Below are 72,089 nucleotides of genomic sequence, written 5' to 3'. Positions count from 1 at the left end.
TTGCCACAAGTTAGCGGAAATAGATTTTTTTTTGTTTTTTTCTCACAAAGTCTCCCTTTCCGCTAACTTGGGACAAAAATTTCAATCTTTCATGGACTCAATATGCCCCTCACGGAATACCTTGGGGTGTCTTCTTTCCAAAATGGGGTCACTTGTGGGGTAGTTATACTGCCCTGACATTCTAGGGGCCCTAATGTGTGGTAAGTAGTTTGAAATCAAAATCTGTAAAATATGGCCGGTGAAATACGAAAGGTGCTCATTTGTGGGGTGTTTGTACTGCCCTGGCATTTGAGGGTCTCCGCAATCATTACATGTATGGCCAGCATTAGGAGTTTCTGCTATTCTCCTTATATTGAGCATACGGGTAATGAGATATTTTTTTTTCCGTTCAGCCTCTGGGCTGAAAGAAAATATGAACGGCACAGATTTCTTCATTCGCATCGATCAATGTGGATGAAAAAATCTCTGCCAAAAAAAAAAAGGAGGGGAAAGGCGTCTGCCAGGACATAGGAGCTCCGCCCAACATCCATACCCACTTAGCTCGTATGCCCTGGCAAACCCGATTTCTCCATTCACATCAATCGATGTGGATGAATAAATCATTGCCGGGATTTTTATTTTTTTTATATACAAAGTGTTTGCCAAAGTATATGAACACCGCCGCCTCCTCAGCTCATATGCCTCGGCAAACGTATCTTTTACTGCAGAGGAGAAATCTCGTCTTGCAGCGCCGCATACACTGACTTTTGTGTAATCTGACAGCAGCGCAATGCTTCTGTCAGAATGCACATCAGTGCTGCAGCTAGTCGATCGGTTGGTCCACCTGGAAGGTAAAAAAAACAAAAAAGAAAAAACCAGGACGCAACGCAATAAATTTATTAACTTTACAATAACTTTTGAACAGAACATATAAACTTTTGAACTGAACGTTAACTTTTTTGCTTACCGGTGATATTTTATTTATTTTTTTACCTTTATAGGATAAACCTCTCCTTCCCCATGGGACAATGTGCAAAGCGCAAATCGCCCAAAGATGTGGCGAAGTACATTATGCACTTTATCCCAGGTGAAAGGAGAGGTCTGCAGTAGCTGTGAGTGTAAGGGCCCTAATAGCCCTGTGTGCCTGTCCTGTGAGATGCAATCCCTATGCTAAGTGTACCTGTGTGTGGTACTTCCGGAAACACTCTCCAAAGCATAGGGCAGGGTGGTCAGGGCAGTCAGGACAGAAATAACAGGTGTCACGCCTTATTCCACTCCTGCTACAGACACGACATCTTTTTCGGGGTGACGGTTGGGTTGAGGTACCAGGAACGACACTGGGGAAATGTCGCTCGTGTAGACGGCTAACTACACTGGTGGTTGGGGCCAGGAACAGGAGGTTCGCGATGATCTCTTCCTGAAATTTGAGGAAGGATCCCGTTCTCCCAGCCTTACTGTAGAGAACAAAACTATTGTACATCGCCAATTGAATCAAATATACAGACACCTTCTTATACCAGCGTCTGGTGCGTCGGGAAACTAAATAGGGAGCCAACATTTGGTCATTGAAGTCCACCCCTCCCATGAGCGCATTATAGTCGTGGACTGAGAGGGGCTTTTCAATGACACGGGTTGCCCTTTCAATTTGTATTGTCGTGTCTGCGTGAATGGAGGAGAGCATGTAAACGTCACGCTTGTCTCTCCATTTCACCGTGAGCAGTTCTTGGTTACACAAGGCAGCCCTCTCCCCCCTTGCAAGACGGGTGGTAACGAGCCATTGGGGGAAGCCCCGGCGACTAGGTCGCACGGTGCCATAGCAGCCAATCTGTTCTAGGAACAAATGCCTGAAGAGGGGCACACTTGTGTAAAAATTGTCCACATAAAGAGGGTACCCCTTGCCAAATAAGGGTGACACCAAGTCCCAGACTGTCTTCCCACTGCTCCCCAGGTAGTCAGGGCAACCGACAGGCTCCAGGGTCTGATCTTTTCCCTCATAGATCCGAAATTTGTGGGTATAGCCTGTGGCCCTTCCACAGAGCTTATACAATTTGACCCCATACCGGGCGCGCTTGCTTGGGATGTATTGTTTGAAGCCAAGGCGCCCGGTAAAATGTATTAGGGACTCGTCTACGCAGATGTTTTGCTCAGGGGTATACAAATCTGCAAATTTCTGGTTGAAGTGGTCTATGAGGGGCCGAATTTTGTGGAGCCGGTCAAAAGCTGGGTGGCCTATGGGACGGCAGGTGCTGTTGTCGCTAAAGTGCAGGAAACGCAGGATGGTCTCAAAACGTGCCCTGGACATAGCAGCAGAGAACATGGGCATGTGATGAATCGGGTTCGTGGACCAATATGACCGCAATTCATGCTTTTTGGTTAGACCCATGTTCAGGAGAAGGCCCTGAAAAATTTTAATTTCCGAAACTTGGACTGGTTTCCACCGGAAAGGCTGGGCATAATAGCTTCCCGGGTTGGCGGCTATAAATTGAGTGGCATACCGATTTGTTTCTGCCACGACTAAGTCCAAGAGCTCCGAAGTCAAGAACAGCTCAAAAAATCCCAGGGTCGAACCGATCTGAGCTGTCTCAACCCGAACTCCAGACTGGGCGGTGAAAGGGGGAACTACAGGTGCGGCTGAAGTTGGTGACTGCCAATCAGGGTTTGCCAGCACCTCAGGGACTCTAGGGGCTCTACGGGCCTGTCTGTGCGGTGGCTGCGACGGGGTGACTACTGCACGTGCCACCGTACCAGCTTCAACTGCCCTTCTGGTGCTCGCCACTTCACCATGTTGTACGGCAGTGCTGGTACTAGGTCCAGGGAGGGCTGCGCTGCTGGCGTATGCCTCACCTTGTGATCCGACAGCGCCAGCACCACTCTGCTGCCCTTGAAACGGATCCTGCACAACCTGTGGTCTAGCGACACGGGGCCTGGTACGCCTGGTGCTATCAGGGACCTCAACCTCCTCGTCCGAACTTTGGGTCAGACTGCCACTGCTTTCTACAGGTTCATATTCTGACCCGCTAGATTCGTCAGATGAGGGTTCCCATTCCTCATCCGACTGGGTCAGAATCCTGTAGGTCTCTTCAGAAGAATACCCCCTGTTTGACATTTGGACTACTAAATTTAGGGGTATTCCCTGAGACTACCCAAGAAAAAAAGCAAGCCTGTCTTACAAATGGGAGGCTAGCGAAGTACCGGAGGCCGCTGCGATTGATAAAAAATATCAAAACTGATTTTTTTTATCGCCGCAGCGCTTGTAAAGTGATTGTGCAGTGATCAAAAAAATAATAATTTTTTGTCACTGCGGCGGGGCGGGTGTGGGTGAACGCACGTGTGGGCGACCGATCAGGCCTGATCGGGCAAACACTGCGTTTTGGGTGGAGGGCGAGCTAAGGTGACAGTAATACAATTATAGATCTGACTGTGATCAGTTTTGATCACTTACAGATACTATAAAAGTACAAATGCTGATTAGCGATACGCTAATCAGCGAATCAGTGACTGCGGTGCGGTGGGCTGGGCGCTAAACAATCGCTAAACTACCTAACCAAGGACCTAAACTATCCTAAAACCTATCAGTCAATACCAGTGAAAAAAAAAAGTGACAGTTTACACTGATCACTTTTTTCCTTTCACTAGGTGATTGACAGGGGCGGTCAAGGGGTGATCAAGGGGTTAATTCGGCTGATGGGGGGTGATCTGGGGCTAAGTGAAGTGTTTGGTGCTACTCACTGTGATGTCTGCTCCTCTGCTGGAACCAACCGATGAAAAGGACCAGCAGAGGAGCAGAGAAGCCATTTAACACATCATATTTACAAATATAATGTGTTATCTGGCTTTTGATTCGATTTTTAAAAAATCATCAGCTTGCCAGCCACGATCATTGGCTGGCAAGCTGATGATGTGACCCCCCTCTAACTTTTGCCGGCCCGATGCGCATGCGCGGGCCGGCTTTGAGCGAAATCTCGCGTCTCGCGAGATGACGCGTATATGCGTGACTCTGCGCAGGGTTGCCGCCTCCGGAACGCGATCCTGCGTTAGGCGGTCCGGAGGCGGTTAAAGGGGTTGTCTCATCTCGCCGTTACTAAGGTGAGATCAGAACACAGTTCCAATCATCAATCGTCTGGGAAACAGTGGAGCGTGTCGGTGCTCTTTGTTTCAGTAACTCCTATTGTGTGGGAGCTACGGAAACGGCATAGCACAGCAAGCTGTGTCGAAAAATAGTCTCAAGCCCCTTTTTCCATTTCATCACCATGACGGCCACACTGGAGGTTGACCCATGACCTCTGTAGGGGCAGGAACAGAGAAGAGGTTAAATTGCCCCCACCCACCTCCATTCCCCAGTGTTCCTGTCCCTACTGAGGCCAGGGGCAGAGAAGAGTCTCCCTGCGCGTCAGGGAGATGAAGAGGAAACTATCCCTTTGCTTTTTTATTTTTACCTTATCCCCAGGATGTCCGAGGACGGTCTCCTGGTCTCTCCTACCTTAGCTCCAGCGGGAGCTCCCCTGCCCGCCGGCGGCCGAGTGCTTATGCTGGGCTGGGGGTATCGGGAGGACTCGTTCCGGTTCATCCGGAGCCTGCTCCCGGGCCGCATGTTTCCTCCTCTCCCCCGGTGAGGCTGGCAGTGCAGCGGCCGGCGTGCGTGCACGCCGACGTCGATCAGTAATGACGTCACTTCCGGGTCCCGGTCATGTGACCAACCCGGAAGTCTTCATGGACAGGTGGGAGCAGTATAAAGAAGCAGGCAAGCCACGGCAGACGCTGATCTGAGGTCTGAGTAAGTACCAGATAACCACTGGCACCCCCAGCATGTCGGGTCCTGAGCCGCAGGTTTCTTTGGAGCCTGATGCCCCCATACTGCCTCCCGTAAGTTCCCCTGGTGGGACCCCTATTACTTAAATTGTTTAACTTGCTTGGTAAATCCTTATGTCTTCCCTGACGGCTCTCCTCCATCTTTATTTTTTTGTATCCCCAGGTTAAGGAGGCACAGAAAAAGATTATAAAGCCTTCCCGCTGTTTAACTTGCTCAAAAAAATTACCTGAGGGATATGCAAAAAAGTTGTGCAAAGACTTTATTTCGGATGTAATCCGCCAAGAACAACCTTCTCTTATGGAAAGCATCCGTTCGGTGGTTCAGGAGGAGCTGAGAGCCGCCAGGTCCGGGGTACCTGATCCCCACCCTCAACCACCTAAACAGCCGAGGATAAGAGATTTTTCTTCTTCGGATTCGGACATGGAGGAGGAGGCCTCCTCCTCCAGACCGTGGGAGGAGGATGCCTCCCTTTCCGAAGGAGAAATTTTGGAAAGTGATAGGAAATTCTATTTCTCTGCTATGGAGATGCACGACCTATTAAAAGCAGTTCGTGCCACCATGGGGATTGAGGAGGCCCCTAAGACTCATTCCATCCAGGACGAAATGTTCAGGGGGCTGAGAGTAAAAAGGGCAATGGGATTTCCCATAAATGAAAACATCAGAGACATGTTGGAAGAATGGTCTGAACCGGAGAAAAGATTGGGAATATCCAAAGACTTCAAAAACCGTTTAGTCTTTGATCCATCTCAGTCTAAACTGTTTGATGAAACTCCAAAAATAGACGTCCAGGTGGCTAAAGTAAATAAAAAGACAGCTTTGCCATTTGAAGACGCGGCTCAGCTTAAAGACACCATGGAACGCAAAGCGGACGCCCTTCTAAGAAAATCATGGGAGGCATCCATGTACGGGCTCAAAACGAATATAACGGCCACGTCCGTGGCCAAATCCATGTTCCTGTGGTTGAACGAATTGGAGAATCACTTAAGGAACAGAACTTTTAGGGAAGAAATCCTTCAGTCTTTACCACTACTGAAATCTGCTACAGGGTTTTTAGCTGGCGCCAGGGATGCAGGTTTATTTAATGCTGCTCGTAGAGCGCTATGGATGAAGTTCTGGTCAGGGGACAAAGCCTCCAAGATGAAGCTCTGCTCTATCCCCTTCTTAGGGGAATACGTGTTTGGCCCGGTCTTAGACAAAATCCTAGAGAAGGCTGCGGATAAAAAGAAGGGCTTCCCAGAAGATAGACCCTATAGAAGGAACCAGTCCTTTCGTCCTTATGACAACCAGAACAGGTCCTATAAGGGCAAGGGCAAATCCGGCCGATGGGCCTACCCTAAAGGGGGAAAAGGTAGGGGATTCCTTTTCAAACCCCAGACTAAGTCTTACGATAAGCAATGACGCCATTGTTGGGGAGAGGCTGAGAGATTTCATCGGCCCCTGGTAGAAGATAACAAAAAATCCCTGGGCTCTGGAATCATTCGGTCAGGATACAAAATAGAGTTCACTTCCATCCCCCCAACAAAATTCGTCATCACAAATGTAGGCCCCAGAAATACCAGACAAAACATTCTTTCAGGCGTCCAAGAACTAGTGGAAAAAGGAGTGGTTGTTCCAGTCCCAGTTTCCCAATTAAAACAGGGATACTATTCGACTCTATTTCTAGTAAGAAAGAAGGATCATTCCGCACGATAATAAATCTGAAGCACTTGAACAAATTTGTCCTATGCAGGAGATTCAAGATGGAATCCCTGAGGTCGATAATCCCCATGATAAATATAGGAGCAGTTATGTGCTCGGTCAATTTAAGGGACGCATATTATCATATCCTAATCCATCCCAACCATCAAAAATTCCTGTTTCGCAGTTCAGGACTTACACAACCGGATCCTTCACTTCCAGTTCACAGCCCTCCCATTCGGGATCTCATCCGCTCCGAGACTCTTTACAAAACTGGTAATAGAAATGGTGGCACCTATGTGACAAGAGGGACTCAACATAGTACCATATCTGGACGACTTTTTGATTATAGGCGATTCAAGGACTCTGCTTCTACCTCACTTAGAAACATTTTTTTCCCGTCTGGCAGAGCTGGGCTGGATAGTGAACAGGTCAAAGTCCGTCCTGCATCCCTCCACGAGCGTAACCTTCCTAGGTGTAACCCTGGACTCACAAAAACAAAAAAACTTTCTCCCTCAGGTCAAAATCCAGGCTCTCAAACAGAAGGTAAAAATATTCCAACTGAAAAGAGTATGTTCTATAAGAGAGGCGATGAGCCTCTTGGGCCTTCTAACTTCCTGCATCCCCTCAGTAGAATGCGCTCAGGCACATTACCGTGTCATGCAGAGCTGGATTCAGAATCAGTGGAACAAAAAAATTAGGGGGGGCAAAGGTCGAGGACAGATACTACCAGGGCTCCTGGGAGAAAGAAATGTCCAATCAATCTTCCAATTTCAGGGAACTGAATGCAGCCAGGCAGCTTCTAAAGAACCTCCATGTAAAGATCCTTTTGGACAACATGACAACTGTCTCATACCTCAGACACCAGGGAGGTACACGCTCAAAAAGACTCCAGAGCATTGCGGAAGAAATATTCTCCTGGGCAGAGAAAGAAGTGAGATCTATCTTGGCAGTCCACTTGAAAAACTCTCTGAACCAGGAAGCAGACTTCCTCAGCAGATGGAAAATAGACCACTCAGAGTGGTCATTGAAACTAGAAGTGTTCGAGACGATAACCAGGAGATGGGGCCTCCCCATGATAGACCTGTTCGCCTCAAAAGAAAATGCAAAACTAAGAACATTCTGTTCGCTGAACCCAAGATACCAACCCTAGAAAATCGATGCTCTATCACTGACTTGGAATTGGGGCTTGGCATACGCCTTCCCCCCTCTCCCCCTGATTCTGAGAATAATTCTGAAAATCATGGAAGGGAGGACGACCGTTATACTGATCACACCTTTTTGGCCAAAGAAGAGCTGGTTTCCCCTACCCCGGAAACTAGCAATAGAGGAACCCTGGAAGTTACCACCCATCCGGGTCCTTCTTCACCAAGGTCCCATCCTTCACCCTCACCCAGAGTTCTTCAAGCTCACAGCCTGGATTCTGAGGTCGCCATACTGAAACACCAAGGTCTTTCTGACAGAGTAATTTCTACAATGAAATACTGTCGAAAAAAAGTGACATCAGCAATATACCTTAAAATATGGAAAAGGTTTTGCTCATGGTCTGGAGAGACAGAACCAAACCTCAGGGAACCTAACATCCAGAAAATCCTCGACTTCCTACAGAACGGCCTGGAGATGGTGCTTACTCCCTCTACATTGAAGGTGCAAATCTCTGCACTTAGTACCTTCTTTGACACCAGTCTCGCTGATCATAGGTGGATTAAGCGGTTTATCAGAGCAGCAATCAGGCTAAGGCCCTCCTTAAGATCTCGTACTCCTACTTGGGACCTAAACCTAGTCCTAGTCCTAAACCTGTACAATAAAAATACTCTCATTAAAGACTGCATTTCTCATAGCCATTACGTCAGCCAGGCAGCTGGGAGAGATACAAGCACTCTCCATAAGAGAACCTTATCTCACCATCTCTGACGACAAAATCATCTCAAAACTAGATCCGGGATTTATGGTAGTCTCCAACTATCACAGAAGTCAGGAAGTCATCCTCCCATCCTTTTGCGACAAACCAAGAAACCAGAGGGAGAGTGACTTCCATACTCTTGACGTCAGACGCACTGTACTGAGTTACCTGGAAGCCACAAAAGACTTTAGAAAATCTGACAGTCTTCTCATCCAGGTGCAGGAAAGAATAGGGGCTTGAAGGTCTCTAGGTCATCCATTGCCCGATGGATTAAAGATACCATCTTTCTCTCCTATAAGCTTCAGAACCTGGATCCACCCATAAATGTTCGGGCCCATTCTACTAGAGCAGTCTCCACCACCTTTGCAGAAAGAGCAGGAGCTTCGCTAGATGACATATGCAGGGCGGCCACTTGGTCAAGCATACACACTTTCGTCAGACATTACCGCTTATACTTATCCAGGTCTTCTGACCTTTCCTATGGACGCAAGGTCCTTCAAGTGGTTGCCCCCCCCCCCCCCCCCCCCTAAAATGTATAATTTTATAATTCTCCTGTGTGGCCGTAATGTTGATGAAATGGAAAACTGGAATTAGACTTACCGGTAATTTTGTTTCCATTAAATCCCCATGACGGCCCATATTTCCCCCCCCTTTTATATTTTTGGTATGAAGTAATACCTTGTGTCTCCCCTCCGGGGTATGATATAATTCCTTGAATATTTCTACTTATGATTCTGGCACTCAGTAATCTTTGAAACACTGGGGAATGGAGGTGGGAGGGGGCAATTTAACCTCTTCTCTGTTCCTGCCCCTACAGAGGTCATGGGTCAACCTCCTGTGTGGTCGTCATGGTGATTTCATGGAAATAAAATTACCGGTAAGTCTAATTCCGTTTTTTTAACCAGCCGTACAGTTTTTCTCTGTTCGCCAGTTGGGCGGATTGCAGGCGTGTTGGGGGCCGGTCCAGGACCGGCTTAGTTCTATTGCCAGGCAAAAGGACTGCCATACATGCGTCTAGTTTATAATAAGGCGCACGCCTCATCATAAATTGGACTAATCTTATGGCAGTGCAAGGTCTTAGTAAAGGTCCCCATCTCTACATGCCCCATTGGGTCTTTATTTTTTTTTTTATAGAGACAGTGTAAGGCTGAGTTCACACTTCAGAATCAGAAAAAACTGAGGCATTTTATTTTGAGCATCAGTTTGTCATATCCATCAGGTTTATTATTTTATTAAAGCGCCATTAATTCCATAGTGCTGTACATATGAGTTTACATACATAATACAGACAATTGCACTAAGCATAAACAAGACGAGTTACAAACTGGTACAAAAGGAGAGAGGGCCCTGCCCGTGAGGGCTTACAATCTACATGGTATGGGAGAAGACACAGTAGGTGAGGGTGAAGTTGGTCATGGCGGTATAGAGGCATCAGAGTCACTGGTTGTAGGCTTGTCTGAAGAGGTGGGTTTTCAGGTTTCTTTTGAAGGATTCCACTGTACATGAGAGTCTGTTATGTTGGAGTATCGAGTTCCAGAGTGTGGGGGGTGCACGGGAGAAATCTTGTAGGCGATTGTAGGAAGAGGTGATAAGAGGAGAGGAGAGAAGGAGTACTTGTAAGGATGTATCGGGAAAGTAGCTCAGAGATGTAGGGAGGGGACAAGTTGTGAATGGCCTTGTATGTATTTGTTAGTATTTTGAACTGGATTCGCTGGGCAATGGGGAGCCAGTGAAGAGATTGCCAGAGGGGAGAGGCAGAGGAGTAACAGGGTGAGAGGTGTATTAGTCTGGCAGCAGATTTGAGGATAGATTGGAGGGGTGCGAGAGTGCTACATGGAAGGCCACAGAGGAGAATGTTGCAGTAGTCTAGGTGGGAGATGATGAGGGCATGTACAAGCATTTTCACAGATTCAAAGTTAAGGAAAGCGCGGATGCGGGAGATGTTTTTGAGTTGAAGGCGGCAGGTGGTGGAAAGGGCTTGGAAGTGCGGTCGGAAGGAGAGGGCAGAATCCAAGGTCACTTGGCAGCGGACTTGGTTGACTGGGGAGACTGTGCAGCCATTGATCGTGATAGATAGGTCTGTTGGGGGGGTTGAGCAAGATGGGGGAAAGATGATGAATTCTGTTTTATCCATGTTAAGTTTTAGAAAGTGAGAGGAGAAGAAGGATGATATAGTAGATATATATTGTGGGATTCTGGATAATAAGGTGGTGATGTCTGGACCAGAGAGGTAGATTTGTGTATCGTCAGCATAAGAGTGATACTCAAAGCCATGGGACTTTGAGATGTCCCAGGCCAAAAGTGTAAATGGAGAAGAGCAGGGGTCTTAGGACAGGGCCTTTGCAGGACACCAACGAATGAGACAAGGAGGTGGTGTGAGAGTGGGAGGCGCTAAACGTCCGGTCTGTGAGGTATGATGTGACCTCAGTAGATAGTAACATGTGGCTGTCCTGAATTCTAATACAGTTTTACACACAGAACCTGTCTTATCTTTTACAAACCCATTCTGTGCATTAAAACAATAATTCACTACTACTATACATTAGCCCACAAACATGTTAGCCAGTAGCCATATGATCTGTGCTTTTGACTCCCATAAAACATGATCATCCCCCACTGACCAGCACTGATGCAGATTTTTTTCAAATACGGCTATACTACAGTTGTGTATAAACTTTAGACCTTTTACTTGTATAGATGCATATACAGCTTTGCTACATCTGTCTTCCCTGAATCTCTTCTCTTACAGCTCTGCTACATCTGTCTTGCTCTCCAATATTATCACTGTTAGAATCACTTTATATACAGCTCTGCTACATTTGTCTTTCTCTCCACTAACAGCACTGTGTTTGGATCACTTCACATACAGCTCTGCTACATCTGTCTTTCTCTCCCCCACTAGCAATGCGGCTGAACTACTTCAGATACAGCTCTGCTACACCTGTCTTCCCTGAAACTCTTCCTTTACAGCTCTAATACATCTTACTCTCCACTACCAGCACTGTGTTGGAATCACTTCATATATAGCTCTGCTACATGTGTCTATTTATATTTCCCCCCAGCACTGTGGCTGAGCCACTTCATATACAGCTCTGCTACATCTTTCTTCCCCTCTCCCACTAGCACTGTGGATGAACTGCTTCATATACAGCTTTGCTACATACAGCTCTGCTAAAATTGCCCCCAACGTCCCTGTACTAAATAAAATTGTCCCAAGCGTCTCTGCACTAAATAGATAACCCCCTTTGATGGTTATAATAAAATTGTTGGTGGATTAGTGTATGATGTTATCCGGCCAGTTACATGCTGTAGCAGGGCACGTCTTCTGTACTGCTGCTCACTCATATGGGCACATCCTCTCTCCTCCGATTGCTTGGAAGGCCGCGCTGCATACAGAGCATGCGCGGCTCTGTATCAGACGCGTAGAAGAAACCAATGACCGGCCGTCTGAGTTAAAAGTGTGGTCTGCGCAAGCGCAGCCCATAGATGTGGCCATATCTATGGGTTGCCACGTGACAACAATGGGGTAAGAGGGAAGGGAATTTTTCAAAATGGGTGCATTATAAATAATAAAAGCAAATTGCAAAAAGTATCTATGCCATCAGTGTAAACTTCCCAACTATGATCTTGAAGATCGGAATACCCCTTTAAGGAGGGATACCTCCCCTATACCACCAGTTTTCTGTCATATGGATAGGATGTTTTGTGGAGAGCTGGATTAGGCTGCAGGAGCCCCGCAAAAACTTTATTACGGGGGTTACCTGGTGCGGCATAAGTCTCCTCTAGGAGCCGCCTACTAAGGCTGGGATTCATCCTTCTGGGTCCTGGATAGTTTATCGGGCCGGTCTTCCTGGGCAGTCCCAGCATAACCGAGAGGGGATGCTGACACGCCCGTTCCTCCTGGTGGTGTTCAGGAGGTCTGGGGCCTTTACTCTGCCTTACTCCCTGTCTTGAAGCTTACAGAGGCAGGGGGGGCAGAGTTTGATTAATTTGCGTGCCCTGTGAGAGAAACGGAAGTTGTAATATGCAACTTCCGGTACTTGGATTGCACGCATAGTAGGCTCCGGAAGTAGGAGAAGGAAGATCCTACTGAGGCCGCATGGGTGCACCGGCAGGGACCCGACCGAATTGGTATTTAAACCCTCAGCGCGTGGTCAAAAGGAGCCCAGCCAGCCTACAATCTTCAGAGAATCTTTAATGGAAAACTCTTGATCCTTGCCCACTATCATGGATGATTAGAGTACCCAGCGCGCTGATATCCAGGAGAGTCATGATGCCAGACCGGAATTTCTGGTGGGGTAAGGGGTCAATCTCCAACTTTTATTTTTCCTCTTTCAGATCTAATGGAGATTAGTCTCTTATTTTAATTGTAGAATATCAAGGAGGGCCCCAGGAAATTTACTACTAAATCCAAAGGGAGGGAATGTGCTGTGTGCAAGAAAAAGCTCGCCCCTTATTGGTCTAAGTTACTATGTTAGCATTGTGTGAACAAAATGGTAGAAGAGGAATCCAAGAAGTATCAAAGATATTGTTAAATCTGAAGTTTCGGATTCAATGAAAATGTTTAAGAAATGCATCCCTGCCTCGGGCAAACAGTCATGCTACTATAATATCCGATTCAAACTCTTCAGATGAGAATGAGCAGGGAGAAATCTTGGAAAATTCAAGCTCATCTTCAGATGAAGAAGCCATGAGCAGACCTCTTTTCTTTTTTTTTCTCTGAGGATACGGAATCTCTACTGAAAGCTATTAGAGCTACTATGAAAGTGGATGTTCCAAGGGGACCAAAGTCTGTCCAGGACATAATGTTTGGTGACCTGGAACACAAAAGGTCAAGAGTTTTTCCTTTAAATGAAAACAAAATATTTAATTCAAAGAGAATGGAATAAGCCTGATAAGAAATTCTTTATTCCCAATAATGTAAAAAGAAAATACCCTTTTGATGAGGGAGTCCTCCTGTTGGGATAAGCCTCCTAAACTTGACGCCCCATCGCCAAAATGTCAAAAAAGGCGGCCTTGCCTTTTGAGGATCTTGGTAGTTTAAGTATGGACAGACGTGCACAGGTATCCCTTAAAGTATAAATGCTGTTTGATTTTTTTTATTCCCTAATGCTATAGTACACCCTGCTGTATAAGTGCTTTTGTGATTTAAAATTTGATCATTTTCAGTTTTACCTGCCAATAACTCCCACAAATGCATGCTACTTTCCTATTCAGCAGCTCTCATTTCACAGCGTTGCCATGTGCAGTCGGTCTTCTCAGTATTATAACAAGATACAAATGAGCTCTGGGAGGAGGAGCTAAGCCCTGACAGCCTGGAGCTGGGCTGAGGCAGAAAGTGGTGGGGGAGGGCTGCTTTAGATGGTGATATCTTCTCAATGGTGCAACTGGTCTTGTTTGAAAGCTCACAGTCCAGAATATCATACAAGACCAGAATGACAGCTCTAGACCAAGCAACAGAGGATAAATCCCTGTTAGAAATAGTCGGGAATAATCGTGGGTAAAATCTGCTTTTACTTTCAGCTTCATTCACAGCATCCCGATTTCTATCATTGATATCTTCCCCTGTACTGAACAGATTTATGTCATTCTGGTATTGTCTGAAAGCTTGGAATGTCAGCCTTCAGATAATACCAAACCAGAGATATACGCAGCCCCCCCCCCTCCCTTTCAGTCTGGAAGAGAATGAGGGACAGCTGGCTATTAAGAGGTTAAAAGAAATGCTTACTGATTTAATGTAATTGCAGGGCTTGTCTCTGGTTAGCTGTATGTGAGGATACACACTGCTCTGGGTATTGTGGGAAGTTATCTGCGTTCTGATTGGTCCTGTAGTTCATGTGAGGAGAGCAAGGGCTTATGGGAAGTGAGGGAAATACAGGATGGCCTCAAGGAAGGGCAAAGATCGTCACAGGAAGCGCAGCAGAGGCCATCTTAGGAAGTTGCTGAAATAGAGGCACATAGAAATATGGTTGCTAAGGGCTGAATACAGATATCAGAAAGATAAAATTAGCTAAAAAATGCAGCTTCATGAATATCTTCCCTTCAGCATCACATATGTTAGGAATTTCATTTTTGGTAGTGAAATGGCAATTACACTTTAAAAAAGCATGTGAAGCATCGACCCAAGCATTTAAACCAAATATTGCTACTACCTCTACTGCCAGGTCATTATAATTATGGCTACAAGAGCTGGAGTCCCATATTCAAGATAAAATCCCTAGGGACCAATTACTAGAAGTATTTCCTACCATCGTTAACCACCTCAGCTCCCCTAGCTTAAACACCCTTAATGACCAGACCACTTTTTACAATTCTGCACTACACTACTTTCACGGTTTATTGCTCGGTCATACAACTTACCACCCAAATGAATTTTACCTCCTTTTCTTCTCATTAATAGAGCTTTCATTTGGTGGTATTTCATTGCTGCTGACATTTTTACTTTTTTTTATTAATCGAAATTTACCTAAATTTTTGCAAATAAATGAAATTTTTCACTTTCAGTTGTAATTTTTTTTTTAAAAACTACATTTCTATATACATTTTTCTCTAAATTTATTGTTCTACATGTCTTTGATAAAAAAAAAATGCAATAAGTGTTTGGGTAAAAGTTATAGCGTTTACAAACTATGGTACAAAAATGTGAATATCCGCATTTTGAAGCAGCTCTGACTTTCTGAGCACCTGTCATGATTCCTGAGGTTCTACAATGCCCAGACAGTAAAAACACCCCACAAATGACCCCATTTCGGAAAGTAGACACCCTAAGGTATTCGCTGATGGGCATAGTGAGTTCATAGAACTTTTTATTTTTTGTCACAAGTTAGCGGAAAATGATGATTTTTTTTTTTTCCTTACAAAGTCTCATATTCCACTAACTTGTGACAAAAAATAAAAACTTCCATGAACTCACCATGCCCATCACGAAATACCTTGGGGTGTCTTCTTTCCAAAATGGGTTCACTTTTGGGGTAGTTATACTGCCCTGGCATTTTAGGGGACCTAATGTGTGAGAAGTAGTTTGAATTCCAAATGTGTAAAAAATGCCCTGTGAAATCCTAAAGGTGCTCTTTAGAATTTGGGCCCCTTTGCCCACCTAGGCTGCAAAAAAATGTCACACATGTGGTATCGCCGTACTCGGGAGAAGTTGGGCAATGTGTTTTGGGGTGTCTTTTTACATATACCCATGCTGGGTGAGAGAAATATCTCTCTAAAAGACAACTTTTCCCATTTTTTTTATACAGAGTTGTCATTTGACAGAGATATTTATCTCACCCAGCATGGGTATATGTAAAAAGACACCCAAAAACACATACCCTACTTCTCCTGAGAACGACGATACCACATGTGTGACACTTTTTTGTAGCCTAGGTGGGCAAAGGGGCCCAAATTCTAAAGAGCACCTTTAGGATTTCACAGGGCATTTTTAACACGTTTGGATTTCAAACTACTTCTCACGCATTAGGGCCCCTAAAATGCCAGGGCAGTATAAATAACCGACAAGTGACCCCATTTTGGAAAGAAGACACCCCAAGGTATTCCGTGAGGGGCATGGCGAGTTCCTAGAATTTTTTTTTCTTTGGCACAAGTTAGCGGAAAATGATGATTTTTTATTTATTTATTTTCCTTACAAAGTCTCATATTCCACTAACTTGTGACAAAAAATAAAAACTTCCATGAACTCACTATGCCCATCACGAAATACCTTGGGGTGTCTTCTTTCCAAAATGGGGTCACTTGTGGGGTAGTTATACTGCCCTGGCATTTTAGGGGCCCTAATGTGTGAGAAGTAGTTTGAAATCCAAATGTGGTAAAAATGCCCTGTGAAATCCTAAAGGTGCTCTTTAGAATTTGGGCCCCTTTGCCCACCTAGGCTGAGAAAAAGTGTCACACATGTGGTATCGTCATACTCAGAAGAAGTAGGGAAATGTGTTTTGGGGTGTATTTTTACATATACCCATGCTGGGTGAGATAAATATCTCTCTAAAAGTCAACTTTTCCAATTTTTTTATACAAAGTTGTCATTTGACAGAGATATTTCTCTCACCCAGCATGGGTATATGTAAAAAGACACCCCAAAACACATTGCCCTACTTCTCCTGAGTACGGCGATACCACGTGTGACACTTTTTTGCAGCCCTGGTGCGCAAAGGGGCCCAAATTCCATTTAGGAGGGCATTTTTAGACATTTGGATTCCAGACTTCTTCTCACGCTTTAGGGCCCCTAAAATGCCAGGGCAGTATAAATACCCCACATGTGACCCCATTTTGGAAAGAAGACACCCCAAGGTATTCCGTGAGGGGCATGGCGAGTTCATAGAAAAAAAAATTTTGGGCACAAGTTAGCGGAAATTGATTTTTTATTTTTTTTTTCTCACAAAGTCTCCCTTTCCGCTAACTTGTGACAAAAAATAAAATCTCCCACGGACTTAATATGCCCCTCAGCGAATACCTTGGGGTGTCTACTTTCCAAAATGGGGTCACATGTGGGGTATTTATACTGCCCTGGCATTTTAGGGGCCCTAAAGCGTGAGAAGAAGTCTGGAATATAAATGTCTAAAAAATTTTACGCATTTGGATTCCGTGAGGGAATTTTTTGTCACAAGTTAGTGGAATATGAGACTTTGTAAGAAAAAACAAAAAAATCTATTTCTGCTAACTTTTGACAAAAAAAAAAATCTTCTATGAACTCGCCATGCCCCTCAAAAGTGATCTTTTTATATATATAGTGATCATAAAAAAAAATTCTGCCACTGCGGTGGGGCGGACTGAACGCAAGTGTGCGCACAAGATCAGGCCTGATCGGGCGAACACTGCGTTTTTTGTAGAGCCTATAGAACATGTCCTACAAGAAAAGGCATTTTCTATATAGTTCTGGCAATGTGCGGATCCGGTACATTGCTGGTGTCCGTGTTTTGCGGATCCATGGTGTCCGTGTTTTGTGGATCCGCGGATCCGCAAAACACATACGGACGTCTGAATGGAGCCTTACAGGGGGGTGATCAATGACAGGGGGGTGATCAGGGAGTCTATATGGGGTGATCACCCCCCTGTAAGGCTCCATTCAGACATCCGTATGTGTTTTGCGGATCTGTGGATCTGCGGATCCGCAAAACACATACGGACGTCTGAATGGGGCCTTACAGGGGGGTGATCAATGACAGGGGGGTGATCAGGGAGTCTATATGGGGTTATCACCCCCCTGTCATTGATCACCCCCCTGTAAGGCTCCATTCAGACGTCCGTATGTGTTTTGCGGATCCGCGGATCCGCAAAACACATACGGACGTCTGAATGGAGCCTTACAGGGGGGTGATCAATGACAGGGGGTGATCAGGGTGTCTATATGGGGTGATAAGGGGTTAATAAGTGACAGGGAGGGTTGTAGTGTGGTGGTGTTTGGTGCTACTTTACAGAGCTGCCTGTGTCCTCTGGTGGTCGATCCAAGCAAAAGGGACCACCAGAGGACCAGGTAGCAGGTATATTAGACGCTGTTATCAAAACAGCGTCTAATATACCCTTCAGGGGTTAAAAAAATCGCATCTACAGCCTGCCAGCGAACGATCGCCGCTGGCAGGCTGCAGATCCACTCGTTTACCTTCGGTGCCTGTGTGCGCGCACGCCTGTGTGCGCGCGTTCACAGGAAATCTCGCCTCTCGCGAGAGGATGCGCCAGCGCGTCCAGGAGGAATAACAGGGCCGCCTCCAGGATGTAATCCTGCGTACGGCGGTGGACTTTATTTCCGATGCTTCTGCAGATGCCTTAAAGTTAAGTGCCAGGTCAGCTGCTCTATCCAATTCTGACAGATCCCTGGATTCTTCTGGACTGGCAGGATCTGTTATTTCAAGTTCCTGTCTTCCATCCAGAAGTGAGAAGTCTTCATTTAACAGCATGGTATTTGAGGGTGAAATCTTAGAACGTAAGGGCCTGTCTAAAGAAGTTATATCTACTCTTTTATCATGCAGGAAAGAAGTAACCATTTATCTCAGAATATGGAAGACTTTCCTAAACTTTTTTTAAATCCTGGTAGATCCCTTGAGTTCTCCTCCCATGCCAAAAATTCGAGATTTTTTTGCAAAAGGGTCTGGATAAAAACCTAAGACAGAGTACTCTTAGGCCCCTTTCACACGGGCAAGAATTCCGCGCGGGTGCAATGCGTGAGGTGAACGCATTGCACCCGTACTGAATCCGGACCCAGTGAAGAAGTTTGGGTTTGGGTACCACATTCAGTTTTTTCTCACGCGATGAATGCAATTGCATACAAAACTCACCCCACTCGCAGGCAAAATCGCACGATTTTCCAACGACGGACCCGCATCCTATCTGGCCTTAGTGCCTACTTTGATTCTCCTATTGCCAATCATCCATGGAGATTCTTTAAAGCAATTACAGTCAGGTCCATAAATATTGGGACATCAACACAATTCTAACATTTTTGGCTCTATACACTACCACAATGGATTTGAAATGAAACGAACAAGATGTGCTTTAACTGCAGACTGTCAGCTTTAATTTGAGGGTATTTACATCCAAATCAGGTGAACGGTGTAGGAATTACAACAGTTTGCATATGTGCCTCCCACTTGTTAAGAGACCAAAAGTAATGGAACATAATAATACTCACAAATCAAACTTTCAATTTTTAATACTTGGTTGCAAATCTTTTGCAGTCAATTACAGCCTGAAGTCTGGAACACATAGACATCACCAGACACTGGGTTATATCCCTGGTGATGCTCTGCCAGGCCTCTACTGCAACTGTCTTCAGTTCCTGCTTGTTCTTGGGGCATTTTCCCTTCAGTTTTGTCTTCAGCAAGTGAAATGCATGCTCAATCGGATTTAGGTCAGGTGATTGACTTGGCCATTGCATAACATTTCACTTCTTTCACTTAAAAAACTCTTTGGTTACTTTTGCAGTATGCCTTGGCTCATTGTCCATCTGCACTGTGAAGTGCCATCCAATGAGTTCTGAAGCATTTGGCTGAATATGAGCAGATAATATTGCCTGAAACACTTCAGAATTCATCCTGCTGCTTTTGTCAGCAGTCACATCATCAATAAATACAAGAGAACCAGTTCCATTGGCAGCCATACATGCCCACGCCATGACACTGCCACCACCATGCTTCACTGATGAGGTGGTATGCTTAGGATCATGAGCAGTTCCTTTCCTTCTCCATACTCTTCTCTTCCCATCACTCTGGTACAAGTTGATCTTAGTCTCATCTGTCCATAGGATGTTGCTCCAGAACTGTGAAGGCTTTTTTAAATGTCGTTTGACAAACTCTAATCTGGCCTTCCTGTTTTTGAGGTTTACATCTTGTGGTGAACCCTCTGTATTCACTCTGGTGAAGTCTATTCTTGATTGTTGACTTTGACACACATACACCTACCTCCTGAAGAATGTTCTTGATCTGGCCAACTGTTGTGAAGGGTGTTTTCTTCACCAGGTAAAGAATTCTTTGGTCATCCACCACAGTTGTTTTCCGTGGTCTTCCGGGTCTTTTGGTGTTGCTGAGCTCACCGGTGCGTTCCTTCTTTTTAAGGATGTTCCAAACAGTTGTTTTGGCCATGCCTAATGTTTTTGATATCTCTCTGATAGGTTTGTTTTGTTTTTTCAGCCTAATGATGCCTTGCTTCACTGATAGTGACAGCTCTTTGGATCTCCTCTTGAGAGTTGACAGCAACAGTTTCCAAATGCAAATATCACACTTGAAATGAACTCTGGACCTTATATCTGCTCATTGTAATTTGGATAATGCGGGAATAACACACAGCTGAGAAGCCAATTGATCCATTACTTTTGGTCCCTTAACAAGTGGGAAGCACATATGCAAACTGTTGGAATTCCTACACCATTCACCTGATTTGGATGTAAATACCCTCAAATTAAAACTGACAGTCTGCAGTTAAAGCACATCTTGTTTGTTTCATTTCAAATCCATTGTGGTGGTGTATAGAGCCAAAAATGTTAGAATTGTGTCCATGTCCCAATATTTATGGACCTGACTGTAGTAGGATTAAGCCTGTGATCAGATCCTCAGTCCCCCCCGGGACCTTAATCTAGTTTTATCTAGATTAATGGATCCTCCTTTCAAGCCTTTACAGAATCTACCTATTAAAATTTCATCTTTCAAAACTGCTTTTTTGGTGGTGATTACCTCGGCCAAGCATGTTGGCGAAATTTCGGCCTTCTCAGCCGCCTCCCCTTATACTAACATCCTGGAAGACTGAGTGCTCATTAAGCCAGATCCCTCCTTTTACCTAAAGTGGTCTCCATGTTTCATAGGACCCAAGATATTATTCTTCTATCCTTGTATCAGGACCCAAAGAATGAGAAAGAGAGGAGGTTCCACTGTCTAGATGTCAAAAGATGCTTATCAGAATATTTGAGAGTCACTGATCAATGGAGAAAATCCTCTAGGCTTTTTATACAGTTTGGTGGTAACAATAGAGGTAATAAAGTTTCTTCCAGAACACTATCTAGATGGATAGTAGTCGCCGTCACCTTAGCCTATTCCTCAGCGGGGGAATCTCCCCCTTTCGGATTTGGTGCTCACTCTACCAGATGATCCATTTCTACTACTTGGGCAGAAAGGGCTGAAGCATCTCTAGAGCAAATTTGTAGGGCCACTACCTGGAAATCTCTGTGTACTTTCTTTCGCCACTACAGGTTAGACTTAGACTCTAAGGAGCAGCTAGCTTTTGGCAGGAAAGTTCTGCAGGCAGTTGTCCCACCCTGAGCTAGGTACTATTCTAGTCGTCTCTCAAGGTTGCTGTCATGGGCGTAAGGGAAATTTAAGATTACTTACCGGTAATCACTTTTCCATGAGCCCTTGACAGCACCTGGGAAAAAAAATTATATACAGTGCTGCCCATAATTATTCATACCCCTGGCAAATTTTGACTTAAAGTTACTTTTATTCAACCAGCAAGTAATTTTTTGACGGTAAATGACATAGGTGTCTCCCAAAAGATAATAAGACGATGTAGCAGAGGCATTATTGTGGGGAAAAAAAAACATTTCTCAGCTTTTATTTACATTTGAGCAAAAAGTGTCCAGTCCAAAATTATTCATACCCTTCTCAATAATCAATAGAAAAGCCTTTATTGGCTATTACAGCAATCAAACGCTTCCTATAATTGCAGACCAGCTTTTTGCATGTCTCCACAGGTATTTTTGCCCATTCATCTTTAGCAATGTGCTCCAAATCTTTCAGGTTGGAGGGTGTGCTTGCCATCACCCTGATCTTTAGCTCCCTCCACAGATTCTCAATTGGATTCAAGTCTGGACTTTGGCTGGGCCACTCCAAAACGTTAATGTTGTTGTCTGCTAACCATTTCTTCACCACTTTTGCTGTGTTTTGGGTCATTGTCATGCTGAAATGTCCACTGGTGCCCAAGGCCAAGTTTCTCTGCAGACTGCCTGATGTTGTCATTGAGAATCCTCATGTATTGCTCTTTTTTCATGGTGCCATTTACTGTGATTAGGTTCCCTGGTCCATTGGCTGAAAAACACTCCCAAAGCATTAGGTTCCCACCACCATGTTTGACAGTGGGGATGGTGTTCTTTGGGTTGAAGGCTTCTCCTTTTTTATGCCAAATGAAGGAAACATCATTGTGACCAAACAATTAAATTTCTGTTTCATCTGACCATAACACAGAAGACCAGAAGTCTTCTTCTTTGTCCAGATGAGCTTTTGCAAAGGCTAAGCGAGCTTTTGTGTGCCTTATCTGGAGAGGTGGAACCCAGCAGTGTGCAGTGTCCGTTGGATTGTCTGCCTTGAGACATTGCCACCAGCATAGCCCAGATTCACCAGGATGGCCTTGGTGGTGATCCTTGGATTCTTTTTCACCTCTCTAACTATCCTCCTGGCCAGCACAGGTGTCACTTTTGACTTCCGACTATGTCCTCTGAGATTTTCCACAGTGTGGAACATCTTGTATTTTTTGCTCAAATGTAAATAAAAGCTGAGAATTTTTTTTCCCACAATAATGCCTCTTGTGCCTCAACGAGCACTGTGTATACAGCTGAGGAAGCAATCTGCTGCTTCCTGTTCCGGCCCAGTGGTCATGTGACCGCCAGGGGAGTGCAGGAGCTGTTGGGTCTTCCATAGATCTCGATCAGCCCTTCGCTGACGCTGCACAGCGCAGTATTATCCTGTACAGCCTCTCTGGGCGGTGTATTTTCCCTGTAACTGGGGCTACTATGTCAGCCCCAGTTACAGTAGAAATTAATAGTAAAAAAAAATAAAAAATTACGTTAAATGTCCCCCAGAGGTCTTGTCTGACCTTATGGGGGGACACAAAATGTAAAATAAAGTGTTTTGAAACCCCCCTTTAAACGAAAAAAAAAAGGATATATTTGGTATCAACGCATCTGCAACGACCAGCTCTATAATATCACATGATCTACCCCATCAGGTGAACGCTTTAAAAAAACTAAATAAACATTGTGCCAAAACAGATTTTTTTTTTTAGTTAGCTCACCTCCCAAAAAACATAATGTTAATCAATCAAAAAGTCGTATGTATCTACCCAATCAAGTGAACGGTGTAAAAATGAAAACAAATAAAAAATATGCCAAAACAGATTTTTTTAGTCACCTCACAAAAAACATAATATCAATCAAAAAGGTCGTATGTCCAATGAGCCGGGGCGTGGTACGGTGGCCAACTATGCAGTGGGTCAGGGTAGATATGTATAAGTCTATGAGTTGTTCGTGACGCCAATTGCAATGTGCGCAGGGTACTGTTGCAGGGCCCTTTAAGATGTTATAACTCACGTACCAGGTGAGGAATGCCAGAGGGGGATAATGTCTCTGTATGATAGTAGGTATAGTGTTAAGGGTGTCTCCTACCGTGTTTCCCCGAAAATAAGACATCCCCCGAAAATAAGACCTACCTCGAGTTTTGCCTATCGCTGTAATATAAGGCATCCCCACGAAAATAAGACCTACCTCGAGTTTTGCCTATCGCTGTAATATAAGGCATCCCCCCGAAAATAAGACCTACCTCGAGTTTTGCCTATCGCTGTAATATAAGGCATCCCCCCGAAAATAAGGCCTCCCCGATAATAAAGCATCCCCCGAAAATAAGGCCTCCCCGATTATAAAGCATCGGCCGAACATAATGACTCCCCGATTATAAAGCAAGCCACCCCAGAATGTAAGGAGCTCACTGATTGGCCGCAGCCGCCGCCAGGACAAGCTTCCGCCTTCTTCCGCCCGCTGCTCGCTCTGCCCTGATGGAGTCTCACAACTTGGCTGGCATGGACACACAGGGGACGGGGTGACAGGTAGAGGGGGGAATATCTGATGAAAGGTGGGGGATGTCTGGTGAAGATGGGGGGGGAGACTAAAAACGATAATTAAAATGACACCGGGTGATCAGAGGGGGAATCAAAATGACACAGGGGGATCAGAGGGGGGAATCAAAATGACACAGGAGGATCAGAAGGGGGTACTAAAATGCTATAGTAATCCCACCCCTCTGATTCTCCTGTACCATTTTGATTCCCTTCTCTGATCACCCTGTGCCATTTTAAGTGATCCCCCTCCCCACCCTGATGATTTCCTTTTTTTTTTGTTCAACAATAAATATGTACCGTATTTTTCTTCATGGAAAAATAAGACATCCCCTGAAAATAAGACCTAGCGCATCTTTTGGAGCAAAAATTAATATAAGACACTGTCTTATTTTCAGGGAAACAGGGTACCTGGGTACGGCTGGACTCCTGGATCCTGGCTCACTTGCAATAAAATGAGTGTTGTTAGTAGGAGTAATTAAGGAACTTTGGTAATAGTAAATGAGATCCAGACTTGTGATATAATTCAACTTGTCTTTACTGAATGGCAGCATAAATCCATACGAGTAACAGCAATAGTCCTTTAGGTCCCAGCAGGTATTGGCAATGTATGGCAGGGATCGATACTATGTGCCGGGAGAATCTGGCAGGTATTTATCTTCTGCTCTGTCTGTCTTCTGCTTGTATTGGGCCTGACTAGCTGAGGAGGAATTTGGCTTCTTCAGGACTCTGGATAGGTACAGTACTGCTCGCAGGGAATGGTTCTTCCTGGAGATCTATAGTTCAGGAGGTGCTGCTTGCTTGTCCACAGTCGAGGCTGCAGGGCTCGGACTGGGAAGAGTGATCTTTGGCCTCAGCCGAGGCTCGATCCTGTCTTGGGATCCCTGTTTCTGGGAGATTCTACTAACACAGCCTTCCCCTAGCCGGGGTGGCTGGTACTCTAAACTAAACTTCCTTCTCCTCCCCATGAGACAGGACATGGGACCAGCCCACTTCTGCTCACAGAGGGGGGGCTAAAACTGGAATGAACTATTCCAGTCTAGCAATACTAAACTGGCTATGGTCCTGATCACACATTGCTGCCACCTGCTGGTGTACATGGAAATTACAGCATAATATATGAAACAGGCCTAGAAATACATAAAATAACATTAATGACAATACAATTACACAAGATGACAATTTACATACACCTAACATGTTGTAGCGGGAGAAAGAGTTTGGTAACATACTCTGGGATGTTACATATGTACCCCAAAATGGTAACAATAAAAACATCACCCGTCCCGCAAAAAATAAGCCCTCACACAAGACTGTAGCCAGAAAAAATATGGCTCTAAGAAAATGGCTCTAGACATATTTGGTATCATTGCATCCATAATGACCGGATCTATAAAAATATCACATGATCTAACCCACCCAGTGAACAGTGTAAGGGCACTTTCACACTTGCGGCAGAGAGATCCGGTAAGCAGTTCCGTCGCCGGAACTGCCTGCCGGATCAGGCAAAATGTATGCCAACTGATGGCATTAGTAAGACTGATCAGGATCCTTATCAGTCTTAAAAATGCCTGATCAGTCGAAAAAATGCATTGAAATGCCGGATCCGTCTTTCCGGTGTCATCCGGCAAAACGGATCCGGCATTTATTTTTTTTACCTTTTTTTCAGTCTGCGCATGTGCAGACCGGAATGACGGATACGGCATTCCGGTATTCTGAATGCCGGATCCGGCACTAATACATTCCTATAGGAAAAAATGACGGATCCGGCATTCAGGCAAGTCTTCAGTTTCTTTCGCCGGAGATAAAACCGTAGCATGCTACGGTTTTCTCTTTTGCCTGATCAGTCAAAATGACTGAACTGAAGACATCCTGATGCATCCTGAACGGATTACTCTCCATTCAGAATGCATGGGGATAAAACTGATCAGTTCTTTTCCGGTATAGAGCCCCTGTGACGGAACTCTATCCCGGAAAAGAAAAACGCTAGTGTGAAAGTAGCCTAAAAAAAAAAAAATTTTAAAAATGACACCAAACAGCTTTTTTTGTGACTTTACCTCCCAAAAAAATTTGGAAAAAAAAAGCAACCAGAAAGCCAAATCTACCCCAAAATGGTGCCAATACAATCTACAGCTTATCCTGCACAAAATAAGCCCTCCTGCAGTTCATTCAACAAAAAATAAAAAAGTTATCGCTCTTTAAAACCATGACAGAAAATTCCATGTTAGAAAATCCAGATGCCGCACCTTCCCTTCTGAGCCCTGGCATATCCCCAAATAACAATTAACGACCACAATTGGAGTCTTATTGTATTCAGGAGAAAATGGGTAGCAAATTGTGGGGGGATATTCTACTGTTACCTTTTGTAAAAAAAAATGAAAGTTTGGGCCTAAAGCACCATTTTCTTTAAAAAATAAAATAAAATTTTTCATTTTCACACCCAAGTATTAAATTTTTTCTGAAACACCTGTTGAGTGAAGTTCTCACTACACCCCTTTTAAAATAACTTGGGTGGTGTAGTTTACAGAATGTAGTTACTTTTTGGGGGTTTTCACTGTGGGGATACCTCAGGGTCTCTTCAAATGCAACATGGTGCCCAAAGACCATTTCCGCAAAATCTGCCTTCTAAAAACTATATGGCACTCCTTGCCTTCTGAGCCCTGCCGTGTGTCCATACAGCGGTATACGACCATATATGAGTTGTTTCTGTAAACTGCAGAATCAGGGTAATAAATATTGAGGTTTGTTTTGTTGTAAACCCTTGATGTGGGAAATTTGAAATATATAAATTCTGCTTTAATTCCTGTGGAATACCTAAAGGGTTAACAACATTTCTAAAACCAGTTTTGAATAGTTTGAGGGTGTCGTTTCTAAAATGGGGTCATTTATAGGACTGTTCTATTATGTAAGCCCCACAAAGTGACTTCAGAACGGAACTGGTCCTTAACCCCTTAGGGACCGGGCTCATTTTCACCTTAAGCACCAGGCCATTTTTTGCAAATCTGACCAGTGTCACTTTATGTGGTTATAACTTTAAAACGCTTTGACTTATCCAGGCCATTCTGAGATAGTTTTTTTTTTCCGTCACAGATTGTATTTCATGACACTGGTAAAAGGGAGTCAAAAAAATAAATTTGTTTTTCTAAAAAAATACCAAATTGACAGAAATTTTTTAAAAATTAGCAAATTTCCAAGTTTAAATTTCTTTACTTCTATAATACATAGTAATACCTACAAAAATAGTTATTCATTTACATTCCCCATATGTCTACTTCATGTTTGGATCATTTTGGGAATGCCATTTTATTTTTTGGGGACGTTACAAGGCTTAGAAGTTTAGAAGCAAATCCAAAACCCACTTTTTAAGGACCAGTTCAGGTCTTTGTGAGGCTTACATAATAGACACTTTGTGAGGCTTACATAATAGAAACCACACAAAAATGATCCTATTCTAGAAACTACACCCCTCAAGGTATTCAAAACTGATTTTACAAACTTTATTAACCCTTTGGATGTTCCACAAGAATTAATGGAAAATATAGATTCAATTTGAAAATTTCACTTTTTTGGCGGATTTTCCATTTTAATATATATTTTTTTCAGTTACAAAGCAAGGGTTACCAGCCAAACAAAACTCAATATTTATGGCTCTGATTCTGTAGTTTACAGAAACACCCCATATGTGGTCGTAAACCGATGTACGGGCACAAGGCAGAAGGAAAGGAATGAAATATGGTTTTTGGAAGTCAGATTTTGCTGGACTGTTTTTTTGACACCATGTCCCATTTGAAGCCCCCTTGATGCACCCCTAGAGTAGAAACTCCAAAAAAGTGACCCCATTTTAGAAACTACGGGATAGGGTGGCAGTTTTGTTGGTACTAGTTTAGGGTGCATATGATTTTTGGTTGCTCTATATTACACTTTTTGTGAGGCAAGATAACAAGAAATAGCTGTTTTAGCAGCGTTTTTATTTTTTTTGTTATTTACAACATTCATCTGACAGGTTAGATCATGTGGTATTTTTATAGACCAGGTTGTCACGGACGTGGCGATAACTAATATGTATACAGTTATTTTTTTTTTATGTAAGTTTTACACAATGATTTCATTTTTTAAACAAATAAAATGTTTTAGTGTCTCCATAGTCTGAGAGCCATAGTTTTTTCCAGTTTTTGGGAGATTATCTTGGGTAGGGTATGATTTTTGCGGGATGAGATGACTGTTTGGCACTATTTTGGGGTGCGCATGACTTTTTGATCGTTTGCTATTACACTTTTTGTGATAAAATAAATTTTTTGTCACCTTACGTTACACCGTTTTTTTTTTGGTATTCACCTGAGGGGTTAGGTCATGTAATATTTTCATAGAGCAAGTTATTATGGATGCGGCGATACCTAATATGTATACTTTTTAATTTACTTAAGTTTTACACAATAACAGCTTTTTTAAAACAAAAAAATGATGTTTTAGTATCTCCATATTCTGAGCCATAGTGTGTTTTTTTTTGGGTGATTGTCTCAGGTAGGGGCTCATTTTTTGCGGGATTAGGTGACGGTTAGATTGGTACTATTTTGGTGGGCATACACCTTTTTGATCGCTTGCTGTTGTACATTTTGTGATGTAAGGTGACAAAAAAATGGTTTATTTAGCACAGTTTTTATTTTATTTTTTTGACGGTGTTCATCTGAGGGGTTAGGTCATGTGATATGTTAATAGAGCCGGTCGATACGGACGTGGCGATACCTAATATGTCAATTTTTTTACTTTATTTGGGGAAAATTACGTTTTTGTTTATTTTTACTTAAAACTTTATTTTTTCAACTTCTTTTTCACTTTATTTTTTGTCCTACTTTGGGACTTCAACTTTTGGGATCTAATCCACTTTACAATGCATTCCAATACCTCTGTATTGGAATGCATTGGCTGTATGAGTAATACAGTGTGTATTACTCATACAGCTTCCTGCCTGTGAGATCCAGGGGGCTGGATCTCACAGGCTCGTCACAGGAAGGCAGCGCCAATGCCTAAGGAAGGCATAATCCCCCAGAACCTGTTGTTCATGTCTGAGCTTTCCTTCCCCCCTGGAAGACATCAGACTATCCTGGCAGATCTGTTTAGTTTCTCCCCTTCTTATTTTGTTGAATACATATCTACTTCTCACTCAGTGTCTAAATGATCCCATTACTGACTGTCCACAGCCTCTGCCCTCACATGTATATCTAATCCTATCCTGTGTGATACAGCCTGCTGAGCTGTGTATCTAATCCCATCACTGACCATCCACAGGATCTTCCCTCACCATTTCCAGAGGGTGAAAAACAACTTGAATCAGCAAACGTATCCAAACACATCTGTATCTAATCCTCTCCTGTATTTGTGGTTGATACACATCCTGTTGTGTGCGATACTGCCTGCTGAATTGTATATCTAATCCCATCTTGTATGATGCTGCCTGCTGAGCAGTGTTTATAATCCTATTTTGTATGACACAGCCTGTTAAGTGGTGTATCTAATCCTATCTTGTATGATCCTGCCTGCTGAGCTGTGTATCTAAACCTTTATGCACACGACCATATCCATTTTGCGATCCGCATTTTTTGCAGCCCTATTGAGTTCTATGGATTTGAGGTCCTTATTTTGAAGACCAGAATAGGACATGTCCTGTCTTTACTGGAACTGACATACGGATGTAAAAAACACACTGATGACGTCCATTTGCTTTCCACATTCGTATGCCAGTTCTGTTAAAGATAGAACATGTCCTATTCTGGTCCTCATAATGTAGATCTCAAACCCATAGAACTCAATAGGACTGCAAAAATATGTGAATCGCACATGGACAGTAACCTTATTTAGTGGATCCGTGACTTGTAGACCACAAAACAGATACGGTTCTGTGTACAAGCCCTATCACTTATACTCAGCGCCCATAACAGTGACATCCACAGTGCCCCCATAAGGCCTCCTGCACACGAACGTGTGCGCCCCATGGCAGTGCTGCGGGCCGCAATGCACGAACACCAACCGTGGGGCATCCGCAGTGGATCACGGACCCATTCACTTTAATGTGTCCGCGATCCAGCCGTTCCGCAAAAAGATAGTACATGTTCAAATGCGGTCCGCAATACGGCCACGGAGCGCACACGTTCGTGTGCAGGAGGCCTAATGGTGACGTCCACAGCGCCCCCTTAACGGTGACGTCCACAGCGCGCCCATAACGGTGACGTCCACAGCGCCCCCATAACGGTGGCGTCTACAGTGCCCCCACTATGCCATCCAGTGCCCCTGTTTGCTATCTATCGCCCCTCTTGGGCCATCCAGTTCCCCCATTGTGCCATCCAGTGCCCCCGTTGTGCCATCCAATGCCCCCGTTGTGCCATCCAGTGCCCCTGTTTGCCATGCATTGCCCCCTTGTGCCATGTAGTGCCCCATTTGCCATCCAGTGCCAGTTTGCCATTCATTGACCCCCTTGTGCCATCCAGTTCCCCCATTGTGCCATCCAGTGCCCCCATTGTGCCATCCAGTGCCCCCTTGTTTACCATCCAGTGCTCCCTGTGACATGCACAGTATAGCAATCAGCCTCTGTGGCTGATCGCTATGCTGTCACTCCTGCACAGCGCTTACATTGCGCTGTGCAGGAGTCCTCTACAGGCTTCACATAGAAGCCTGTACGATACACCAACTAACGGCCAGCGGTCCTGCACATGCGCACTAGTGTTCAGCCTAGTGCGCTGTGAAGACTGCCAGACTGAGCTTTCTTCAGCAGGAGGCGGTGACGTCACTAGTGACGATCCGTCTCCTGCTGGGGAAAGGAAGAGAAGAAGACGGACTTTGCTCGGAAGCACAGAAAAGCCATCTGGAGGGACCACGTGACCGGGAGGCAGATCTCAAGAACGGCTGCACTCTGGATAGTAAGTATGTGAGCAATAATCTTTCCTCAACAGGTTAACTTTTAAGAGCCAAAAAAAGGTTAAGCCTGGAGAATCCCTTTAAAAAGGTGACTTTTCTTAAAAGTTTCAAAAATTGCAAAATGATGCCAACATAAAGTAGACATATGGGGAATGTTAATTAATGAATATTTTATGAGGTATCACTATCTGTCTTAAAAGCGCAGAGATTCAAATTTAGAAAACTGAATTTTTTCACATTTTCGTTAACTTTGGGATTTTTTAAAAAAAAATAAACGCCTGGTCAGGAAGGGGGTAAATGGCCCGGTCTGGAAGTAGTTATATAAAAAAAAAAACTCCAATAAAAAATACTCAGTTGAAAAAACACTTTTCTCAATGGAAAAATTGCTAAATAAAATCTACTCCACATGTTTGGTATCACTGCATCTGTAATGACCCACACTACACAAATATTGTGTTAATTATCCTGTACGGTATGGTGATACCCATAAAAAACTAAAATGGCAGAATTGCTGCTTTTTGCTTAGTTGCAACCAAACAATTGTAATAATCCAAAATACTTTCATTTATAAAAAAAAATTACTTTTGCACAATTTAAAAAAAAACATCGTAACATAAGGCCGAAAAAAGACATTTGTCCATCCAGTTCGGCCTGTCATCCTAGTAGTAAAAGTAAAAAAAAAAGAAATATATATATTTGGTATCTCTGTAATTCTACTGACCCAGAAAATAGTTATGTTATTTAGGCCACTTTCACACTAGCGTTAAAGTTTTCTGGTATTGAGTTATCTCATAGGGGCTCAATACCGGAAAAAAACGCTTCAGTTATGTCCCCATTCATTGTCAATGGGGACAAAACTGAACAGAACGGAATGCTCCAAAATGCATTCCGTTCCATATAGTTGCGTTCCCAGACCGGAGAGCAAACCGCAACATGTTGTATTTTGCTTTCCGTCCTGGGAAAAACGGATCCGTCATGACACCCAATGCAAGTCAGTGGAACAGATCCGTTTTCTCTGCCACAATAGAAAACGGATCCGTCCTCCATGGACTTTCAATGGAGTTCAAACGGATCAGTTTTGGAAATGTTAAAGATAATACAACCGAATCCGTTCATATTGGATGCAGACGGTTGTATTATCAGTAACGGAAGCGTTTTTGCTGGAGCCTGCCGTAAGTGACAGGTCTGTGCGGCGCATTGCTTAATGATCTGTCACTTACCAGTAGGAGGAGCTCCCGGCCGGTCACAGACAGCGCAGCAGGTAAGTATGATGCTTCTAATATTGTAATATTGCTAAGTAACCATGGCAACCAGGCCTGCAGTAGCATCCTGGTTGCCATGGTTACCGATCGGAGCCCCAGCGATTAAACTGGGACTCCGATCGGAACTCTCCGCTGCCACCAATGATGGGGGGGGAGGGGAGGCCGCACACTGGCCACCAATGATATTAATACAATAGAGGGGGGGGCGGGGGGCCGCACACTGGCCACCAATGATAATACAATAGAGGGAGGGAGGGGGGCCGGGGGAGGCCGCACACTGTGCCACCAATGATATTACAATAGAGAGAGGGAGGGATGGGGGGCCGGGGGGGGCCGCACACTGGCCACCAATGATATTACAATAGAGGGCGGAAGGGGGGGCCGGGGGGGGCGCACACTGGCCACAAATGATAATACAATAAAGGGAGGGAGGGGGGGCCGAGGGAGGCCGCACACTGGCCACCAATGAAAATAATATAATAGAGGGAGGGAGGGGGGGCCGCACACTGTGCCACCAATGAAAATAATACAATAGAGGGAGGGGGGGCCGAGGGGGGCCACCAATGAAATTAAAACTGGGGAGGGAGGGGGGTCTGCCCCCTCCTGCCTGGCAGCCCCTGATCTCTTATAGGGGGCTATGATATGCACAATTAACCCCTCAGGTGCAGCACCTGAGGGATTAATTGTGTGGATCACAGCCCCCTGTAAGAGATCGGGTGCTGCCAGGCAGCAGGGGGCAGTCATGTACAAAGTTCGTAGTATATTCTAACTAGAAGCGTCCCCATCACTATGGGAACGCCTCTGTGTTAGAATATACTGTCGGTTTTGAGTTTTCACGAAGTGAAAACTCAGCTCTGAAAAAGCTTTTATGCAGACGGATCTTCGGATCCGTCTGTATGAAAGTAACCTACGCCACGGATCACGGACGCGGATGCCAATCTTGTGTGCATCCGTGTTCTTTCACTGACCCATTGACTTGAATGGGTCTGTGAACCGTTGTCCGTCCAAAAAATAGGACAGGTCATATTTTTTTGACGGACAGGAAACACGGATCACGGATGCGGCTGCAAAACGGTGCATTTTCCGATTTTTCCACGGACCCATTGAAAGTCAATGGGTCCGCAAAAAAAAAACGGAAAACGGCACAACGGCCACGGATGCACACAACGGTCGTGTGCAGGAGACCTTATACTGACTTTAAAACCAGCCTCCAGGGCAGACCAACTGGTCAGGTGTGCATGACTGCATGGAGATCGCCACGCCTCCAATATATACTACAAAGAAAAAATGTGGGGGGGTTTTGCGTTTGTATGAAATACAAAGTGTCTCAAGAAAACAATCTCAGAATGGCTTGGATAAGAAAAAGCTTTCCAATGTTATTACCACAAAAAGTGCCACATGACAGATTTGCATAAATCAGCCTGGGATTTAAGGTGCAGCCTGGGATCAGGGCCGGCGCCACCATTAGGCAAACCTGGGCAAATGCCGGGGCCCCCTGCTCCTGGGGGGGCCTACTGTGCCCGCTCACTTCTGCAGCTGTGTCCTGCCTGTTTTGAATTCTAGGGCAACTTACCCCAGCAATGCAGACAATTTTTGCCATGTGCACTGCTGGGGTAAGCGGCCCCAGAAGTCAGAACAGGGTAGATGGAGTTGTTTCGGTAGATGATCAATCCTATGCTAGAATGTAGTTGTTAGAAGGAGGTCTGTGACATCACTGGTCACATGCTCCTTCATGGTCACATGACAAACCCTGACGGCAGCAGCAGCTTGTGGAAGGAGGAGGGGCTGTGTGTGCCTGCCTGCAAGATGCAGAGTGAGGTGGGATGTGCTGCTGGAGAACACAGAACTTCATGAGGGGAAGCATATGGAGCTCATATACTGTATGAGGGGGCAGGTGGAGCACTCAGGGGCAGTGGGGTTCAAGTGGAGTGGAATCTGGTGCAATTAAGGGGGTTTATCATACAGATCTGGGTGTATTCTGAGGGCCATTATGTGTGTGTCTGTCTGTCCCTGTGTGTGTGCCCCTTTCTGTGTCTATGGCCTCATGCACACCGGCCGTGGGCATCACAGATGCGGACCTATTCACTTGAATGAAAAAGGGGGTCAGTCAGCACATCCCAAAGCGCAGGGGCACGTTGCTATGGCTGAGAACAAGACTGTTAAACAAAACATGCAATGCAACAGCTTACTGCAAACCAAATAAAGTACAAAATTGCATCATAATTGCAAATGCTATACTAATAAGTTAGAGATACTTGGCAAATCGTTTTGTACAAAATTATTTGAGCCCTTCTGCCGCACGTCAAGGCGATCTCTAGTTAGACGGGTTCCTAACACTAAATTTTACCTGTTATGTGCCATGACGGCTTGAATGGGTCCGCAATCGCTCAATGGGAAGCACTACGGAGTGCTTCTGTGGTGTTTCCGGCCGTGCCTCCGCACCGCAAAAAAATAGAACAGGTTGAATGGACGCTTAACGACAGTGTGCATGAGGCCTGAGGCATTGCTTAGACTCCATCCCACAGTCTAGCCAGTGCCTAATGGGTTACGGTTTAGACCACCTTGTGGTAAATGTTGATAATTCCCTTTTAAACCTCAGTCCATGTCCCCTCAGTACTGGGAATCAGTGGGGGTCATATTATAAGGTAACAAAAGGTTGGAGCATAACTTAAGGTGGAATTCCCTTTTAATGCCCCCTTAAGGTGGCCACACTTTAGATAGAAGTTGGTTGACGATCGCACAGGTGTCTGTCCCCGTTTGTGTGTGTGTGTGTGTCTGTCCCTGTGTGTGTGTGTCTGTCCCTGTGTGTGTGTGTGTGTCTGTCCCTGTGTGTGTGTCTGTCCCTGTGTGTGTGCCTGTCCCTGTGTGTGTGCGTATCTGTCCCTGTGTGTGTGTCTGTCTGTCTGTGTGTGTGTCTGTCCCTGTGTGTGTGTGTGCGTATCTGCCCCTGTGTGTGTGTCTGTCCCTGTGTGTGTCTGTCCCTGTGTGTGTGTGTGTCTGTCCCTGTGTGTGTGTGTGTCTGTCCCTGTGTGTGTGTCTGTCCCTGTGTGTGTGTGTGTGTCTGTCCCTGTGTGTGTGTCTGTCCCTGTGTGTGTGTCACCATCACCATGCCCACAGTGTTCCCTTTGTCTTGACACAGCTGCATCAGGACATTCTGTGCAGGGCAAGATGAAGATGGAAGAGGAGGCAGCACCGCCAGCATGGAGTCCGTGGTAGAGGCACAGGGAGGCACACTAAGGACGCAGGTAACACTACTACATGATCTACACTAGTGTTATCTGTGGTTTACATAGGACTACAGGTAACACTATCACATTATCAGCACTAGTGTTATGGTTTTACATAGGACTGCAGGTAACATTACTACATTTTCTGTACTCAGATAGCCATGACTGTGTTATCTATGCTGTTACATAGGACTGCAGGTGATATCTACTGTATTATCTGTACTCAGAGAGTTACCACTGTGTAAGGGGGCCCACTGAGACTTTATCGCCCCAGGGCCCACATGATCCTGGAGCCGGACCTGCCTGGGATAATAAGGTACATTATTATGGAGTGTTTTACCGTGTGGAGAATTTCTTTACACTGTCAGGGTGATAGTGTAGCTTCCATGGAAGTCTGCCTATCCACATCCTGAGTCTGACGCAGTGCCCAGTTCAATGGGCATAGAGGATAATGACCCCTCCTCTCTCTGCTGCCATGCTGGAAGCAAAGACTATGGGGATTTATCAAACTCCAAAGGATCTGTGAAAAATGAAAGGTAGAATCTTGCTATGGGCAGCTATTTTACACTAGTTTGATCAATTTGATAAAAGATTGTAACAGATTGCAATTTATGAAATCTGGGCATTTGTCACCGTAAGGCTGCCATGTAATAAAATCTATGTACAGTCGTGGCCAAAAGTTTTGAGAATGACACAAATATTAGTTTTCACAAAGTTTGCTGCTAAACTGCTTTTAGATCTTTGTTTCAGTTGTTTCTGTGATGTAGTGAAATATAATTGCACGCACTTCATACGTTTCAAAGGCTTTTATCGACAATTACATGACATTTATGCAAAGAGTCAGTATTTGCAGTGTTGGCCCTTCTTTTTCAGGACCTCTGCAATTCGACTGGGCATGCTCTCAATCAACTTCTGGGCCAATTCCTGACTGATAGCAACCCATTCTTTCATAATCACTTCTTGGAGTTTGTCAGAATTAGTGGGTTTTTGTTTGTCCACCCGCCTCTTGAGGATTGACCACAAGTTCTCAATGGGATTAAGATCTGGGGAGTTTCCAGGCCATGGACCCAAAATGTCAACGTTTTGGTCCCCGAGCCACTTAGTTATCACTTTTGCCTTATGGCACGGTGCTCCATCGTGCTGGAAAATGCATTGTTCTTCACCAAACTGTTGTTGGATTGTTGGAAGAAGTTGCTGTTGGAAGGTGTTTTGGTACCATTCTTTATTCATGGCTGTGTTTTTGGGCAAAATTGTGAGTGAGCCCACTCCCTTGGATGAGAAGCAACTCCACACATGAATGGTCTCAGGATGCTTTACTGTTGGCATGACACAGGACTGATGGTAGCGCTCACCTTTTCTTCTCCGGACAAGCCTTTTTCCAGATGCCCCAAACAATCGGAAAGAGGCTTCATCTGAGAATATGACTTTGCCCCAGTACTCAGCAGTCCATTCACCATACTTTCTGCAGAAGATCAATCTGTCCCTGATGTTTTTTTTGGAGAGAAGTGGCTTCTTTGCTGCCCTTCTTGACACCAGGCCATCTTCCAAAAGTCTTCGCCTCACTGTGCGTGCAGATGCGCTCACACCTGCCTGCTGCCATTCCTGAGCAAGCTCTGCACTGGTGGCACTCCGATCCCGCAGCTGAATCCTCTTTAGGAGACGATCCTGGCGCTTGCTGGACTTTCTTGGACGCCCTGAAGCCTTCGTAACAAGAATTGAACCTCTTTCCTTGAAGTTCTTGATGATCCTATAAATTGTTGATTGAGATGCAATCTTAGTAGCCACAATATCCTTGCCTGTGAAGCCATTTTTATGCAACGCAATGATGGCTGCACGCGTTTCTTTGCAGGTCACCATGGTTAACAATGGAAGAACAATGATTTCAAGCATCGTCCTCCTTTTAACATGTCAAGTCTGCCATTTTAACCCAATCAGCCTGACATAATGATCTCCAGCCTTGTGCTCGTCAACATTCTCACCTGAGTTAACAAGACGATTACTGAAATGATCTCAGCAGGTCCTTTAATGACAGCAATGAAATGCAGTGGAAAGGTTTTTTTTGGGATTAAGTTAATTTTCATGGCAAAGAAGGACTATGCAATTCATCTGATCACTCTTCATAACATTCTGGAGTATATGCAAATTGCTATTATAAAAACTTAAGCAGCAACTTTTCCAATATTTATGTAATTCTCAAAACTTTTGGCCACGACTGTATATACACAAAATTAACATACAGGGGTGGACTAGGATGTTAGTGGCCCTGGAAAAAAACTAAAAGTGACTCACGTTGTTGGGATCAGCAATACCATAATTCAGCACAAAATGCCTCCAAGCATTAACCGATATCACAGGATTTTTAGTTCAGCGCAAAAGACCTCCCCCCCCACAGAATCTGTCTCTGAGATGCAAGCCAGTCCTTTCTTCAGCATGCTACCTGGTTCAGCACTACCAGATATAATGGAGAATACAGCACTACATACCTATTGTATCCTGTGACATGTTCTCTGATGTAAACATTTTGTTTCCTCATCTTTATTCAAGGTCAGTCAAGACCTCGACAACTTCTTATCTCATCTCTGTACAGTTTTCCACAAAGACAACGTAGATTTCTCACTTTTCAATCATCTTTCCCATCATGTGCCCGCTGTACTCACCAATGCCCCCAAATACCGTAGTTTTCGCCCTATAAGACGTACTTTTTATTTTTTGTGGAAGCGCTCATTAGTAGGGATGAGCGAACCCGAACATTTTCGGAAAAGTCCGGGTTCGGGTTCGGGTTCGGTGTTCGGCGCTTTCTTGGCGCTTTTTGAAAGGCTGCAAAGCAGCCAATCAACAAGCGTCATACTACTTGCCCCAAGAAGCCATCACAGCCATGCCTACTATTGGCATGGCTGTGATTGGCCAGTGCAGCATGTGACCCAGCCTCTATTTAAGCTGGAGTCACGTAGCGCCGCACGTCACTCTGCTCTGATCAGTGTAGGGATAGGATGCAGCTGCTGCTGTTAGGGCGAGATTAGGCAGTGATTTAGTCTTCAAAAACAATTACTGAAGTGATCGATGTACAGCTGTGTATCATTCAACCTCTGCTATTTAATTGCTCACTGTTTTAAGGCTGCCCAGAGCGTTTTTCAGTCACTTTTTTCTGGGGTGATCGGCGGCCATTTTGTGTCTTGTTGTGTGTCGCCAGCACAAGCTGCCACCAAGTACATTTAACCATCAATAGTGTGTTTTTTTTTGCTATATCCTACATCAGGGGCTTGGCTGTGCTTGCTATTTTATTGAGGGGTGAAATACAATTGCCAAAATAGAAGTACCCTAAATCTGGTGTTTCAGCTGTGGCTAGCCAATTGTAATACTGTCTGCTCTCTGGCAAAGGATATATTTTTTTCTGGGTTGAAATACAATTCCCAAATTAGCAATTCCCTAAATAAGTGGTTTCTGCTGTAGCAGGCCAAGTTTAAATCTATCCATAAAAGGGTATATTACATTGAAGGTGCTGAATTTGGTGGTGCAGAAGTTCATTCACAACTACCCCGACATGTCAGAGCTGCTGCATAAAGTGCGGTCCGTCTGTGCGCGCTTCCGGCGTTCACATCCTGCCGCTGCTCGCCTGTCTGCGCTACAGCGTAACTTTGGCCTTCCCGCTCACCGCCTCATATGCGACGTGCCCACCAGGTGGAACTCCACCTTGCACATGCTGGACAGACTGTGCGAGCAGCAGCAGGCCATAGTGGAGTTTCAGCTGCAGCACGCACGGGTCAGTCGCACTGCGGAACAGCACCACTTCACCACCAATGACTGGGCCTCCATGCGAGACCTGTGTGCCCTGTTGCGCTGTTTCGAGTACTCCACCAACATGGCCAGTGGCGATGGCGCCGTTATCAGCGTTACAATACCACTTCTATGTCTCCTTGAGAAAACACTTAGGAAGAGGAGGTGGCCCAGGAGGAGGAGGAGGAGGAGGAAGAGGGGTCATTTTTAGCACTTTCAGGCCAGTCTCTTAGAAGTGACTCAGAGGGAGGTTTTTTGCAACAGCAGAGGCCAGGTACAAATGTGGCCAGACAGGGCCCACTACTGGAGGACGAGGATGAGGAGGTGGTGGAGGATGAGGATGAAGCATGTTCACAGCGGGGTGGCACCCAACGCAGCTCGGGCCCATCACTGGTGCGTGGCTGGGGGGAAACGCAGGACGATGACGATACGCCTCCCACAGAGGACAGCTTGTCCTTACCTCTGGGCAGACTGGCACACATGAGCGACTACATGCTGCAGTGCCTGCGCAACGACAGCAGAGTTGCCCACATTTTAACGTGTGCAGACTACTGGGTTGCCACCCTGCTGGATCCCCGGTACAAAGACAATGTGCCCACCTTACTTCCTGCACTGGAGAGTGATAGGAAGATGCGCGAGTACAAGCGCACGTTGGTAGACGCGCTACTGAGAGCATTCCCAAATGTCACAGGGGAACAAGTGGAAGCCCAAGGCGAAGGCAGAGGAGGAGCAAGAGGTCGCCAACGCAGCTGTGTCACGGCCAGCTCCTCTGAGGGCAGGGTTAGCATGGCAGAGATGTGGAAAAGTTTTGTCAACACGCCACAGCTAACTGCACCACCACCTGATACGGAACGTGTTAGCAGGAGGCAACATTTCACTAACATGGTGGAAAAGTACGTGTGCACACCCCTCCACGTACTGACTGATGGTTCGGCCCCATTCAACTTCTGGGTCTCCAAATTGTCCACGTGGCCAGAGCTAGCCTTTTATGCCTTGGAGGTGCTGGCCCGCCCGGCGGCCAGCGTTTTGTCTGAACGTGTATTCAGCACGGCAGGGGGCGTCATTACAGACAAACGCAGCCGCCTGTCTACAGCCAATGTGGACAAGCTGACATTCATAAAAATGAACTAGGCATGGATCCCACAGGACCTGTCCATCCCTTGTGCAGATTAGACATTTATAACTACCTCCCCTTAACCATATACACTGCTCAAAAAAATAAAGGGAACACAAAAATAACACATCCTAGATCTGAGTTAATTAAATATTCTTCTGAAATACTTTGTTCTTTACATAGTTGACTGTGCTGACAACAAAATCACACAAAAATTAAAAAATGGAAATCAAATTTTTCAACCCATGGAGGTCTGGATTTGGAGTCACACTCAAAATTAAAGTGGAAAAACACACTACAGGCTGATCCAACTTTGATGTAGTGTCCTTAAAACAAGTCAAAATGAGGCTCAGTAGTGTGTGTGGCCTCCACGTGCCTGTATGACCTCCCTACAACGCCTGTGCATGCTCCTGATGAGGTGGCGGACGGTCTCCTGAGGGATCTCCTCCCAGACCTGGACTAAAGCATCTGCCAACTCCTGGACAGTCTGTAGTGCAACGTGACGTTGGTGGATAGAGCGAGACATGATGTCCCAGATGTGCTCAATTGGATTCAGGTCTGGGGAACGGGCGGGCCAGTCCATAGCATCAATGCCTTCGTCTTGCAGGAACTGCTGACACTCTCCAGCCACATGAGGTCTAGCATTGTCTTGCATTAGGAGGAACCCAGGGCCAACCGCACCAGCATATGGTCTCACAAGGGGTCTGAGGATCTCATCTCGGTACCTAATGGCAGTCAGGCTACCTCTGGTGAGCACATGGAGGGCTGTGCGGCCCTCCAAAGAAATGCCACCCCACACCATTACTGACCCAATGCCAAACCGGTCATGCTGGAGGATGTTGCAGGCAGCAGAACGTTCTCCACGGCGTCTCCAGACTCTGTCACGTCTGTCACATGTGCTCAGTGTGAACCTGCTTTCATCTGTGAAGAGCACAGGGCGCCAGTGGCGAATTTGCCAATCTTGGTGTTCTCTGGCAAATGCCAAACGTCCTGCACGGTGTTGGGCTGTGGACGTCGGGCCCTCATGGAGTCTGTTTCTGACCGTTTGAGCAGACACATGCACATTTGTGGCCTGCTGGAGGTCATTTTGCAGGGCTCTGGCAGTGCTCCTCCTGTTCCTCCTTGCACAAAGGTGGAGGTAGCGGTCCTGCTGCTGGGTTGTTGCCCTCCTACGGCCTCCTCCACGTCTCCTGATGTACTGGCCTGTCTCCTGGTAGCGCCTTCATGCTCTGGACACTACGCTGACAGACACAGCAAACCTTCTTGCCACAGCTCGCATTGATGTGCCATCCTGGATAAGCTGCACTACCTGAGCCACTTGTGTGGGTTGTAGACTCCGTCTCATGCTACCACTAGAGTGAAAGCACCGTCAGCATTCAAAAGTGACCAAAACATCAGCCAGGAAGCATAGGAACTGAGAAGTGGTCTGGTCACCACCTGCAGAACCACTCCTTTATTGGGAGTGTCTTGCTAATTGCCTATAATTTCCACCTGTTGTCTATCCCATTTGCACAACAGAATGTGAAATTGATTGTCACTCAGTGTTGCTTCCTAAGTGGACAGTTTGATTTCACAGAAGTGTGATTGACTTGGAGTTACATTGTGTTGTTTAAGTGTTCCCTTTATTTTTTTGAGCAGTGTATTATTGTACTCCAGGGCACTTCCTCATTCAATCCTCTTTTTATTTTCATTTTACCATTATATTGCGGGGCAACCCAAAGTTGAATGAACCTCTCCTCTGTCTGGGTGCCGGGGCCTAAAAATATCTGACAGTGGCCTGTTCCAGTGTTGGGTGACATGAAGCATGATTCTCTGCTATGGGACCTCTCTCCTCTGTCTGGGTGCCGGGGCCTAAACATATCTGACAGTGGCCTGTTCCAGTGTTGGGTGACATGAAGCATGATTCTCTGCTATGGGACCTCTCTCCTCTGTCTGGGTGCCAGGGCCTAAACATATCTGACAGTGGCCTGTTCCAGTGTTGGGTGACGTGAAGCCTGATTCTCTGCTATGGGACCTCTCTCCTCTGTCTGGGTGCCGGGGCCTAAAAATATCTGACAGTGGCCTGTTCCAGTGTTGGGTGACATGAAGCCTGAATCTCTGCTATGGGACCTCTCTCCTCTGTCTTGGTGCCGGGGCCTAAAAATATCTGACAATGGGCTGTTCCAGTGTTGGGTGACATGAAGCCTGATTCTCTGCTATGACATGAAGTCTGAATCTCTGCTATGGAACCTCTCTCCTCTGTCTGGGTGCTGGGGCCTAAAAATATCTGACAATGGCCTGTTCCAGTGTTGGGTGACATGAAGCATGATTCTCTGCTATGACATGAAGCCTGATTCTCTGCTATGGGACCTCTCTCCTCTGTCTGGGTGCCGTGGCCTAAAAATATCTGACAATGGGCTGTTCCAGTGTTGGGTGACATGAAGCCTGATTCTCTGCTATGACATGAAGCCTGATTCTCTGCTATGGGACCTCTCTTCTCTGTCTGGGTGCCAGGGCCTAAACATATCTGACAGTGGCCTGTTCCAGTGTTGGGTGACGTGAAGCCTGATTCTCTGCTATGGGACCTCTCTCCTCTGTCTGGGTGCCAGGCCTAAAAATATCTGACAATGGCCTGTTCCAGTGTTGGGTGACATGAAGCCTGATTCTCTGCTATGACATGAAGCCTGATTCTCTGCTATGGGACCTCTCTCCTCTGTCTGGGTGTCGGGGCCTAAAAATATCTGACAATGGCCTGTTCCAGTGGTGGGTGACATGAAGCCTGATTCTCTGCTATGACATGAAGCCTGATTCTCTGCTATGGGACCTCTCTCCAATTGATATTGGTTAATTTTTATTTATTTTATTTTTATTTTAATTCATTTCCCTATCCACATTTGTTTGCAGGGGATTTACCTACATTTTGCTGCCTTTTGCAGCCCTCTAGCCCTTTCCTGGGCTGTTTTACAGCCTTTTTAGTGCCGAAAAGTTCGCGTCCCCATTGACTTCAATAGGGTTCGGGTTCGGGGCGAAGTTCAGTTCGAGTTCGGATCCCGAACCCGAACATTTCCGGGAAGTTCCGCCGAACTTCTCGAACCCGAACATCCAGGTGTTCGCTCAACTCTACTCATTAGTGCAGAAGGACTGGGGTGCCGTGAATACAATGCTCCCTGTGCGGGCTCTGTACTCGCCACTCCCTGACCTGCGCACAGCATGAGGATTTCATCGCCCTCTGTGACCTCACGCTGTGTGACGTCGGGTCACTGTGCCTCAGGAGCAGTTGGCGGCAGCTGTGTCCAGGGCAGGAGAGGTAAGTTGGTTGATATTTTTTTTTTTTCTTTGCTCGGAGGTCTGATTAACATAGGGGTCTTATAAATATTCGGGGTCTGATCTGAGGCCTGAATAGGGTCTTATTAACATTGGGGGTCTGATTGGGGCTCTAGGCTGAGGTGTGATGAAAAATATTTTTTTTTCTTATCCTTTGAGGTGTTTTATAGGGTGAAAAATACTGTACTATACTGCAGAAGACATAATACAAAAGTAGCCTTCAGTCATAGACACCTTGGCATAGTTGGTTGCATTGACTACCTGTGCAGAGTATTGTTGTAGAAATATTAATATTAGAAATCCGCTCGCGAATGTCTTTGTGTAAGGAAAGGTAAAAATCTCAACCACAGTCAGCCAAAGGTGTTTTCATCTCAAGTTCTGCTGAGCAACTCCTCTTCCCCCTGCCCAGTCTGTTTCTTTTTTTTTACTCACAAAAGGTGTAAAAGGGGCTGACCCATAACAAGGATGCAGGAAGTGATGACATAGGAAGACAAGACACCATAATTTAGAATAACCTAGCCAACAAACACAAGTATGCAATAACCACTGGTGCGAACTTTATCTAGCCTTGCTCAGTGATCAAAGCCAGATAAAGTTACTATGTTCCTCATGCATGTTTATTTACAGGACAACGTCATTATCTCCAGCGGCTGATCAGGCGCACTAGAGACAACAAACGCACGTTCCTTTCATATATTGTTCTCTTAACAAATGCATCCACGCCAAGCCAATAAATCTGCGTCTTGCGTGGGGGCCCTAGCCGGCGTCCATACATCAGCCAACAAAACACTGCTCTGCTGAACACATCAGTCTCCCCCGGCCCACAGCCCATTGCTTAGCACATGGACCATTCGCCGACGGAGACCTCTGTGCCCAGCAGCTGTGACAGGACATACACGGGAAGATATCCACTCCAATGGTTTACCCTGACACTGAGAGACATGGTGACAATACACAATATATTAAATACACATTCTAATAAAATTTCCACAACAGTCCCTCCTCTTTGTCATATGCTCCCCAGTGTCCCTCGACGAATCTCGATCATCTTCTTTGAAAAAAACTGTCTACGAAAAGTCCTGAATCCATAAAACAAAACAGATGATGGAAAACAAAAAGTCAATCTTGACACGTAGCCTAAAACAAATCTTCACTCAGAGATTCTTTTCTTCGGGAGCTAACTCAGGAGGTGGTGTTTCGCGCTGGTCGCCGGCTAGTTTGGAATCCTCTGCATCTGGTCCATGGTTTGGTCTTCAGGGCATCTTGTCTGTTCGGGCTTCGGTAACTCAGTCGATTAGACATCAGGAACATCTTACTCCAGCATATAGAAGGAATGGAAACAAAAAACATAAGTACATGTCCTATTTCCTTTCCCCCGGAACCAATGGAAAACCAGTGAGCCCCAAGACCTAAAGGATTCCAACCCTCACTAGTCATAGCTCCGCCTCTGCCCTGCTCCTGTCAGTATGGGCCTGACCCTTGTCAATGGTGTCTGCTAGCCAGGCATAACCGTCATCTAATTCACAGAAACCCTCCTCTGGACGCTCTACTGATGTTTCTCGGTGATCTCTCTCTCTGCCTCAACGGTTTCATTGAACATCTCATCCACTATGGACGAGAAATTGTTCAGTCGCTTCATAAGTCCAACTCCCCATTCCGTCCAGCCACAAAACAAATCCCTTCCAGCTCTCCCTGCCCTTCTTACCTCCTTCCACACCATCAGTTTCTCCCAATCGGCTGCAACATAAGATACAGGGACAAGCTTCACCAGGACACATGAACCTCTGGCATTAGGGGGAATTACCTTTTATAAGCGGCTAACCCACATAGGAAATAGTATGGACCCGTCAACTCCACACAAGAACTTCTGACGGTCACGGGCTTCCAGTAATAACTGAATAGACTGAGGGATCGCTCCCCAAGTCTGAACGTCACACCCTTCTTTCCAGCAGATATAAAATCTGGTCTATGGGTGTTATGGTAGAGATCAGGGGTTTTATTAGTAAGGTTGACCGTTATACCTTCCTCACAACTGGAGGATCCCACAAACTTATGCCCTTTACCACATCTACGGGCCGCCAAGCTGCCCAGACACCCATACAGGATTAACGAGCGAGGAGCAGGAGCCAGAGCTAATATTAAACCTATATCTGATATTACCCTCTAGGAATGTAAAACCAGTGCTGTCAACAAATGTCTCCTTGTGTCCCTTGCTAGTTTGAGGTGTGTTTTCCTCCCTAAACATTAAACTAAACAAATAAACAAAAGTGATACTCTTCATTCTTTGACGTAGTTGAGCAGTTTCTTGCAGTGACCCGTGTGGATCCAGTTGTCTCGTCCCTCTAACTTCAGAGAGGTTGGCATCATCAGCAGCACCTGGAATGGCCCAAGATATCTCGGCTCTAGTCCCGCCCTCGGATGTTTCTTTAGCACGACCCAATCACCTGGTTGACTTCTTTGCAAAAATCTGACCCAAGTACCGTCAAAGAAAAGGCAGTCGTGATGGTTCTAGACGTAATTCTCTACTAGGTTAGAAAAATGATTGACATTTGAGAGGTTAGAATGGTTAGTAAAAAGTTTGAAGATTGTTTTTTTTCTGCACCACTTTTCCCCCCTTCTCATCGTCCTTAAAACCAGGACGAAGAGAAGCTGGATTAAACATGGTGCATTGTCTCAAGGTTAGATAGAGGGATGAAGAGAGAAAGAGAAAGAGAAAAGCGACCCTGTCAGTAGTGGAGGTGGAAGTGACAGTTAGGGACTCACTTACCTCGGGTACTGGTTGTTTCAGTAGGCCCGGGTTTAGTGGATCCGGCCTGTTTCATCAAAGTCAGCCCAGATAGAGCCTCCTCTGCTTCCTGCATTGGATCCCTAAACTCAGGCCAGGTGTACATCACTCGGTTCTTCCGGATTAAAACTGGGTTCTGTACGCCCTGCTTAATTACCATGATTGACTTTTGCAGCCACAATTGCGCTACCTAACTTCCAGAGGGATACTCCAATTAGTTCCCTTGGACCACCTACTCCATTCTTTAAGGGGCTTTGTGGCCTTCACCCCATAACTAGATCTCATGTACTGAGCAGCCGTCTGACCCCACGAGGGGAACTATGTTCCCCCCCCCCCCCCCCGAAAATGGATCTGCCACAACCCATCCTTGGTTAACCAAGCCTTACCAGTGTTGCCTGCGTCCAGGGACTTGCTTTTGACCGTACATGGAGGGTACCGCCCGGCTCATTCTTACGGTACGTCTGCCCGACCCCGACTTTTACACAGCCTATGTCGGACAGCTAGAAATCTCTTGCACTGAGGGCGACCTATTGCTACGCTCAATGCTATTTCCACTCCCACAGGGCATTTAAGCCAGAGCTCCTTTTGCTGGATTCCCAGTATGCCTCCTAAAGGGCTATACACACAGCTGATCTTCGCCTGTGTTTGGCCAGCAACGGCTTGCCAATAAATGAGACCCGCTTTTCTCCAGCTCAATGTGGCTCCTCCAGTCAATCTCCTGCTGATAAAGTAAAAATAAATATGGGGTTAACCTCTGGTTGTTAAAGAGTCCTGTAGTGTAGAACCGTCACTTGGAAAAAAGTATGCTAAGATTGAATATAGTACTGCAGAAAAATGTAAATATAAATTAATCAAAGAAATACCCAAACAAAAATAACTCAAAATAAAACCGAAAAAGATGCCCAAATATGAAAAAGGAAAAACTTGATTACAACAATAAAACCTAAAAAAAAAAATGGATTAGTAGAAGACTTGTAAACAGGAGAGAAAAAAAACTTAAATACAAAAACAAAAACCCTTTGGAACACATACAATTGTATAGGACTGAATTAACAAATCAATGTCTTGGAGGGTTCACCTGAAACTGTACTGGAGAATTTCTACCAACCCAGTAATTGAAATGTTAATTTGCCCATCCCCAAACAGCTTCAGATTCATTTTACCAGAGAAGCAGGATTTAACATTACAAGGTCCCAAAATCGTTTTTTCCTAGGGGAAGGGAAAAATCTATTTAAATTAGGTCTTAAGAGTTAAAATGGTTTACAAAGACCTTAATGTACCCTTCTTTGGCACACAAAAATTTGAAACTCTACTAAATTCCAGGAACCGATCTCATTCCTCTCTGAGCTTCACATTTTCAAATTCTAACCGTTCATATTGGGATTTAAAATCTGCTTCATTGATCAATGACCTTGGCTGTCCCTGGGTTCTATGCCTTTGCAAAGAAGCATGTCTGGGACTATTACCCCACCTTGCTGAATAAACCACTTTACTTCTAGGTGTGGTTCTGGGGTACTTAACATACCTGTGTCTGTTGCCCTTAGCAACGTCACAATATCGTGCAATGTGCCCGTATTCCCTGCATGCAAAACAACGAATAGCTTGCCTTCCTGCACAATACCATGTCTGGGCACATGGTGATTTGACTTGGCGCACAACATTAACCATCCTAGCATGACTAGATCCCACACTACTATCTGTATTGAGTCCACTTACCACGGACTCATCTGAGGAATCTTCTGGCATTGTGTTAATACTTCCAACTCCAGGGTCAGACACATTGTCCATCTCCATCCCTGAGTCGATTCCACTATCTGAACCACAGTCCTCAGACTTCCCCATACTTACAGCCCATATATTTCCTCTAATCCCAGACACATTACTCTCCAACGGTTGTTTCAATAACTGTGGCAATTCCCTTACAGTACCCTGTGCATGCGTCAGATAAACATTTATTCTCCTTGCGCAGCTCAGTATTACACCTCACAGTACATTCATAATTAGCACTAGCTTCAGCTGCCTGCTGGACAAGAGTTCTCAATTTAACAATTTCCACTTTTAAATCTTCCACTTCTCCTTCCAAACTCAGCTTCAGCCTACAAGACTCCTGATATTTATCCGCTATCCACCCAGCAGTAAAAATCAGAGCATACTTGCCTTTCCTTTTGCTTCATTTTTTGGTACCGATCAGGTTTGCTACACAATTCTGAGCCTGCAGCAATGGATCAGTAGATCCCTGCATAGCTTGAAGAATGGCCGCCGTGTCCTTCAACTTTGCAACTTCTTTAAAAATACTTTCCATTGCACAGCTACGGAAACACTACAATGGTTGCTACAAAAAACAAAACACTAGTACCAATTTCTAGGAGTTGTCCCAATACTTTTGGCACAGAACCTTTCTACACTGTAGCACCCGTATTAATTATGTCAAACAAGTCTACAATTCAGTGTAACAGCCACAGATATACAAACATTAAGCAGAATCATCAACTATAGGACGATTTCACCGCTAAACTGCCCCTAATGTTCACACAATGATTCCTGTATCAGACTGGTCACTGAGCTATACCATAACCGAGCACTCCATTGATATCCAGCACAAAACTTATCAAAACAAAATCAAACTGTACATAGAAAGGTTACAAAAAACTATTCTGGACAAAACTAACATTTCAGGCAAAAACAACCAAATCGCTTACCATAGCAAACTAACCAAGATGGCCGACAAAGCAGACAAAACTACAGTTTACTATTCTCTCCCTTTTACCTGCTGTGCAGAGAAAAAAAAAACGTTGAATCCTTCCAAGCTCGCCAAACTGTTGTAGAAATATTATCTGTTGTAGAAATATTAATATTAGAAATCCGCTCTCCAATGTCTTTGTGTAAGGAAAGGTAAAAATCTCAACCGCAGTCAGCCAAAGGTGTTTTCATCTCAAGTTCTGCTGAGCAACTCCTCTTCCCCCTGCCTAGTCTGTTTCTTTTATTTACTCACAAAAGGTGTAAAAGGGGCTGGCCCATAACAAGGATGCAGGAAGTGATGACATACAGGAAGTGATGACATAGGAAGACAAGACATCATCATTTAGAATAACCTAGCCAACAAACACATGTATGCAATAACCACTGGAGCGAACTTTATCTAGCCTTGCTCAGTGATCAATGCCAGATAAAGTTACTATGTTCCTAATGCATGTTTATTTACAGGACAACGTCATTATTTCCAGCGGCTGATCAGGCGCACTAGAGACAACAAACGCACGTTCCTTTCATATATTGTTCTCTTAACAAATGCATCCACGCCAAGCCAATAAATCCTCGTCTTGCGCGGGGGCCCTAGCCGGCGTTCATACATCAGCCAACAAAACACTGCTCTGCTGAACACATCAGTCTCCCCCGGCCCACAGCCCATTGCTTAGCACATGGACCATTCGCCGACGGAGACCTCTGCGCCCAGCAGTTGTGACAGGACATACACGGGAAGATATCCACTCCAATGGTTTACCCTGACACTGAGAGACATGGTGACAATACACAATATATTAAATACACATCCTAATAAAATTTCCACAACAGTATCCACACAATTAGTCGAGATGATGTCTTCTCTTCACAACCACTTGCGCTTTTAGTACACTACCTCAGGTTCCAGTCCTAGTGAACGGTGGGGCAAAAAGTCCTCAGTTCCGGTTCCCTGACACAATATCCAACTATATTTCTGTCCTAAGAGTAGCTATACAGTTGAATTCAGGGGGGCAGCTGTTGCCGGGCACATAAGTACCTGGTGCTCCCAGTGTTAATTAACACTTGAAGGGTCAGGTCATTGTGTATCTGTCCATCTGTCATGAGGAGAGCTTGGGTAGCCCCCAAGGAGTGGGTGACCACCAGGAATCATTCCGAAGGGGCTTATGGTGAGTCTGCAGTTGACTACATACAACTGTATAAACTTACATGTACTATGCTATTCCACATTAATCCCCCCTCCCACCCCACATCTACCTTTCTTTAGTACACTGTCATATACCATCTAGTTGGAGGCCAAAAGTACAGTCCTTAGAACTCTGCCGTGGTAATTACAGTTGTATGAATACATATTTGCTGTTTACAAAAGACATATAACAAAAGTTGCAGCATTGTACCCGTCTCACTATAAAATCTATTTTTTCAATTTTAATTTCTATTAAAAATACATGTAATTGGTTACCTAAGAATATAATAATTGTAAGATATCACCTCAAATATAGGAGTGCACACTCTATTCAAGCCAGCTCAGGTTATGTTACATCCTCCAGATGGAGAACCTCATTCTAACAATAGCTCAGGTTATATTACCCCTCCAGAAGGAGGGCATCATTCTAACAATAGCTCAGGTTATATTACGCCTCCAGAAGGAGGGCCTCATTCTAACAATAGCTCAGGTTATATTATGGACTCCAGAAGGAGGACCTCATTATAGCAACTGCACAGGGTATACACTCACCTAAAGAATTATTAGGAACACCATACTAATACGGTGTTGGACCTTCTTTTGCCTTCAGAACTGCCTTAATTCTACGTGGCATTGATTCAACAAGGTGCTGATAGCATTCTTTAGAAATGTTGGCCCATATTGATAGGATAGCATCTTGCAGTTGATGGAGATTTGAGGGATGCACATCCAGGGCACGAAGCTCCCGTTCCACCACATCCCAAAGATGCTCTATTGGGTTGAGATCTGGTGACTGTGGGGGCCATTTTAGTACAGTGAACTCATTGTCATGTTCAAGAAACCAATTTGAAATGATTTGAGCTTTGTGACATGGTGCATTATCCTGCTGGAAGTAGCCATCAGAGGATGGATACATGTTCTCATTCTGTTTACGCCAAATTCGGACTCTACCATTTGAATGTCTCAACAGAAATCGAGACTCATCAGACCAGGCAACATTTTTCCAGTCTTCAACAGTCCAATTTTGGTGAGCTCGTGCAAATTGTAGCCTCTTTTTCCTATTTGTAGTGGAGATGAGTGGTACCCGGTGGGATCTTCTGCTACTGTAGCCCATCCGCCTCAAGGTTGTGCGTTTTGTGGCTTCACAAATGCTTTGCTGCATACCTCGGTTGTAACGAGTGGTTATTTCAGTCAACGTTGCTCTTCTATCAGCTTGAATCAGTCGGCCCATTCTCCTCTGACCTCTAGCATCCACAAGGCATTTTTGCCTACAGGACTGCCGCATACTGGATGTTTTTCCCTTTTCACACCATTCTTTGTAAACCCTAGAAATGGTTGTGCGTGAAAATCCCAGTAACTGAGCAGATTGTGAAATAATCAGACCGGCCCGTCTGGCACCAACAACCATGTCACGCTCAAAATTGCTTAAATCATCTTTCTTTCCCATTCTAACATTCAGTTTGGAGTTCAGGATATTGTCTTGACCAGGACCACACCCCTTAATGCATTGAAGCAACTGCCATGTGATTGGTTGACTAGATAATTGCATTAATGAGAAATAGAACAGGTGTTCCTAATAATTCTTTAGGCGAGTGTATTACGGACTCCAGAAGGAGAACCTCATTCTGATAACTGTTCAGGGTATGTAACGTACTACAGAAGGAGGACCTTATTCTAACAACTGCTAAGGTTACATATTGGACTTCGGAAGGAGGACCTCATTCTAACAACTGCTCAGGTTATATAACAGACTCCAGAAGGAAGGAGGACCTCATTCTAAGGCCTCTTGCACACAACCGTGTGCATTCCGCATCACGGATGCAGACCCATTCACTTATCTTTTTGCAGAATGGAGGAATCGCGGAACCCATTCAAGTGAATGGGGTCGTGATCCGCATGCGGCTGGCCCACAGTCGGTGCCCGTGCATTGCGGACCGCACGTTCGTGTGAAAGAGGCCTTACAACTTAACAGGCTAGATTACTCATAACTCCTTTTGCCCACCTCCATTCCAGCCTGCTCTACACTAAACAGACTAGATTGCACAACCCAGAAGGAGGACTTCATTCTGATAATAACTGTAACTCTGCTGTAACTCCTAACCACTGCACAGGATAGATTATTCATATCTCCTTTTACCAACTCCATTCTAGCCTGCTCCACACTGAACAGGCTATATTAAGGACACCAGAAGGAGGACCTGCTTCTAAGGCCTCATGCCTGTGACTGTATATATTTTGTGGTGTGGAAATTGCAGGTCTGCAAAATATGGATACGTCCTTGTTTCATCTGCATTTTCTGCTGACCTTTTACATCAATAGGTCTGCGCTTCACAAGTATTGGACATGTTCTGTCCTTTGTAGAACAGAAATATGGATGCATAAAGGACACAGATTATCCATGTGCTTTCTGCATCTGTATGTCTGCAAAATGCATTGAAGTCGACGAGTCTGCAAAAAAAATGTTGGACGGCACACACGTATTTTGTAGTTCTGCGATTTGAAGACTGAAAAACTGATAGAATATGTCCTCAAAATGAGGACCACGGGCCCATCAAAGTCAATGGGTCTGCAAAAAAATGTGTACGATTCACATCCGTATTTTAATGTTCCGCACTGTGCGGACCGCAAAACGGATATGTTTGTGTGCATGAGGCATAACCACTGAACAGGCTTGGTTACTTTTGCCAACTCCATTCTAGTCTGCTCTACACAGACTACATTAGGGCAGAGGGTAAAAAACTGAAAATTGGCCAGGTTATAAAGGGTTAAACAAGTCAAATTATTTTTAATTATTTTAATATTTATTAATATCCGTGTATAACATATCTCATAATAAAAAAAAATATATATATATATATATATATATATACAGTACAGACCAAAAGTTTGGACACACCTTCTCATTCAAAGAGTTTTCTTTATTTTCATGACTATGAAGGCATCAAAACTATGAATTAACACATGTGGAATTATATACATAACAAACAAGTGTGAAACAACTGAAAATATGTCATATTCTAGGTTCTTCAAAGTAGCCACCTTTTGCTTTGATTACTGCTTTGCACACTCTTGGCATTCTCTTGATGAGCTTCAAGAGGTAGTCACCTGAAATGGTCTTCCAACAGTCTTGAAGGAGTTCCCAGAGATGCTTAGCACTTGTTGGCCCTTTTGCCTTCACTCTGCGGTCCAGCTCACCCCAAACCATCTCGATTGGGTTCAGGTCCGGTGACTGTGGAGGCCAGGTCATCTGGCGCAGCACCCCATCACTCTCCTTCATGGTCAAATAGCCCTTACTTTCAAAGTTTTCCAAATTTTTCGGCTGACTGACTGACCTTCATTTCTTAAAGTAATGATGGCCACTCGTTTTTCTTTACTTAGCTGCTTTTTTCTTGCCATAATACAAATTCTAACAGTCTATTCAGTAGGACTATCAGCTGTGTATCGACCTGACTTCTCCTCAACGCCACTGATGGTCCTAACCCCATTTATAAGCAAAGAAATCCCACTTATTAAACCTGACAGGGCACACCTGTGAAGTGAAAACCATTTCAGGGGACTACCTCTTGAAGCTCATCAAGAGAATGCCAGTGTGCCAGTGTGCAAAGCAGTAATCAAAGCAAAAGGTGGCTACTTTGAAGAACCTAGAATATGACATATTTTCTCTTGTTTCACACTTGTTTGTTATGTATATAATTCCACATGTGTTAATTCATAGTTTTGATGCCTTCAGTGTGAATCTACAATTTTCATAGTCATAAAAATAAAGAAAACTCTTTGAATGAGAAGGTGTGTCCAAACTTTTGGTCTGTACTGTATATATATATATACACTGCGTGCAGAATTATTAGGCAAATGAGTATTTTGACCACATCATCCTCTTTATGCATGTTGTCTTACTCCAAGCTGTATAGGCTCGAAAGCCTACTACCAATTAAGCATATTAGGTGATGTGCATCTCTGTAATGAGAAGGGGTGTGGTCTAATGACATCAACACCCTATATTAGGTGTGCATAATTATTAGGCAACTCCCTTTCCTTTGGCAAAATGGGTCAAAAGAAGGACTTGATAGGCTCAGAAAAGTCAAAAATAGTGAGATATCTTGCAGAGGGATGCAGCACTCTTAAAATTGCAAAGCTTCTGAAGCGTGATCATCGAACAATCAAGCGTTTCATTCAAAATAGTCAACAGGGTCGCAAGAAGCGTGTGGAAAAACCAAGGCGCAAAATAACTGCCCATGAACTGAGAAAAGTCAAGCGTGCAGCTGCCAAGATGCCACTTGCCACCAGTTTGGCCATATTTCAGAGCTGCAACATCACTGGAGTGCCCAAAAGCACAAGGTGTGCAATACTCAGAGACATGGCCAAGGTAAGAAAGGCTGAAAGACGACCACCACTGAACAAGACACACAAGCTGAAACGTCAAGACTGGGCCAAGAAATATCTCAAGACTGATTTTTCTAAGGTTTTATGGACTGATGAAATGAGAGTGAGTCTTGATGGGCCAGATGGATGGGCCCGTGGCTGGATTGGTAAAGGGCAGAGAGCTCCAGTCCGACTCAGACGCCAGCAAGGTGGAGGTGGAGTACTGGTTTGGGCTGGTATCATCAAAGATAAGCTTGTGGGGCCTTTTCGGGTTGAGGATGGAGTCAAGCTCAACTCCCAGTCCTACTTCCAGTTTCTGGAAGACACCTTCTTCAAGCAGTGGTACAGGAAGAAGTCTGCATCCTTCAAGAAAAACATGATTTTCATGCAGGACAATGCTCCATCACACGCGTCCAAGTACTCCACAGCGTGGCTGGCAAGAAAGGGTATAAAAGAAGAAAATCTAATGACATGGCCTCCTTGTTCACCTGATCTGAACCCCATTGAGAACCTGTGGTCCATCATCAAATGTGAGATTTACAAGGAGGGAAAACAGTACACCTCTCTGAACAGTGTCTGGGAGGCTGTGGTTGCTGCTGCACGCAATGTTGATGGTGAACAGATCAAAACACTGACAGAATCCATGGATGGCAGGCTTTTGAGTGTCCTTGCAAAGAAAGGTGGCTATATTGGTCACTGATTTGTTTTTGTTTTGTTTTTGAATGTCAGAAATGTATATTTGTGAATGTTGAGATGTTATATTGGTTTCACTGGTAAAAATAAATAATTGAAATGGGTATATATTTGTTTTTTGGTAAGTTGCCTAATAATTATGCACAGTAATAGTCACCTGCACACACAGATATCCCCCTAAAATAGCTAAAACTAAAAACAAACTAAAAACTACTTCCAAAAATATTCAGCTTTTGATATTAATGAGTTTTTTGGGTTCATTGAGAACATGGTTGTTGTTCAATAATAAAATTAATCCTCAAAAATACAACTTGCCTAATAATTCTGCACTCCCTGTATATATATATATATATATATATATATATATATATATATATATATATAGAAAGAAAACCACTGGCAGCACCACCCTGAGAGGTATGGAAAAATAGACGGGTGCAATGTCCAAGTACGGTAAAAGGTGCTTACCCACTTATAGAGAACAAAAATCGGACTGCACTCCAAGCGACTCTTCAGAAAATGTGTTTTATTCACCCATTTGGTGGCAAAAGCGACGTTTCGGCTCAAGCATGAGCCTTTCTCAAGCTTGAGAAAGGCTCATGCTTGAGCCGAAACGTCGCTTTTGCCACCAAATGGGTGAATAAAACACATTTTCTGAAGAGTCGCTTGGAGTGCAGTCCGATTTTTGTTCTCTCTCTATATATATATATATATATATATATATATATATATATATAAGTCACAGCAAATACAGAATGAACTTTTGCCCACTCCATTCTATCTTTCTCTGTACAGAACAGGTTAGATTACTGACTCCAGTAGGAGGACCTCCTTCTAACAGCTGTGTAGCTTATATTACTGACTATACAGGAGGATCTCCTCCTAACATCTCCATTCTACTATATTACTGACTGCAGACAGAGGACCCACTCCTAACAACATTCTAGCCTGCTGTACACTGAACAGGCTAGAATACTGACTCCAGGAGGACCACCTGCTAACAACTCCATTCTACTATAATACTGACTACAGAGTGTGGACTTCCTCCTGACAACTGCGTTAGGGCCCATGCACATGAACGTATGCCTTCTAAGACATATGGTCTGTGAGCAGGGGATATGTCCCATAGCGGCACGGGGGTGCACAGCATCATAGGTTACTTTGACGCTGAGCACGTCAGGCCGCTCATGGTACTACTTTCCTGTACTTATGATTATGAGTGCGAGACAGTAGTCCTGTGGGCGGCCTGACGTGCGCAGCATTATAATAACCTATGAAGCTGTGCGCTCCTGGACATATGCCCCACTCACAGACTGTATGTCTCGGAAGGCATACGTTCATGTGTATGTGTAACACCCCAGTGGTGTTACCACTCCTGCACCCTGCTACTGTCTTTAATGGGCTACCACAATGTCATCTTATGTATTTGGTTCCAGGTCCTCCACAATGTGCATTCCTAATTTTGTAATGCAACTGTTCATATGTAATGTACCTGGTTCACCAGCAGGTGGCAGCAAATATGGCAGAGCAATAGTTAGTGAGAATGGAACTTGCCATTCCATTCTAAACCCCATCTGGAGAGAAGTGGGCTAGCCCTACTTCCTGAAGTAAGGGTGGGGACCTGTTAGAGCAAGTCTAGTTGATCCTCAGCAAGGGGAAGGGAGTGCAGGGGCACGTCTCTGCTGGATGTTCCCATGCCAGCCAGAGCACCCTAAGCTCTGCTAGCCATGGAGGCAAAAGCTTGGAAGCCTCAGGAGCCAGGAGAATAGTTCCTTGGCTGAAACTAAGCCAGACTAAAGCGTGGAGTGCAGCATAAAGAAGAAATCAAAGTTACTAAGCTAGTCTGTCAGTACATCAGAGAGAAAGAGATAGAGCAGAGTTGAGTTTGCCTGCCAGTTTATGCTAAAGCCTGCTGGAACCAAGACAAAGCCTGAAAACTGTTTGAAGAAACGTTTATTCAAGTAAAGCTGCCATTGAACTTCATTTCAAGGTCTGGACTCAAGTTATTCTTTAAAAATCTCTCAATTATTCCCCCTTTTTATTGCTTTGGAGCAAAAGCCTGGGGTCCAGCGGTATCCAGGTAGGAGCACTGTGACACACATAAAGAGGCAGGCCGCACTACATCACTTGGCATTTCCTACACCTGGGATGTGATAGAGGGGCCCTGGGGGGTGGTGTCCCGTTGCAAATTGGCATCACAAACAGGATTTACTTTTGTGCCTTTATGCTACAGGCCTACAGATTTCATAGGAAACCCCCTGAAAATGACTGCTACATTTATTCCAGCTTAACATGCACCAGTGATGGCGTATGTTCTTTTTGTACAGTCAGAGTGGGAAAACAGGGAACTGCCCAGCCCAAGCGCTCCAAACAGTGACCCTTTCCACCGCGAACTGCCCAGTCCAACTGCAGGAAGTGAAGACTACACCTTCGAGAATCCGCCCCCTTATCGGTTTGTGCCAGCCAGAGGAAAGCAACATGGCGCGCCCTCTTTGGCCTAGCTGGGGAGAGATAGTATGGGGCGATGAGCCTGAAGTGCAAGCCACCCTGGAAGAAGTGAGACTCTCTCGAGTACAGCAGAACCCGGAGAGAAGGCCCGAGGTGTCTGCCATGTCGGCTGGAGCGTCCACTCTGCCGCCCAGGAAGATCTGTCCTTCCACCCAACTTAACTCATGGTCCCGCCAGAGTTCGCGGCCCACTCCCAGATGACGTGGGATTAAAAAAAGGCCGTAGGAGAATGGGTGATCCAGGTCCTGGACCACCCATGGCCGGGGATCCGTAGTTGGAAAGACGCGGGGGACCGTCCTGTGGTTTTCCATCGCGCGTGACAGTGGCTTTCTGGCGGATGATGAAAATGGTGAGGAGCTGTTCGTAGGCCACAGGTCTGCAAAGCACCCCTACCTTCACAGGCCTGTCATAGTCTGTACCCAGGGGATCACATAGAATATACCCCCATGGGCTCCACTATGGGATGTTTCGCCACCGGGGTAACCTTATTGACCAAGCCCCTAGTCACTATATCAGTCGCTGAACACTGGCAGGAGGATCCAGCAGCTGCAGGCCGTGTGCATTGCCTCCAGGAGACCACGGAGGGGGTCCTCCGATTCGAAGAGCAGCCCCAGCCACTGATCCCAGGACTGCCGCCACTTCCAACCCTTCAGCTGGGATACCAGATGACCACCGCCTTTTCCTATAAATCTACCGTGGTCAATTGCCAGCTCCCGTGCATCAACAGCAGCAAAAGGGCACCGGTTCCTATCATCACCACTATCGGAGCCTCAACTACAATAGCCCCTGCAGCCGGAGATTCTGTTCCTCTTTCCCGGCAGGAGGTTCTGGCAACCTAAAATGGGAAGTAGCCGCAGCAATTGCCAAGCTTACCACCAAATCATCACCAGAGTCCTCCACTAGAGGGCAGTGGAGCTCTGCAACAGCAGCATGCCTTGCTTACAAACGGCAGGAGAGACCCTGATACGCTTTAGCAGCTCCAGCAGCGAAGAGGACTTCAGATTCCTCCTCTAAGGAGCAACTCTTCAGGCAAGTCAAAATAAACAAAATAAAATCATGGACTATGGGAGCCACAACATGGACTGAACTTTAAGGGTAAGAGCCTGTTGGCCCATTTTCTGTTTTTATTGCCCTGTTCAGTCCAGATTCAGATGGACATGGTTTGTCTGGACTCTCCCCATTTGCAAAATACCTACAATTGGCGCTCAAAAGCGCCAATCCCCTTTTCCATTCTCAGGTTGAGTGGGAGCCCCCTTTGCAAAATGGGTTCTCAAAAAATTACCTCATATGGATTACAAATGACTTTTGCACTATTTTCACTATGTTCCAGTTTTGTGCACTTGACGACCCAGTCACCTCCAAGAAACAAACTCAAACGTATACCTCAGCTCTTTATGGTTTCTAATGTGAAAATTGATCGCATTATGTCTTTGCACCATGTGTTTGCACTATTTTTGCCTTAACATTTTAACATTTCAGCAACGTTTAAGCACTTTAGCCCATTGTATGGACTCCTTCACGGTACCACAATGTGATCCTAGGCACTTTTTGTGTGAACTTAATAAATAATGCTGTTAGTCAGATAAGCTAGCACTTTACTTCATTGCTCATATGGACTGCCATAAGGGTAACACGCTGCTAAAATGTGACACCCCCACGCTTCCGGTGGTACTAGAGCTCGTTATCCACACAAGACGGAAGTATTTGAGCGCTTGGTGCAGACTCTTTGGTTCTCCGGTTATACCGAGAGGGGAAACTATGAATAGACACCCTACTCATACGGGCCGAGACCTAGTGGTAGCCATTGCTATATCAGTCTATGTATGTCATAATAATAAATAGTCTCATGCAGCACTCTAACTTTCCATGGGTACCCTTAGAGCACACCCTAAGCACAAGCCAAGTGTGGTTTGGTTTTAAATAAGGGGGTATGTTGGGGAATCTGTTGGGGAATTTGTCTCCTGACCAACTACTGAATCTCTTCTAAATGTTCAAGTAAATAGCTGAGGTGACTTCTTTCCTGCTAGATTTCAATGTAGAGATTACTTTATCAGATAAGGCTACTTTCACATTAGCGTTTTATGTGGATCCATCATGGATCAGCAAAAACTCTTCCGTTACAATAATACAACCGAATTCATCCGTCATGAACGGATCTGGTTGTATTATGTCTTCTATAGCCATTTTTTCTATTGTGCCAGATTGTGTCAGAGAAAACGGATCCGTCCCTATTGACTTACATTGTGTGCCAGGATGGATCCGTTTGGCTCCACTTCGTCAGCGCTTTGGTGTCCACCTCCAGAGCGGAATGGTGTCCACCTCCAGAGCGGAATGGTGACTGAACAGAGGCAAATTGATGCATTCTGAGCTGATCCTTTTCCTTTCAGAAAGCATTAGGGCAAAACTGATCCGTTTTGGACCGTTTTTGAGAGCCCTGAACGAATATCACAAATGGAAAGCCAAAACGCTAGTGGGAAAGTAGCTTAAGCTTTGTTGTTTTATGTTTCAAAGGTTATTTATTGAAGTTTTGAAACAGTGTATCATAAAATACAGCAAAATAAAAAATGAATGGATAACATTCCAATAAGTCAGTGCTTCTCAAATAGTGGGGCACGCCCCCCAGGGGGGGCGCCAGGCTCTGTAAAGGGGGGCTCGTTCAGGGCCGGCCTTTGGGGTGTGCAAATTTCTTCTGTATAATGCCGGCAGGCAGGCAGGCCGGGCGGCCGGCGCGTCCCTCAGTGATGTCATGTGTCTGCGCCGCCTGCTTTATGAATGAAGCAGGCGGCGCAGACAAGTGACGTCACTGAGGGACGCGCCGGCCGCCCGGCCCGCCTGCCGGCATTATACAGAAGAAATTCGGATATACGGTACTATTAGGAGTGAGGGGGGCATGTTTAATAACTTTAAACGGCGGCGGTTGGCACACGGAATCTGTGGATGGCACAGTTAAGGGGTGGGGGTCTGTGGATGGCACTGTTATGGGCTGGGGGGGCACTGTGGATGGCACTGTTATGGGGTGGGGGGTCTGTGGATGGCACATATATAACAGTGCCAGCCACAGATCCCCCTGTAACAGTGCCAGCCACAGATCCCCCTGTAACAGTGCCAGCCACAGATCCCCCCCATAAGTGTCCGTCATCCACAGATCCCCCCATAAGTGTCCGTCATCCACAGATCCCCCCATAAGTGTCCGTCATCCACAGATCCCCCATAAGTGTCCGTCATCCACAGATCCCCCCATAAGTGTCCGTCATCCACAGATCCCACCATAAGTGTCCGTCATCCACAGATCCCCCCATAAGTGTCCGTCATCCACAGATCCCCCCATAAGTGTCCGTCATCCACAGATCCCCCATAAGTGTCCGTCATCCACAGATCCCCCCATAAGTGTCCGTCATCCACAGATCCCCCCATAAGTGTCCGTCATCCACAGATCCCCCCATAAGTGTCCGTCATCCACAGATCCCCCATAAGTGTCCGTCATCCACAGATCCCCCCATAAGTGTCCGTCATCCACAGATCCCCCCATAAGTGTCCGTCATCCACAGATCCCCCCATAAGTGTCCGTCATCCACAGATCCCCCCATAAGTGTCCGTCATCCACAGATCCCCCCATAAGTGTCCGTCATCCACAGATCCCCCCATAAGTGTCCGTCATCCACAGATCCCCCCCATAAGTGTCCGTCATCCACAGATCCCCCCATAAGTGTCCGTCATCCACAGATCCCCCCATAAGTGTCCGTCATCCACAGATCCTCCCATAAGTGTGTGTCCAATCCACATTTCTTTCTTTTTTTATTCTCTTATACGTTAATAAGGATACAGTGTTATGCAGAGGTGTACTTATAACAATTTTATAGACAAATGATACTATTTACAGTCGCGCGGGGGGGGCGCAAAATGTTTTCTTCTTCCTAGGGGGGGCATGACAGAAAATAATTGAGAAGCACTGCAATAAGTGTACAGATGGGTACATAGGAAAATATTGGGTTTACATAGTCACGTAAATTACTGGTCAGATGCACTAGATATAAAAAATAACATAGCACTTCACATGAGTGAGTTATCTATAAGGTAATACAATAGCGAAAATTGATAGAGTAGGAAGAGGACAACCAGGGCTCCCAGAACTTCTCAAAGGTGGCAAATGTATCAGATGGCATTAAGCCTTTCATATAAGAGTATCCTATTGGTTCTATCTAGTACCTCTTGGCAACTGAGCATAGTAGAATGCCATTTGAAAGCTATGTGAATTTGAGCAGCTAGGAGTATGTACTGTGATAGCTTGAATTTAGCAAATGTTAACCAAGAGGGTTTATCTCCCAGGAGACATAAAGGTAAAGATGTGGGATAAGAACATCCTAGCACAGAGGACAGTAGGGCACTAATATGGCTCCAGAACCTACACACAACTGTGCAGGTCCACCATGTATGAAGCATTGTAACATAGTACATAAGGCCGAAAAAAAAGACATTTGTCCATCCAGTTTGGCCTGTCATCCTGCAAGTTGATCCAGAGGAAGGCAAAAAAACTGGATAGAAGACAATTTTCCCCTTCCCGAAAAATTCCTTCCCGACTCCAATCAGGCAATCAGAATAACTCCCTGGATCAACCTCTCTAGTAGCTATAGCCTGTAATATTATTACGCTCCAGAAATACATCCAGGCCCCTCTTGAATTCCTTTATTGTACTCACCATCACCACCTCCTCAGGCAGAGAGTTCCATAGTCTCACTGCTCTTACCGTAAAGAATCCTTTTCTATGTTTGTGTACAAACCTTCTTTCCTCCAGACGCAGAGGATGTCCCCTCGTCACAGTCACAGTCCTGGGGATAAATAGATGATGGGATAGATCTCTGTACTGACCCCTGATATATTTATACATAGTAATTAGATCTCCCCTCAGTCGTCTTTTTTCTAAAGTGAATAACCCTAATTTTGATAATCTTTCAGGGTACTGTAGTTGCCTCATTCCAGTTATTACTTTAGTTGCCCTCCTCTGGACCCTCACCAGCTCTGCTATGTCTGCCTTGTTCACAGGAGCCCAGAACTGTACACAGTACTCCATGTGTGGTCTGACTAGCGATTTTTTAAGTGGTAGGACTATGTTCTTATCACGGGCCTCTATGCCCCTTTTGTTGCAACCCATTATCTTATTGGCCTTAGCAGCAACTGCCTTACACTGGTTTTTGAAGCTTAGTTTGCTGTTTATTAAAATTCCTAGATCCTTTTCCATGTCAGTGTTACCGAGTGTTTTACCACTTAGTATGTACAGGTGACTTATTATTATTTCTTCCCATGTGCATAACCTTACATTTGTCAGTGTTAAACCTCATCTGCCACTTACCTGCCGAAGCCTCCAATCTATCCAGCTCCCTCTGTAGTAGTATACTGTCCTCTTCAGTGTTAATTACTTTACACAGTTTAGTGTCATCCGCAAAAATTGATATTTTACTATGCAAGCCTTCTACAAGATCATTAATAAATATATTGAAGAGAATAGGGCCCAGTACTGACCCCTGAGGTACTCCACTAGTGACAGTGACCCAATCTGAGTATGTACCGTTAATAACCACCCTCTGTTTTCTATCATTGAGCCAGTTACTTACCCACATACAGACATTTTCTCCCAGTCCGAGCATTCTCATTTTATATACTAACCTTTTATGTGGTACAGTGTCAAATGCTTTGGAGAAGTCCAGATATACGACATCCATTGATTCGCCGCTGTCAAGTCTAGAACTTACCTCCTCATAGAAACTGATTAAATTAGTTTGGCATGACCGATCCCTCACGAAGCCATGCTGATATGGCGTTATTTGCTTATTTCCGTTGAGATGCTGTAAGATAGCATCTCTTAGAAAACCTTCAAACAGTTTACCCACAACAGATGTTAAACTTAATAGACTATAGTTTCCTGGCTCTGTTTTTGGACCCTTTTTGAATATTGGCACCACATTTGCTATGTGCCAATCCTGTAGGACATTCCCTGTCAGTATAGAGTCCGCAAATATCAGAAATAAGGGTCTGGCTATGACATTACTTAATTCCTTTAGGATACGGGGGTGTATGCCATCCGATCCTCGCGATTTGTCTATTTTAATCTTTAAGTCGCTGTTGTACTTCTTCCTGGGTCAGACAGGACATTTTTAATGGGGAATTTATTTTTACATTCAGCATTCCATCTGACAGTTTATTTTCCTCAGTGAATACATTGGAGAAAAAAGTATTTAACAGCTTTGCTTTCTCCTCGTCGCTCTCTGCGACTCCCCCCTCATTACTCTTTAAAGGGCCGACACCTTCAGATTTATACTTTTTAACATTTATATAATTGAAGGACATTTTAGGGTTAGTTTTACTCTCTTTGGCAATTAATCTCTCGGTCTCTAGTTTGGCCGCTTTTATTTGTTTTTTTACATGTTCTATTTTTTCCTTATATTTTTTGAGTGCTTTCGTGCTACTTTCCTGTTTTAGTGATTTATATGCTTTCTTTTTGTTATTTATTGCTTTCTTTACAGTTCTATTTATCCACATTGGTTTCTTTTTGTTTCTTAACCTTTTATTCCCATATGGGTATGTACCTCTCACAATGAGATTTTAGGATGCTTTTAAAGATATCCCATTTTGTGGCTGTATTTTTATTTTTGAGGACTTTGTCCCAGTTAGTTAGGCCTATGGTCTCTCTTAGTTGGCAAAATTTAGCTTTTTTGAAGTTTGGTATTTTTGTTCCTCCCTGTAGAAACGCTCTTTTGAATGATAATTGGAAGGTTATTACTTTATGGTCACTATTTTCCAGGTGTCCCCCAACCTGCACGTCTATTGTTCTGTTAGGCCTATTGGTTAATACTAAGTCCAGTATGGCCATCCCTCTAGTCGGGTCCTGAACCAGTTGGGAGAGGTAATTGTCTTTGGTTATTGCCAACGACCTGTTTCCTTTATGAGATATACAAGTTTCAGTTTCCCAGTCTATCTCTGGGTAGTTGAAGTCCCCCATAATAACCACCTCATTATGATTTGACGCCTTGTCTATCTCGTTTAGTAGTAGATTTTCTGTGGACTCTGGTATATTAGGTGGTTTATAGTAAACTCCTATTAGTAATTTATTATTGTTTATAGCTCCATGTATCTCTACCCACAGTGACTCCACATGTTCATGTCCCTCACTTATATATTCCCCGTTGCATCTACTGAAACACCAGGGAGAGACTTCTGGGAATATACAGTTTAATTTGGCTGGGACCAAAAAGGTCCTATGAAGTATTTTGATTGATGTTTCTGCTAAGGTGGTTTGCCAACTGCCCTTAGTCAAAGTCTAGGAGTGCTGGTGCCATCTGGAGGCTGGGTAGGCTAGATCCAGATCCTCCTCCCAATCCTTCATATATGGTAGCTTAGCTCCCTCTGGAACAGCATTAAGTGTCCCATAAATCCTAGACAGCAAACCCTGTTTATATAGAGAGTATATAATAGAATGTTCAAAGGGTATAAAATCAAAAGTGGTGTTAGATGGCTGTAGAGAGCGTAAAAAAGAAAAAATCTGTTTAGCGTCGAGCAGGTCATGTTTTTCCTTTAAAGTCATCTATAGATATAAGTTTACCTCAGGAAATTGTGTAAAGAACAAAGCTTATGTGTGTGCTTGGAGTCCAGGAGGCAACGCAGGATTACCCAGAATATATTCTAGTGGGGAGCTGTCAGACTGTAAAGAGGAATTAAACCTGACTGAACGCCAGAGGAACGGTGAATAATGGGATAAGAGGGACCTTGTGCAGACAATAGGCGGTAAGGGGAGTCGGGACCAAGTCAGGGCCCTCCAAGTATACGGGACAAACAATGATTGTCTTTGGTTCAAGGTGTGTCAGGAACAGTTGTGCCAATCGGGCCGCTTCATAATATTTAAGGAAGTCAGGAACTGAAAGGCTTCCCTGGGACTTGTGGAGACACATTGTTTGCCGAGATATACTAGGGCGCTTATCAGCCCACACGAACTTGAGGACCTCTGCTTGCAAAACCTTTAGATCAGTACTGGGTACCGGGACATGGAGGGTTCAAAATAGATAAAGAAGTCTAGGGAGGACCACCATTCTAATAATGTGAATCCTGCCTATCCAGGAAACTGGGAGGGATCTCCAGTCCCGGAGCCCCTCTCTAATTTTGCGATAAAGAGGGGGATTGTACGTTTTATATGCCGTATCTAAGCTACAGTGCAATGATATTCCCAGATATGGGATGTAGTTATGTTTTATCTGGAATGGGAACTTCTGTGATAGGAGAGATCTAATATGGGGTGGGGATGTTACAAAGAAGGAGCTCTGATTTGGAATGATTGATAGAGAGCCCTAAGAACGCAGAGAAAGAGTCCAACACCTTCAATAGGGATGGGAATGACAGGACAGGTTTAGTGATGGAGAAGAGGAGGTCGTCAGCGAAGAGATTTAACTTATGCTTAATGTTACCCACAGAAAGACCAGTAATATCAGGGTGAAATCTGATGTGAATAGCAAGGGGTTCCATTGCAAGAGAAAATAAAGCCAGGGACAAGAGGCAGCCCTGAAGTGTACTCCCTCTGGATCTGTATGGGTGAAAAATGAGTCACAGGGAGTTTTAAGTAAGCTTCAAGAGTGGAATATAAAGATTGGATTGCCCTCAAAAAAGATCCCCTGATGCCCATAGTGCCTAGAACGTGTGAAAGATAATCCCAAGCCATGGTGTTTGTCGTGCATTTTCATAAGTGTACAATTTTATCTGAAGATATTATAGTCTAAATATCAATGCTCATTGCCTTTAAGTGTAATCACAGACTGAACCAGAGTCTAAAATCTTTTCTATAGGTTGAAACAGGCCAAGATGAGGTTATGCTGAGTTCAGTTTGGGTAAAATGTTTGTAGGGACATAGAGTGTATTGTCTCTTAAAATCATTATGAGCAGATGTGGTATATCTGTTAATGCTATGATGGGTCCTACAGACATGTGTCTGTGAGAGAGAACCATTTGAATAGTAATGTATTATTTTACTTCATTACAAAGTCATTAGGGAAGTCTACTTTATAGAAAGCATTGGGTGTGTGAATGTCCAATTCATGTCTTCATAATTATATTCTATATATTTCTGTGTGGTATATTTAGATTGGCAACATATCTTAACCAATGACTTATATAATATGTCATCTATGTATAACAGTGTGTCGAGATATATATATATATATATATATATATATATATAATTTAGAATATATATTTTATGCCGTGTGTATCCCACTGACCATATAGACTTTTTAAGGTTTAGAAAGTATTGAAGTTGTATTCCTACTAATTGGGTTTCATGAGGAGAGCTGAATGTTATTAGTAGCCATGTGGGCAAGTTAATGAACCCGGATGTCAAGTAAAAGGAACCATTGTCCATTGTCCCTAAGAAGACAGTAGAAGACTTTGACTCCAACATGTCTAAATTAGGGGTAATTAAAATGTCAGGAAGAAACCCTTAATACTGATGTATACTGAATAGGTCAAGAAGGTCATTTGAACATATTATTAGGTATGTAGAATTAATGTTGAAATTGTTATTTGGTACAACAGTGCCATCTAGAGGTAGATGGACAATAGTACATTATTTTATAACTTGTTTTTCCAGCATATCAAGGGTTAAGATTACATCATAGTAGTATTAACATATGTTATACCCTCCTCAGTTGATTGGGAGATCATAATCCAGGAGAAGGTAACGTAAGATATCAGGGAGGATAAGTATTGCTGGATAGGAACATGGAGGGAGATCAAAACCATCAGATCAAAACCATCAGATAAGATCATCAGATCATAAGAAAGGATATCAAAGGAAACTTGAATTATATTTTTGACCACTAGAAAACTCCTGAGAATTGGTCCCATCTGAAACTCTGTCCATACTTGACTTGGTAACGTATGTTATATTTTTGCTTGTAATATTATTAAGATATTCCTCTCAGCATATAGTCAAGAGTTCCCATACTGTGGGAACGTATAGTGTTAAACACCTCCCTAATGCTAGTTGTCCTCTTAGCAAAGATGCATATTGCTAATGGGAGATTAGACATTGTCTGAATAGAGGAAAAACTCTGGGAAATTATATTTCCATAGTCTGATTGCTGAGTGGGATATAATATCATAGTAATATCATTTATATTTTTGATTGTCATAGGCTGAGACAGAGTCAAGGGACAACATTTATTGTTCTTCTATTAATCTGTATTTTGTCATGTTATAACCTGTTGATAAACAGAAAATCCTGAGCTTCTCTTGATGTATTAAGTATTGGTCTGTTTGATAAAGATACAGCATTTATACTTATCATATGTAACTTTAAATAATTCTGTGCTGGTGAGAAAGTGATAGTGGGTTACACCACCATCTAGTGGTGGTTTGTTGGTACTGCGTCAATTTGTCTATCCATTGATCTTATGTCTGTTTTATATTGGATTTTTACTCATTTATAAATAAATTATTACATATATTTTGCATAATTGATTGCCCCTTTGTATATAAAATATTTGTATTTTATATAAGAGATATACCTTGACATGTTGAAGGCTTTTTCAATATCAAGAGCTAGGGCTGCTAGTGGGGATGTTATCTGGCGCTTCCCCACCTGGTATAAAACCAACCTGATCTTTATGTACAAGTTCTGGCAACAACCAAGTCGGCGAGCCAAAATAGAGGTGAATTTTTTGTTATCTAAATTGAGGAGGGAGATCGGTCTCTAATTAGAGGGCACCAGGGGGTCTCTATTTGGTTTAGGTATTACAGTAATCTTAGCAGAGAGGAACTCCGGGGGTTGGGGAGGGGGCATAGCTCCTTGTAAAAGATGGTTGCAGTAATGGACAATATGTGCAATCAATAAGGGGGCAAATTTTTTATAACAAAGTGCTGACAGACCATCAGGTCCAGGGGCCTTACCCCAAAAAAGGCTTTGATGGTGTATTCCACCTCCTCTGCTGTGACCACTCCGTTAAGACTAGCTAGCGCATCAGGAGATACCTGAGGCAGTGGGATAGATCTTAAAAAGTCACCCTCTGCGGTCCCAGGGCCCACCGAAGGCCTGGTATATAGCTTCTGATAGAACTCCTAGAAGGTATCATAAATAGTAGCTACTTGAGCAACATGTGCATTCTGAACTGTCCTCTCACCTTTTCGCCTGCTCCCTCTTTGACCGGCTACAATCTGGCTTCCGACCCCACCATTAAACTGAGACTGCCCTTACCAAAGTCAACAATGACCTACTAACAGCCAAAACCAAAAAACATTACTCTGTCCTCCTTCTTGACCTGTCCTCTGCCTTTGACACTGTTGACCACTCCCTTAAGTTACAAACGCTCTCATCTCTTGGCATCACTGACCTGGCCCTCTCCTGGATCACATCATACCTCATAGACCGGACATTTAGCGTCTCCCACTCTCACACCACCTCCTCGTCTCATTCCCTCTCTGTTGGTGTCCTGTGAGATTGAGTAACAGCGCTCATTGTTTGAACACTGTTTGTGTGTGAATTACTGTATTTTCCTGTGTATAAGACTACTTTTTAACACATGAAAATCTTCTCAAAAGTCGGGGGTCGTCTTATATGCCGGTATACTGCGTGCTGAAACTTCTCCAGCTTCAGGGACAGGCGCCCTCTAGCTGAGCCACCGTGCGCAGCATCCCGGCCAGCCACTCCTGAAGCAGCCCCCTCTCCCTGCTCTCAGTGGTTTTCTCATGCCGGCAGTATCACATTGCGTACTACCGCTCAGATAGTCTTGAAGACAGGGAGGGCTGAGCATGCAGGGAGAGCTGACCCACCCAATTCCAGCAGTCTTTGTATGCAGTGTGCACAGAAAATACCGGTACATCGCTTGCCGTGATTGGCTGGTTGTTGTATACTGGGTTAAATTGGCGATTCTGAGGGAAGGCAGGGGGAAGCAGGAGCATCTGCACTTCAGCCAATTCTAATTTTGGAACAGCGGATCTCTAATGAAGTTTGGTGTGCATCTTATCTGTGGTGAAAAAACAGAGTCTATCTGGGGAGCAGATACATGTGGTGGTGAATACAGTACAGCACCAATATCTGTACCGGTTCATACAGTACAGCACCAGTACATACAGTACAGTATACAAATGGCTAACAGTCAAGACCACATCATGGCTCTACCAGCAAGAAGAAAGAAATATAAAGCCAGTCTCAAACTTAAAGTTGTAAACTTTGCCATGGAACATAATAACTGCTCTGCTGCAAGACAATATGCAGTAACAGAAAAGATGGTTCGGGACTGGAAAGCAAATGAAAAAGCATTAAAGAGTATACCAAGGGGTAAGTGTGCATTAAGAAGAGGCACCCCAGATTGGCCAGAACTCGAAAAACATGTAGCAGACATGGTGAATGACAATCGCCAAAACGATTATGTAGTGACACAAAATAAAATACGTTTGTTTGCACTTCAGTGGGCCAAATCTAACCCAGATCACAGCAACAGATTTAAGGCCACTGTATCCTGGTGTACTAGATTCTTGGAAAGGGATAATATGGTACTGAGGCAAAAGACAAAAATTACACAACTATTACCTGCAGATCTTGATGCCAAAGTAAAGTGTTGGAGGGGTAGTCTTATACTGTGAGTATACCACCAAACCCTATATTTTAACTGGAATAGTTGGGGGTCGTCTTATACCCCCAGTCGTCTTATACGCCGGAAAATACGGTAAGTTAAATGATCAGGACTGATATTCTGCTGTTTGGCCACAAGATGCCGCTGTTTCTTAAACACAGCTAATAGACTGCAGATATTTGAATATTCAAAGGAGGTGGGTTTTTGAGAACTTGCTATAAGAATATAAATCACAGAAAAAAAATTAAGCACCAAACGGATATGCCACTGACTATACTAGCTAGTCATACAAGCAGATATTAAAAGCTGAGACTTTTGCCAATATATTCCTGTCAGGAACACATCGGAGCCCCTCATGCACCACGTCACGGTCTCTCAGCATGGCAAGGGGTCCTACCACTACGCTAACTATGGTGTGAACACGGTCTAAAGGTGATGAAATCCAGCTCACAGCCAAGCTTCCACACAACCGCATAGCAGGACAACTAATGCAATGTGAATAAAGCAAGACTGTAAGCCACACCCATATCAGACCGTGTGATGGAGGCTACCAGGTGCAAAAGAATGTTAAATGCCAGGTGAAGGCACATTCAATACATATGGAACAAAATCACAGAAATATAGTGGCCAATATGGGGGAACTGCTCAGACCCCAAACACTGTAGCTGGTTTCTCATTGGGGGAGCAGTCCCACCACATTTATTTATATATTTCCATCCGCACAATGCTCCGTTTTGTGTAGGAAGCCTTTGTGGTGCATGTGGACCACGCTGGCATCCTCCATTGTACGCATTTTTTGCTGGGGATGGTCGTTTGCTGCGGTTCACATGCGGTGGGACTGCTCCTCCAATGAGAAACATGCTACAGTGTTTGGGGTCTGAGCAGTTCCCCCATATTGGCCACTATATTTCTGTGATTTTGTAACTTGCTATAAGAAGCAGCAGCCATCTTAGAAGCTAGCTGAGACTGAGGACTTTGTGTGAGCAGAGGATCTGATGGATCCAGGAGTGAGAGGGCCCTTCAGTGACCACAGCTGCAGCTGAGTAAAGCTAATCGTTGTCCAAGATCTAGATCCTGTCCAGGGAAAGGAGGATTGTTTCTAGGAAGGCTGATAAGACCTGAGGAACAAAGCTGCATACCCTGCGGGACCTCATGTTTGCTGGAGAGACTGGTTGTTCGGTTCAGAGTTATCAGCGGATAAAGAGCAGACCCGGGTCGGTAACATCGTGCACTCACCTCACTGAAATGTTTGTGCCTAGAGACTGAGACCAGGCCTGTAGTTAGCTAGTTAGGGTCTCTGCTTTGTGTCAGGCCTACACTGTTATTACAAGGACTCCATTACTTAAAGGGACATTGTACATTTGAGAGCTGATAAACACCCCAACAAACTCAATTCAGTTCTGCTTTTTGCTCAGGAGTAATACTCAGGCACATGCTACCGGTCTAGTTATGGGATGGGGAATACTATAGTGCACGGTAAGATTGTAACAGTTGTTTGCACGGTAAGATTGTAACTGTTGTGTTGCACCACAGGCTAACCCTTACTTAGCACCCAAACAATTGTTAGTGTTTGCTTCAGGGTAATAATTGGTACGACGAGGCAGTTTTAGTTGTGCCCCCCAGTAGGTAAATTACTGCAAAATTTCTTCCGGCATCCATAAGAGGGCACCGTGCTGTGCAACACAGGGGTCTCAGCCTTCGGGCTGGATGTATGTAAATGTATTTTATGTTCTCAGCATTTGTGGTTGTGTTTATTACCACCTGTTAGTAAAATTCTTTTTTGGCAAAAGCTGGTGTTGGAGTTGCTTTCCTCGTTCGTGACTTCGCTGTATCTTGGGGAGCCCACCCTGGTACACGGCTTACAGTCCCGCAAAGCTCTGTCCTAGGACCCCTGCTCTTCTCTATCTACAGTTTCGGCCTGGGACAGCTCATAGAGTCCCATGG

The sequence above is a fragment of the Bufo bufo genome, chromosome 7 (genome assembly GCF_905171765.1).
Source record: "Bufo bufo chromosome 7, aBufBuf1.1, whole genome shotgun sequence".
Taxonomy (NCBI): Eukaryota; Metazoa; Chordata; class Amphibia; order Anura; family Bufonidae; genus Bufo; species Bufo bufo.
This window is presented reverse-complemented; position numbering follows the sequence as displayed.